The sequence below is a fragment of the Dendropsophus ebraccatus genome, chromosome 13 (genome assembly GCF_027789765.1).
Source record: "Dendropsophus ebraccatus isolate aDenEbr1 chromosome 13, aDenEbr1.pat, whole genome shotgun sequence".
NCBI classification, from domain to species: domain Eukaryota; kingdom Metazoa; phylum Chordata; class Amphibia; order Anura; family Hylidae; genus Dendropsophus; species Dendropsophus ebraccatus.
Genome location: NC_091466.1, coordinates 17,977,867 through 18,049,955, shown reverse-complemented (window position 1 = coordinate 18,049,955; position 72,089 = coordinate 17,977,867). Strand labels below are relative to the sequence as shown.

The following is a 72,089-nucleotide window of genomic DNA, read 5'->3' as shown; positions in this document are numbered from 1 at the left end:
TTGCTGCGGCAGGCGACCCCCAGGTCGCTACCCCTGGCTTGGTTGCTGGTGACGGCAGGCGAGGCGTGGCAGGAGCAGTAGGCGGGAGATCGTGCAGGCAGAGGACAGAAGGCGTGCTCGCAGGTGGCGGACAGGACTCAGGAACAATGGGAAGGCAGCGGGCAAGGATAGGGACAAGGACTAAGGACAGGAACCAGGGACAAGGACTAAGGTCAGGAACAACAGGGAGCTGGGCCAAACGCTATGGGAAGCATGTAGAGGCTCCAACATGAGGGACAGGGCATGCTGGGATTTATAGGGAGTGATTGGGTGCAACTACCAATTAGGGACGGACTGGCCCTTTAAATCTGAGACAGCCGGCGCGCGCGCGCCCTAGGAGGCGGGGACGCGCGTGCCGGCCGGCACAGACGGAGAGCGGAGCGGGACGAGGTGAGGCGCCCCCCCGGGGCCGAACAGACCGCAGCGCCGGGTCCCTGCACCGGGACCCCGGCAGCCGCGTCAGACAGAGGGCGGTCGCGGCGGCGGCCCGGAGCACGGGACGCCGCCGCGGCCATGACACTAACCGGCTGCATTTATCTTTCCTTCAACTTTGACCAAGTGTCCTGTGCCTTTGTATCTCGCATGTCCACAAAACATAAGCGATTCACCCCCGTGCTGTACAGTAGGCATGGTGTTCCTTTCATCATAGGCCTTGCTGACACCTCTCCAAATGTAACATTTATGGTTGTGGACAAAAAGTTAGATTTTGGTCTCATAACTCCAAATGACCTTGTTCCAGAAGTTTTGAGGCTCGTCTCTGTCCTGTCTGGTGTATTGTAGGTGAGATACTTTGTGGCATTTGCACAGTAATGGATTTTATCTGGCGACTCAACCATGCAGCCCATTTTTCTTCAAGTGCCTCCTTATTGTGATTTTTGAAGCAGCCACATCGCTAGTTTTCAGAGAGTTCTGTATTTCAGCTGATGTTGTGTTTTTTTTGAGTGGGTATGTGGGTAGCTGCCTGTATGTATGTGCCTCCATATAGTAATAATGACCCCTGCTGTGCCCCCATATAGTAATACTAATACCTGCTGTGCCCCATAAAATAATAATGTCCCCTGATGTGCCCTCCATATAGTAATAATGTCTCTGCTGTGCCCTCCATATAGTAATAATGTCTCCTGCTGTGCTCCCATATAGTAATAATGTCTCCTGCTGTGCCCCATATAGTAATAATGTTCCCTGCTGTGCCTCCATATAGTAATAATGTCCACTGCTGTGCCTCCATATAGTGATAATGCCTCCTGCTGTGCCCTCAATATATTAATAATGTCCCATGCTGTGTCCCCATATAGTAATAATGTTCCCTGCTGTGCCCCATATAGTAATAATGCCTCCTGCTGTTCCCTCCATATAGTAATAATGCCCCCTGCTGTACCCTTCATATAGTAATAATAGCCCCTGCTGTGACACCCATATAGTAATAATGTCCCCTGCTGTGCCCCCATATAGTAATAATGTCCCCTGCTGTGCCCCATATAGTAATAATGTCTCCTGCTGTGCCCCATATGTAATAATTTCTCCTGCTGTGCCCTCATATAGTAATACTGCCCCCTGCTGTGCTCCCATATAGTAATAATGTCCCTTCTGTGCCTCTATATAGTAATAATGCCTCCTGCTGTGTCCTCATATAGTAAAAATCCCTCATGTTGTGCCCCATATAGTAATAATGCCCCAGCTGTGCCCTTCATATAGCAATATTGTTCCCTGCTGTGCCCCATATAGTAATAGTGTCCCCTGCTATGTCCTCCATATAGTGATAATGTCCCCTGCTGTGCTTCCATATAGTAATAATGTCCCCTGCTATGCCCCCAATATAGCAATAATGTCCCCGCTGTGCCCTCCATATAGTAATAATGTCCCATGCTGTGCCCTCCATATAGTAATAATACTCCTGCGGTGCCCTCCATATAGTAGTAATGCCTCCTGCTGTGTCCTCATTTAGTAATACTGCCCCCTGCTGTGCCCCCATATAGTAATGATGTCTCCTGCTGTGCCTTCCATATAGTAATAATGTGTCCTGCTGTGCCCTCCGTATAGTAATGTGTCCTGCTGTGCCCTCCATATAGTAATAATGCGCCCTGCTGTGCCCTCCATATAGTAATAATGCCCCCTGCTGTGACACCCATATAGTAATAATGTCCTCTGCTGTGCTCTCCGTATAGTAATAATGTCTCCTGATGTGCTCCATATGTAATAATGTCTCCTGCTGTGCCCCATATAATAGTAATAATGTCCCCTGCTGTGCCCCCATATAGTAATAATGTCTCCTGCTATGCCCCATATTTAATACTGCCCCCTATGTAATAATGTCTCCTGCTGTGTCCTCATATAGTAATAATCCCTCCTGCTGTGCCCCATATAGTAAATACCCCTGCTGTGCCCTCCATATAGTAATAATGTCCCCTGCTGTGCTTCCATATAGTAATAATGTCTTCAGCTATGCCCCCCTATATAGTAATAATGTCCCCGCTGTGCCCTCCATGTAGTAACAATACTCCTGCTGTGCCCTCCATATAGTAGTAATGCCCCCTGCTGTGTCCCCATATAGTAATAATGTCCCCTGCTGTGCCCTCCAGATAGGAATAATGTCTCCTCCTGTGCCCTCTTTATAGTAATAGTTTACTCTGCTGTACCTCCATATAGTAATAATGTCCCCTGCTGTACCTCTATATAGTAATAATGCCCCCACTGTACCTCTATACAGTAAAAATGTCCCCTGCTGTGCCTCCATATAGGAATAATGTCTCCTGCTGTGCCCTCCATATAGTAATAATGTCCCCTGCAGGACCAAACGTAGTCTAGTTGTAAATTGTTTATAGATTGTAAGCCTTGCAGACAGGATCCTCTATCCCTATGCACCAGTCTGCCATTTACCTTATTCATGGAACTTCCCAGAGAAAGAGAGGTTTACAACGGGGATTTGCTACTGCTCTGGACAGTACCTGACATGGACAGAGATGGCAGCAGAGAGCAGTGTGTCAGACTGGAAAGAATTCGCCACTTCCTGCATGACATACAGCAGCTGATAAGTACTGGTAAATCGCTTTAGGTTTTTTACCAGAATGGATCGGTGCTGGTGGCACAGCCCTTGTTTTGAACCACTACCCGATTCTTGCACATGGAGCCGGTCTGTTCCCGAGCGCCAGCTCATCATGAAGCACTGGAGGCAAGTCGGTCGACAAACAGTGTAAGGACTTCCCCTCCCCTTTGTGATGCGGCTCCATTATAATCAATGAAGTCACGTCATGGGGGGAGGGGGCTTCATCACAATGGGGGTTGGCAGGCCTGCCTCCAGTGCTTCATGCCAGCGCTCGGGAATAGACCGGCTCCGTGCAGGGGAACCGGGCAGTGGTTCAAAACAAGGGCTTGGCCACCAGCACCCCCACACCGGCCTATGGCTATGGCTGTATCCCAGTTTTCCAGGCGGTCCTCCGGCTGTATCCACTCTCTCCACGGAGCGGGCAGACAGCGGGAGTGAGAAGCCAAGAGATCAGGTTCATACGAACCCGAACCTCGTCCGGTTCGCTCATCTCTAATCCTGACCCACCTGTATGATCACAGCCTGATTCCAATGCAGTTCTCAGGCTTAAAATTTGGAGCTATTCTTTATGTTCAAACAGTGGACCACATTTAAAATTAGCAGGGTCCATTGGTAAATATCCAGCCGTACATCTTGGCTTCAGACACCGCAGCACATATGTGAACAGAGCCTAACAATTTACTGTATTTTCCGACGTATAAGACGACTTTTTAACCCCAAAAAATCTTCTTAGAAGTTGGGGGTCGTCTTACACACCGGATATGGCCGCCCCATATGGTGGGCTCAAAAATGGCCCCATCCCCATCGCATGGGGCGACCACTATATAAAAACAAACATTTAACTCACCTAGGGCCCGTTCTCGGCCTCCACGCGTCTCCCGTACTATTCCCGGCGAAGGCAGTGTGACGTACACTACCTGCGACGGAGATCGCCGAACCTCTCCCGGGCAGTCAAGCGTCTCATCGGAGAGGCTCAGAGACGCTCGGCTGCTGGGAGATCTTTGGGAGAATAAGAGGCTTCAGGAACTTCTGGCGCCTTTCTCATTCTCCCGAAGCTCTCCCGGCAGCCGAGTGTCTCCAAGCCTCTCTAATGAGAGTCTCAGCTGCCCAGGAGGGGTTCGGCAATCTCCGTCTGCGGCGCAGGTAGTGAACGTCACACTGCCTTCGCCGGGAACGGTACGGGAGGCGCACAGAGGCCGGGAATGGGTCCTAGGTGAGTTAAATGTTTGTTTTTTTATTTAGCTGCAGTTAACCCCTGCCTGACTGCAGCTAGGCTGCAGTCAGGCAGGGGTTAACATTTTCTGGCGTATAAGTCGAACCCCTGACAATCTCCTTCAATGTCAGGGGTTGTCTTATACGCCGGAAAATACTGTAGTTTCCACAGTAATAACTGAAAAATAACCTAACATGATTTAGAACAGACAATCTGCAGATCTACCAGCAGGGGGCAGAGTAACCTAAGCTTTAATCGTTTACCTGCTCTAACCTCGGCTGGAGCCCTGCCAGTATCCGCTTACTACATGTAGCTGCATTGTTATGTGCAGCTTTCTGAACAGCACTTAGGGGGAGATTTATCAGACATGGTGTAAAGTGAGACTGGCTCCGTTGCCCCTAGCAACCAATCAGATTCCACCTTTCATTTTCCATGGTCTGTGAGGAATGAAAGGTGGAATCTGATTGGTTGCTAGCGGCAACTGAGCCAGTTTCACTTTACACCATGTTTGATAAATCTCCCACTTAGACTCTATACTACAGGGGTCCTCAACTGGCGGACCGCGGTCCGGGTTCGGCCAGCTGTCCGGACCCCTGGTCAGACCTCCTAACCGCTCGGGACGGACCGGATCCGGGGCAGTTAGGAGGTCCCGCTCCCCACCGCACTGCCTCCCGCCCCATAGGCGTACTGTCCTTAGATGTCAGTACGCCTGTGGGGCTGGGGACAGTGTCGGTCCGGCCCCCAGCTGATACGCGCTCTGTAGGGATGTCCCGGGGATTCCCCAGCAGAGCGCACACTACAGACCTCAGTGTGTGCCACCGGCCTGAACTTCCGGGAAGTACAGGCCAGCGGCATACACTGAGGTCACTGGTGCGCGCTCTGCTGGGTAATCCCCGGGACATCCCTACAGAGCGCGTATCAGCTGGGGGCCGGACCGACAGGAAATGAGAAGACAGCCGCAGCGGGGAACGAGGTGCTAGGTGAGTTGTGGGTTGTTTTGTTTTTTTTTGTCTGGGGGCCATCTATAAGGGGAGAGTGCACTGGGGGGCTATATACTAGGGGGAGTGCAGAGGGGGGCTATATACTATTGGGGGGAGAGTGCACCGGGGGGCTATATACTATTGGGGGAGAGTGCACAGGGGGGCTATATACTACTGGGAGGAGCTCACAGGGGCCTATATACTACAGGGGGAGAGCACAGGGGGCTATATACTACTTGGGGGCTAAATACTACTGGGGGAGCTCACAGGGGGGCTATATACTACTGGGGGGAGCTCAGAGGGGGCTATATACTACAGAGGGAGAGTGCACAGGGGGGCTATATACTACTGGGGGGAGCGCACAGGGGGGGCTATATACTACTGGGGGGAGCTCACAGGGGGCTATATACTACAGGGGGAGAACACAGGGAGGCTATATACTACTGGGGGGACCTCACAGGGGGGCTACATACTACTTGGGGAGAGCACAGGGGGGCTATATACTACTGGGGGGGACCTCACAGGGGGGGCTATATACTACTTGGGGATAGCACAGGGGGGCTATATACTACTGGGGGAAGCTCACAGGGGGGCTATATACTACTGGGGGGAGAGCACAGGGGGGCTATATACTACTGGGGGGAGAGCACAGGGGGGCTATATACTACTGGAGGGAGAGCACAGGGGGGCTATATACTACTGGGGGGAGCTCACAGGGGGCTATATACTACAGGGGGAGAACACAGGGGGGCTATATACTACTGGGGGGAGAGCACAGGGGGGGCTATATACTACTGGAGGGAGAGCACAGGGGGCTATATACTACTGGGGGGAGCTCACAGGGGGCTATATACTACAGGAGGAGAGCACAGGGGGCTATATACTACTGGGGGTAGCTCACAGGGGCCTATATACTACTGGGGGGAGCTCACAGTGGGCTATATACTACTGGGGGGAGCTCACAGGGGGCTATATACTACAGGGGAGAGCACAGGAGGGGCTATATACTACTGGGGGGAGCTCACACGTTTCCTATTGATGTTCAGCTCGGACCTTAACCTGACAATAGACCCCGGTAAGTGGACCTTCACTAAAAGTTGTTGAGTACCCCTGCTATACTACATAAGATGATACATGAGGCGAGTGTTGACTTTTTTTTACTTTTAAGAATTCAGAATTTTCAGTGACGGCCATACTGGAGAAATGTAACTGCAGGAAGCATTAAAAGTTGCCATGGAAATTGGCCCAGATTTTTCACTATTTAAAAAAAAATGTAAGGGGAAAGAAGGGGGGAAAAAAACAACCGTAAAAAGGAAGCAGTGTGAGTTTTAGGACCCAGAATTTTTTTATACAATTGTAAATTAGTTCCAATCTTAAAACATACTATACAATTTTCCCAAATAAAGAAGCACTCCATCATTCCGATGTTACATTCAAATCCACTGGTGCCTTTGTAACCTCTTCACCGGCTGTCCTACATCTAAGGAGGACAGAAGTCAGAGTCTTTGATGCTTCTCTATGGGAGCGCTCCACTAAAGACGCATTGGAGACATTGACTTCCAGTCTCTGGGGAAAGAAAAGGAGTCAGAAAAAACATGACATAGGCGCCAGCGGGATCTGAATGGCGCTGACACAGGGCGATGATCATATGTACTGCATTGATCTCTGAGATCAGTGCTCGATTACAATGGGCTGCTGAAGCCCATAGCAATCAAGTGCCAAACTGGAATCAACATCATTGCAGCGCTTAGTGCTGGCCTGGCAGCAGGAAGCAAGGATCGGCCCCCCATGTTATTTGGTTGAGATGGAAGTAAAGGGCCCAGTTTAAGGCTTCCATCAGACACACATTTTGCATTGGTTTAAAAAACACCACAAGAAAACTAATGTATTAAAAAAAAAAGATAGCTGTAAACAAATTCCTCTAAATTAAAAATGTCGGCTAACCCACTTTTTACATTTTAATGAGAAAAAAAAATCAAAGCTAACAAAAAAATAAACATAAATGCATAAACTGTTGAAATATTACATTATTTCTAATACACAGTGAATGCGATTTGAAAAAAAAATCAAATCAACTGGTGTCAGGAAGTGCCAGAGATTTATAATTTACTTCTGTTAAAAATTTTTCAGTCTTTCAGCACTTGTCAGCTGCTGTATGTCCTGCAAGAAGTGGTGGTTTCTTTCCAGTCTGACACAGTGCTCTCTGCTGCCACCTCTGTCCATGTTAGGAACTATCCAGATCTGTAGCAAATTCCTATAGAAAACCTCTCCTGCTCTGCACAGTTCTTGACATGGACAGAGGTGGCAGCAGAGAGCACTGGGTCAGACTGGAGAAAATACACCACTTCCTGCAGGACATACAGCAGCTGACTAGACCTAACATTTTTCATAGAGACTTGACATATTTAATAGAAGTAAATTACAAATCTTGGGAACTTTCTGGCACCAGCTGAGTTGAAAGATTGTTGGTGTTTTTTTGCTGGAGTACCCCTTACGCAGGCTTACACAGGATTAGGTAAAAACAGCTACTTTCCCCCCCCCAAAAAAAACAGCACCACTGACTGTCCCGAGGTTGTGTGTAGTATTATAATTTAGCTCTATTCAATAGAACTGAGTTGCAAAACCCACACCCAAACCGAGGAGAGGAGAGGTGCTGTTTCTGCGTCCATGTTTTTCTAAGCCTGAATAATACTTTAATAGCCAGGCTGTACAGTATGTATTTATATTATAATATATATTATAATTATATAGAACTGTGTAATATAACTTTATTAAAGAGACTGTATATAGTTTTTTTTAGCCTAGGAGAGGCAGTAAAAGTCCTTTTACACAGGGGGATTATCAGTCACACAGCCAATTACTGCTCCGGGTAAGGCTAAGTTCACACCATGGCCGTTTTTAGAGGGGGAGGGGATGGGCGACTGCACAGGGCACTGACAGCTTAGGGGCGCTGGTGGCACCCCCGGCTGCCCGCACACCAATGGCTGCCCGCACGACCGCCCCACCACCTGACCCGACCGTCTGGCTGCAGCTACCCCCCCGCCCCCCCAGACCACGCTAAGCCAAGCGCTCGTCACCTGTCAGGCCGGCCACCGCCCCCTTACACATCGAGAAGGTATGTGCGGGGGGCGGTGGCCTGCTCCTCGCAGGCTGGAGTAGATGAGGAGACAGGGACCTGCTGTATGTATTAAGGTGATTATAATGGTTTTTCTTTTGTGCGTGTGTGTTTGGCAATGGGGGGGAAAGCACGGGGGGGGTTATTACTATGGGGGGGATTGTTACTATGGGGGGCAGAGCACGGGGGGATTATAACTATAGTGAAAGCACAGGGGGGATTGTTACTATGGGGGGCAGAGCACGGGGGGATTATAACTATAGTGAAAGCACAGGGGGGATTGTTACTATGAGGGGCAGAGCACAGGGGGGTTATTACTATGGGGACAGCACAAGGTGGGATTATTACAATGGGAAAAGCACAGGGGGATTGTTACTATAGGGGGCAGAGCACAGGGGGGGGGTTGCTACTATGGGGGCAGAGCATGGGGGATTATTAGTATTGGGACAGCACAGCATATTACTATATGGAGGCAAAGCAGGGGGCATTATCACTATATGGGGGCACAGCAGGAGATATTATTACTATATGGAGGGCATAGCAGGAGGCATTATTACTGTATGGGGCACAGCATGAGGCATTATTACTATATGGGGGCACAGCATGAGGCATTATTACTATATGGGGGCACAGCAAGAGACATTATTACTATATGAGGGCACAGCAGGAGACATTATTACTGTATGGGGGCACAGCAGGGGACATTATTACTATATGGAGAGCACAGCAGGGGCATTATTACTGTATGGGGGCACAGCAAGGGACATCAGTGCTATGAAGAGACGAATTTTAGGGGGGGCAGAGCCGATGTGAGCAGCTGCAAGTTAGCTGAGCCTCCACGCCACATGGCTTCCTAAGCAGACCCGGGGGCATAATACGTCCCAGCTAAGGGGCAAAACACTGAAGGGGACCCCCAGACCTCCCACACCCTCCGGAGGACCCAGCAGGTGCCCGAGAACATTGGAGCGCTACTTCACTCAGGCGGGAGGTGAGCCGTTACCGGTGCGCAGAGCTCCTCACCAGACTCCTCGGCCCAGGGGGGCAGACGGCCCCGAACGGCAGTGCGCCCCTGGGTTGGCAGTCCTTAAGCAGTTATCATCACATGGCCATGCACCGTCAGGACAGGTCCTATTATACAGAGTCGGACTCTGATACATCTTGTACGGGTGCACTTACAAGTGGGAAAGATTTCTATTCTTTGGTGGCTGAAGTGTGGGAGGCCTGCATGATTAAAATAGCTCACAAGAGAAAGGACATTCAACATATCACAAACAGAGTAGAGTCCATTGAGGAAGAGCATGATGCCACTTGTACCTATATAGGTTCCCTACAATCCACCATATGTGCTCAGACTGGTGCGCTTGAAGAGATGCAGCGCCATGTTGAGGATTTGGACAATAGGGGAAGGCGGAATAACATAAGGGTGAGAGGTCTCCCAGAGGCAACACAGGAAGAGGATCTCTTTTCAACATGATTTTGGGGGAACTGCCGACTCATAAAATTAAACTGGATAGAGCCCACAGAGCCCTTAAGCCTAAACCTACTTCGAGAGCGCCAAGAGATGTTATCTGCTGCGTACATAATTACACAATCAAAGAGGCTATAATGGCTAAAGTCCGCTCCATGCGTGATTTTGACTTTGATGGTGCCTCAATTCAACTATTTCCTGATTTAGCATGGATTACGCTACAGAAATGGCACCTCCTGCGTCCCCCACTCGCTACCTTGAAGGACCATGAGGTGACCTATCGGTGGAATTTTCTATTTGCTTTGGTGGCTCGTAAAAATGGACGCTCTGCAGTGCTTCGGTCTCCAGCTGATCTCACCAAATTTTGTGAAATTCTTGAAATTCCAGTCCCTAAGATAGCTTACTGGACCACGATGGCTCCTGCTCCGCCTCTTCCGTCTGTCTGGAAACCAGTACACCATAAGAGGAGGTGTTCTCTGTATTCTTTGTCCCCCAGGGGTCCTGAGAGAGACTCTCCCACCTGAGCAGCAGCAGCTGTGGTGGTGGGGATTGTATTCTCTGGCAATAGTATAGAATTTATTGCTCTTGTCATTAAGTATGAGTTTTCTCACTCTTTATCCCTGATTTGTAAATCCCCGGGTTCTCATATTCCTATTTTCCTTCTTTTTTGATACCAATAGCCATGTGGGCGAGCTCTGGGTTTTAGAGTCTGTATTGGTTACCCTGTTACGTTGGTTTTTCCTTCTCCCCCTTTGGAGTTCCTTTTTTGCTGATAACTACTTATTTTTCCTATTTTGCATGGGTGAATCTGGTTATTTGAGCTCCCACTCAGACTCCAGCAGTCTGGAGTTTTGGCCTAGGGCCTTTGACCCTCTTGGGTCCAGTGTATTGGTGTCTCTGTTTCTGTGTTGCTTGTTGTCTCTTCTTTCCTTATGTGTTTCCATCCAGGTATCACCATCTTTTTTGTCCCAAGGATCATAGGGGTGGTCTGCTGACACAACCTTTTCTGAGATTTTAGATGGGGTAAGTGCTTACACGCTTAAGTTTTATCTCACTGTGTCTCCCAATGGTTAGGTGTGTAACCCTGAATGTAAAAGGCTTAAATTCTAACTTAAAACGTAGGCTGCTATCTAGGGAACTCCATAACCTCCAGGTGGATGTGGCTTTCCTACAGGAAACCCACTTCAATTCCACATCTAACTTTCAATTTATTTGCCACGCCAATCCCACGGTTTTCTCTGCCTCCAAAGGTAATGCAGGGGTAGCAATATTATTCGCCCGGAATTGCCCACTCCAAGTCAGTTCTTTCTACTCCAACCCATGGGGGAGATATGTTATAGTAGAGAGTACCTTGCAGGGTAAGTTGGTTGTCTTTTGTAACCTTTGCGCCCCTAATAAGGCACAGATACCTTTCATTTGTAAGGTTCTATCAAGTTTGGCCACATATCCTTCAGCTCCACGAGTGAATGGGGGAGATTTTAATGTGCCCTTTTCGGCCACTACTGTTGGCACTCTGTCTTAGCTAAACCCTTATCTGCCGATGAAGCTAAATTGTCGGTTGAATTCCGTAAGCTTATACACCTTCACAAATTGTATGACCTTTGACAGATAGATCACCCTACAGAGAGAACGTACACGTTTTACTCCCATCCCCATGAATCTCAATCTAGAATTGATTATTTTTTTGGTAACATCCCCACTGTTCATCTCCTCAAGCAATCCCAGATTGACCCTATCTCATGGTCTGACCATGGACCGGTAATAATGGAATTGGCAGAACAGACAGTGCCCATTTATAGCTGCCACTAGCGTTTGAACGGTAGCTTTCGTAAACATCAGATATCTAGAGATTCTATAAAGCAGTGTAAGGTTATGTACTTTCCTCAGAGGCGGTTTTGTGGGAGGCGCACAAAGCTCTGGTGCGTGATCACTGTATAGCGCTGGGCTCTCGCCTAAAGAAAGATAGACAACTTGCTATTGCAGACGCTAAAAAACGGGTACAGGATCTTGACTTAGCCCTCCATCCCTCCCTACTTACCCTGCACAGTCTTACAGCAGCTTGAGCGCAACTGAAAGAATCTTCATTTTTAAAGGTGGAGCGCCTTCTTTTATACTCAAGACAGCGCTTCTATGAGAAGGGCAATAAAGGGCATACGCTTTTAGCCCATATGCTTAATGACCGCTCGGCTGCTCAGTCCCCGCAGGCTATACAAGATCATCATGGAGTGCTGCAATATCACCCTAAAGAAATCTCTGCTGTATTTAGGAGGTTCTACTCTAAACTTTATTCCCTACCTATTACCTTGCCCTCTGACCCGGAAGCCTCTAGCCAGCGTATTAGCGCCTTCTTAAGTGATTGTAACCTGCCGTCTCTGTCTCCAGAGGAGGCGGCTGAGTTGAATTCTCCAATAATTCTCCAAGAACTGGCGGAAGTGCTCAAGGGTCTTCCCACGGGACGAGCTCCAGGTCCAGATGGATTTTCCTATCTATATTATAAAACATTTTTCACTGAACTCTCCCCTAGACTACTCTCCTTATTAAATTCTTTTATGCAGGGCACAGCGATTTCCTCATCTCTCTTACAATCATATATCACTCTCATTCCTAAACCGGACAAGGATCCGGTTTAGGATAACCTTAAGTTAATCACCAAAATTCTGGCGACTAGGTTGGGTTATTGGTTGCCGTCATTGGTGAGTAAAGATCAAGTGGGCTTTGTTGTGAACCGGTAAGGTGGCAACAACACAAGAAGGGCAATTGATATTATTGATGCTGTTAACCAGCAGTTGGAAAGGGCCCTAGTGTTGAGTTTAGACGCGGAAAAAGCGTTTGACCACCTTGGGTGCCCGTTCATGTTTGAAACTTTACAACACTATGGCATTGGAGGCTCTTTCTTGACTGCTATACGAAACTTATATGCACAGCCTAAGGTCGCACTTAGATTCCCCCATATGACCTCTGATGTCTTCCCTCTTTCTAATGGCACTCGACAGCTATGTCCCTTGTCGCCACAGCTATTTGTGTTATGCATTGAGCCTCTGACGGCTGCCGCTAGGAATTGCCCGGATATTCGGGGTGTCTCCATAAGAGGCAAGGAGTTCAAAATTATGTTGTTTGCCGATGATGTTCTCCTCACCCTGTTGGAGCCTCATACGTCCCTACCGATCCTCCATGACCTGCTTACCAAGTTTTGGGTCCTTTCTGGTTACAAAGTTAACAACTCTGAAGCTATTAAATTTGCCCGCTTCTACCATAGAGTTGCTGAAAACCAATTTCCATTTTTGATGGGTGCCCTCCTCCCTCACATATTTAGGTATACGCTTGACACCGACTTACTCCTTCTTGTACTCTGCTAATTTTCTTTCCCTCAAAATGACAATCCTGCTAAAACTCCTCTACCATTTTGAGACCTTGCCAATTAAAGTACCTCTCTCTGAATTAAAGTCAATTCAAAGCGCCATATTTAGGTTCATTTGGAACTCTAAGCGTCATCATATTCCACAGTCAGTGATGATGAGCAGTAAAACTCAGGGGGGTTTAGCGGTCTCAAATATAATTTATTACTATTGGGCTACTCATCTCAGACAGATTTTGGCATGGTCGAAATACCATGCTTATATGTGGATGGAGATTAAAAAAAATATGGTTTGCACCTTTCCATCCAGATTCCTTCCTGTGGTACCCCTCCCCTCCTTCGTACACCCATCTCTGGCCATTTGGTCCTTTCTCCCCTTCATTCGTTCCTCCTCTTCCCTGACATCTCCCCAGGTTTAGACTCACACATTGTTCGGACTTGGTCTGCTCTGAAATTATTTCAATTTGCTGACATAGTTGATCCACTGACTCGTACAATTTTGCCTTTTGAAAAATTGGTGGAGAGGACGTACTTACCGACTACTGCGCACTTTTCTTGTATGAAACTGCACCACTTTATGCTGACATGATCGGGTTCCCTCACTGTTTCTAAACCAACCAGCTTTGAACAATTAATGCGTATGGGCACTTCTACGACTGGTCTCATCTCCTCTCTCTATGCTATCCTGAACTCACCAGTAGGAGACACCCGTTAGGCATAAATACATGGACAAATGGGTGACAATTATATGTAATATATCAAAAAGATGTAAACAATTAAATATTGCACATGCTCTTGTGTGTACACTGTTCCTGTTGTAGCAGTACAGTTGTGTGGGCCAAATGTCACACTATATGATCAGTGTTACCCTCTGATGATCATCAGATAGTGTATAAGGGACATTGCACTGACCCTGCCTGACAGTGACAGTTTAAAAAAAGGAGAGACGAATTGTAGCTGCAAGAAACCATCATGGTGGTCTGGGCCAGAAGGAGAGGAAAAGGAAAGTGACATCTCAGAACAAAGAAGACGTCACCTCTGAGACACTGAATGGCTTTTTTTTTGCCCCAAGTTGAAAAGGGTTGAATAACAGTGCTCTATACCAGTGCTTCTCAATTCCAGTCCTCACCAACAGGTCATGTTTTGAGGATTTCCTTAGTATTGCACAGGTGATATAATTATACTATAGTGCATCAGGTATTATCACAGGTGTTCTTTGTATGGGAAATCCTCTAAACATGACCTGTTGGTGAGGCCTAAGGACTGGATTTGAGAAGCACTGCTCTATGTCATAATACACACACTGCTTCTCCCTAGTAACATCCGCCCCCCACCCCCGCTCCCCGACATCACTTAGGGAGGGGGGGGGGGGTCGCTTTTAGCAAGATTAGCCCTGTAGTTCAAATTACCTAGAAATGGCCCTGGTTCACTCACTGCTCCAACAATACTGCTAGGAAACTGCAATGTGTGTGAACACAGCCTAAGGGTCCTATCCATCAGCCGATAAATTAACTATTTTTTTTTTGGGATTGTGCGTCCCTTTACACTTTTAAATTATATATGAAAAAATAATCTGCAGTGCAAAAAAGACATGCAAAACAAGAGTCCATGGAGCCTCAGTTACGAGTCTCAAAACACGGGATAGCCAGATATCTCTAGCCTGTTGCCAACGGGGTGCCTCCATGATGGGGAGAGCACCACACCACCCTGATAAATAACCCCTTAAGTCCCACTCGGTTGCGAGTATTGGAACATAGACAGGGAAACAACAGGGTGGCCCCTTTTTTCAATGTCTAACTCAAGGTGCGAGTATTGCGATCATGACAAGGGCTTACAAAGGCAGGCCTCCACCCACAGACAGCCGTTTCGGGGTATTTGCCCCTCGTCATTGTGGGGTAGGATTCTGGCTAGTTGGGGCAATGACAAATTAACCAACAAAACACAGTAATCACTGAACTCAAGGAGAACAGTGAAAAAAAGACATGCTTTAAATAAATCTGCTTTATATAATCAAAACTACAAAAGCATATAAAGCAGACACATACAGTACAATGTAGTCAGGCTCCTGCCTTGTGAACACAGTCCTGTACAAAAAACACTGCCATATATTTAACCAAAATGAATGCATTAAACAATACAACTGAGGCCTTCAGCCAAGAAGCCATAAGACTAGAGGTACACGGTGACATGTGACACACAACTACAAGTAGCATCTAGAGATTGGTGTGACTTGCTTTGGCATGTGGCGTGTCTATAACAGGGGTGTCAACCTCGAATACACAGTGGGCCAAAATTAAAAATGTTAAAATCGCCAATCAACTTTGATGTATTAAAGCGTGCAATCAGCATTTTTTGGCACTTTTATAGCGGTGTTCTGACACTGTCAGAGCGGTTTACGTCACCCTGTCCTTTGCACTATGATAAATGATATGGGAAATCCCCACAGTAGTGTCTCACATGGTAACAGTGCCCTATAAAGTGGCCAGCCCCTACAGTAGTGTCCTATACAGTAGCCAGCCCCCAGAGTAGTGTCCTATACAGTAGCCAGCCCCCACAGTAGTGCCCCATATGGTAGCAAGCCCCCACAGTAGTGCCCCATATGGTAGCAAGCCCCCACAGTAGTGCCCCATATGGTAGCCAGCCCCCACAGTAGTGTCCTATACAGTAGCCAGCCCCCCCACAGTAGTGTCCTATACAGTAGCAAGCCCCCCACAGTAGTGTGCTATACAGTAGCCAGCCCCTCACAGTAGTGTCCTATACAGTAGCAAGCCCCCCACAGTAGTGTGCTATACAGTAGCCAGCCTCCACAGTAGTGTCCTATACAGTAGCCAGCCCCCCACAGTAGTGTCCTATACAGTAGCCAGCCCCCCACAGTAGTGTCCTATACAGTAGCCAGCCCCCCATAGTAGTGTCCTATACAGTAAGCCAGGCCCCACAGTTGTGTCCCATACAGTAAGCCAGCCCCTCACAGTAGTGTCCTATATAGCAGCCAGCCCTCCACAGTAATGTCCTATACAGTAGCCAGTCCCATAGAGTCGCAGGCCCCCACAGTAGTGTCCCCTCCAGTAGCCAGCCCCCACAGTAGTGTCGCCCACAGTAGCCAGCCCTCAACAAAAGCCAGCTCCCACAGTAGTGTCCTATACAGTAGTCAGCCCCCCACAGTAATTTTCTATACAGTAGCCAGCCCCTCACAGTAGTGTCGCCTACAGTAGCCAGCCCCCCACAATAGTGTCATCTACAGTTGCAAGCCCCCCACAGTAGTGTCCCCATCAGTAGCTAGCCCCCAGAAGACCGCCCATAGTATAATCTGTTGCAATGTCCTGTCAGCGGGCCAGCTCTAGGAAATCAATTGATTTTTTGGGCAGGCCAAAAATATTGGCACCATAGACCAGACTTGGCCCGCAGGCCAGAGTTTGACATGCCTGATCTATACGGAATCATAGCCATATCACAAAGAGATTGCACATAGGTCGCAGGAGACTTGCATTAAAGGGGTACTCCAGCGGGGGGCACTTTTTGCCGGGATCGGGGAGGAGGTGGCCAAGGGAAAAGACGTCCACTCACCTCCCCGGTTCCAGCTCAGGTCCGCTCAGCCACTCAGTGAAGGAGGCGGGATCTGAGCGGACTTGAAACGGATACCGCCTCCTTCACTGAGTGGCTGAGCGGACCTGAGACGTCACGTCTCGGGCCCGCGTCAGACACCCGGAAGCGGCCGGGAACCGGGCACCAGAGCGCCGCGATGCGGGACTCGCCGCTGGAACCAGGGAGGTGAGTGGACATCTTTTCCCTCGGCCACCTCCACCCCGGTCCCAGCAAAAAAAATGCCCCCCGCTGGATCCGGTCGGGTCACGGAGATCTCAGCTGCTGCAGCCCGGCGTGCGCGGGAGATGAGTCCAACGCTCATAGAGAATGACGGAGAGTCCAGCGCTCCGTCATTCTCTATGAGCGTTGGACTCATCTCTCAGCGCGCGGGATCAGGTGAGAATAGGGGGCTGTAGCGGGGGGTCGGGAGCCTGTCACTCCGGCACGGGGGGTGACAGGTTCCCTTTAACTTAACTTCATGTTCTTTGTGTGTATTTTACCCACTTTTTGAACCATTTGTTGGCTTATTTTTGTACTTTTACATGTAACAGGGATATTATACACCATTTATGGGATTGCCTGTCCTGGATCGCATTAGACAACATGCTTTCCCTGGAGTTTGGGACTTTTAAAGTGTTTTTAATTGGGACTTTTCCCTACTTGTATTTGTTATGTGTACCTGATACAATAAAGTACTGTTATTTATTATTTTTGGTGTGCCAATTTTGCCATTATAGGACATGTCTTTTCTATCCTTCATGTAAAGAGGGTACCTGTCCCAATCATTCTCTCTCCAGATCTACATGCATCTACATGCTTTGGATATGTCCTACGCCTGGTGAGTTCCTTGGATGAGCTGTATCCTAATTAAAGGGGAACTATCAGCAGGTTAGACAAATCTAACCTGCTGATAGCCCCCTAATGCGCACGGGGCGCTGAGGGGGGCAGGGAACGAATCCATTACCCCCCTTCCCCGTCCATAACATCGGCAAAATTGCGGATGTGTAAATTCCCCCTAAGGGTGTGTTTACATAGATTTATCTGACAGATTTTTGAAGCCAAAGCCAGTAATGGATTTGAAAAAAGGAGATACCAGTCTTTACGACCTGTTCTCTGTTTATAGTCTGTTCCTGGCTTTGGCCTCAAAGATCTGTGAGATAAATGTCTGTGTAAATGCAGCATTAGAGACATACCTTCCTCCTCAGCGCCGTTCCCGTGCAGTTAGTTGAGTCCACGGGCTGGAGCACTGCCCTGCGCACTATGAGGATGGGGCAGTGCTCCTAAAGGTGTTCTGGATCAAGGAATACACTGCTAAGAGCACAGGCACGGTGCCGAGGAGGAAGGTAAGACACACACCTTCCTCCTCAGTGTCCCATGATTTGTCTAACCTGCTCATAGTTCCACTTTAAAGGGGTACTCCGGCCTGGGGGCTTTTTTTTTCCGATCTGGCCGGGGAGGAGGTGGCTGAGGACAACGACATCCACTTACCTCCCTGGTTCCAGTGGCGGGTCCCGTATTGCGACGCTCCAGTCCCCGCTGCCCGGCCGCTTCCTGGTCTCTGACGCAGGCTTGAGACGTGACGTTCCAAGTCCGCTCAGCCAGTCAGTGATGCGTCAGAGACCAGGAAGCGGCCGGGCAGCAGGGATCGGAGCACCACGATACGGGACCCGTCGCTTGAACCAGGGAGGTGAGTGGACGTCGTTGCCCTCAGCCACCTCCTCCCAGGCCAGATCGAAAAAATGCCCCCAGGCCAGAGTACCCCTTTAATAAGGATTGTGCATGGGGCTCATTGTGGGATGGATCCATTACAATCCAATCTTTTAGAGTCAGATGCAACTGCACCAGCTCCAGGGAGAGAATCAATGTGACAGCTACCCTTTAAAGGGTTAAAGTTGTGACAGTAGGGCAGCTACCTCTAGGCAGGGGTGCACAACCTGGGGTGTTACAAAACTACAAGTCCCATCATGCCTGCATAGCCAAAGGGTGTCCAGGCATGCTGGGAGTTAGAGTTCTGCAACAGCTGGACAGCCTCAGGTTGGAGACAGCTGCTGCAGAACCTCCATTTCTAGCCTAGTCATCACAGGGTTAAGTAGGCCGAGCACAGGTCCCAGGAGGATGCCATTCTTTATTACACATCCATGCCTATAATAACATGAGAAGCAGCAGTGACAGCACACACGTCTGAGGCCTGCCTCTTCCCCTCTCAGCACTACCCAAAACACTGCACCCAGCAGCCTCCACGTGTCTCCAGCTGTCTTCCGGGAAGCCTTCCAAACGCAAACTACATTTCCCGTCTGCCACCGCGGAACGCGCGCAGACGCCATCCCCGCTGTTGACACCTCGCGCCCTCTGGGAGTTGTAGTCCTCAGCGGCGCCTCTTCCTGTTATCCGCGGCGTGTCGCGCACTACGTTTCCCGGCATCCCCCGCGCGCTGCGTGTCAGAGGCTACAGCCCTGGCTAATGATCCCTAGCAGTGTCTAGTCACGTGTGGCTTCCGCTGATCTGTTTTCCTGGGCACAGTGAGGGGCTCCCCCTTCCTCCCGTTCCCCTCAATCGGGTTGTTTTGTCCCCCTTGCGCCTTATTTCTTTATTTTCTGTTAGTTTCCCCCCTTCCCCTTCGGTTTCCATCACGGATCCAACATCGTCCCCGTCTGATCTCTTGTCTGTGCGGGTGAAGCTTCCTCCTTCTGGGTATATGAAAGCATGAGCGATAACGATGACATCGAGGTTGAAAGCGACGTGAGTGCACATCCTATTCCCGTCTGTAAGATGGTGCCCGGTGTCCCCCGCCGCCCCGGCTGCTGCTCTCCCGCACGGTTACTGGGTGTGTGCCCCTTTAAGGCCGCAGAGCTGGTGGGACGGTGGCCGGGCAGGGTCACGGGGGAGGAGCAACAGCAGCAGGTTCCCTCTATACCTGATGTTATGGGGCCCCTGGGGGGCTGTGAGGAGAGGATAGACAAGAGGCCACCATTACACCATAAATACTCTGCTCTAATAGCATTTTATACACCGGCTGAGAAAATCCTTTAAATATCTGGTCAGACCAGTCTGAGGGGTGATTGATCCTTGGATCAGCAGGAGTCATGGGCAGGAATGTGATGAGTGTACCAGGCCGCTCGGTATCACTAGTCATGGAGCGCCGCCTCTAAGGACCTGTTCACACCTGGTGTGTGTGTATATATATATATATATATATATATATATATATATATATATATATAGTATAATGTATACTGCAGGACCTGTTCACACCTGGTGTGTGTGTATATATATATAATATATATATATATAGAGTGCAGGACCTGTTCACACCTGGTGTGTGTGTGTGTATATATATATATATATATATATATATATATAGTGCAGGACCTGTTCACACCTGGTGTGTGTGTGTGTATATATATATATATATATATATATATATATATATAGTGCAGGACCTGTTCACACCTGGTGTGTGTGTGTGTATATATATATATATATATATATATATATATATATATATATATATATATATATATATATATATATATATGAGGGAAAATCCACAGCAACTCTGTGATATCTCATACACCGCAGGTTGTGTTTATATTTACTTTATATATTTATAAATATTTACATCTATAAAAACCTAAATATTATGGGATGCAGAGAATACATGGAGACGTGCGCCCTATATAACTGACATAAATATTATGGGATGCAGAGAATACATGGAGATACACAATATAATAAATGGATACTAAGAACACTGTATTGTAATACTGTACAGCAGTTTGTTTGTTTTTTGCTGGACATTATAGTGCAAATAGCAAAAAAATAAAAATAAATAAAAAATATTGTAAGGTAGGAGCCAACCTGGGGGTATGTTCACATGTCGCAGATCCGATACTTATTTGTTTTGCTAAATAAGGAAGCAACAATGTGCAGCGATAGTTCATACAGCCCGGCCGCACGATCGTCAAGCTCAGGCTGTGTAAGCGAGCGCCCATCGAGAAGATCCATGTACTGTGGCTGTAAGGCCGCACGTTACTGGATACGTCCCATGCCTGGCCAGTGCTCAAACCTTAGGCTAGGTTCGCACTGCGTTTTTCCTATCCGTTTTTAATTTGTTACTTTTAAGGACAGAAAAACATAGACAACACTATTTTTGTGTTCGTTAAAAACGCGTCTGTTTCGATCCGTCTTTTCTTTATAATGGAATAACAGATATAAATGGATGGCGCACAATTGCGTCACTTTTATTCCTTAAAACATATACATTAAACGGATAGGAAAAACGCAGTGTGAACCAACATTTATTCTAATAGACCAGTATGGGACGTATCCAGGGCTATGGAGGTATGCTGGTTTGCATCATCTTGACAGGTGGCCTTATATATGTGCATGTGAACACGCTCTTAGGGTCTATTCACACGTCAGTATATTTTTCCAATCCGCAAATTTCAGTCAGTATACAATCCGCAAATTCAGTCCGTATTGCATCCGTATTGCATCCGTATTGCATCCGTATTGCTTCAGTAAAATACAGACCCCATAGAGTTGTATTGGATGTGTCAGTTACTGTCCGTACTAGGGTCTGTCCTTTTTTTTTTGCGGAACGGATAGCAGCCCAGTACACAACACGGATGTGTGTATAGGTCCATTGAAATACATTGGTCCTATATTATTGCGGATCCGCAATTAAGGACATGAACAGGACGTATGAATAGAGCCTTAGGGTCTGATGCTGCATCACGGATACACTGCTGATTATTGAGTTTTTTGAGAAAATCTGAATCTGCTGTGTGTCAGCAAACCCCAAGTGCATGTTCACATACTGCAGATTGTTAGAGTCAGATTGGTATTACATGGGACGATTCTTCAGCGATTTGTTAACGATCAACAATGAAAATAGGTTAAAATTCTATAAAACGATCAACGATGTCTTGTTGGTTGTTTAATCGTTGCCTGCTATCACATGAAACGATTATCGTTTAAATCGGAAACATTTAACGATTTTTTGAGTCATAATTGTCCCGTGTAATACGGCCCTTAAAGGGGTTATCCAGCGCTACAAACACATGGCCACTTTCCCCCTACTGTTGTCTCCAGTTTGGGTGAGGTTTTGAAACTCCGTTCCATTGAAGTAAATGGAGCTTAATTGCAAACTGCACCTGAACTGGAGACAACAGTAGGGGAAAAGTGGCCATGTTTTTGTAGCGCTGGATGACCCCTTTAAAGGCCCTGTTATGCTGCGTTTACACTGAGCAAATTTGCACGATAACAATCGAATTAGAACGCTAATCGTACGTGTAAATGCAGCGAACGATCAAGCGACGAGCGAGAAATCGTTCATTTTGATCTTACAACATGTTCTAAAATCGTTCTAAAAAAACATTGTTCTTTCAATATCGTTAATCGTACGATCGGGCGAATTATCCCTCCGTGTAAACGCAGCATTACACAGAGATTATCTGCCAGGTCAGGCTGGTATTGTCCTGTGTAGTAGAGCAAATGAACAGGCACATCTCTCCGTGTAATAGGAGATACATAGACGACGGCCGCACGGACATTGCCAGCAATACAGCCCTGGACACATAGTTATCGAGCATTGTCTGCGGTGTGTGAACGTACCCTTATTGTAAGGGGGAAGGACTGGGACCCCCATGACTTGTGTGGGGATGATCTTTATTGGCGGCATCAGTGATGAAATACTTTGTTTTACCTATTCGGCATATACCTCTATGGCAGGTGTCCAGTTATCGGTGATTGTAGAGGGGTCTCTTACAGGGTAGACACCCGCCATACTAAGCACAACAGTCAATGTAACTTATGGAATATGTAGGACCAGTGCTGGTACGGAATTATTTTTATTTTTGTGAGGCCGGGTTCACACCACGTTTGTTAGGATTCGTTTTATAGTCTTGAGCAGGATATAATATGATCTGTTTCCAGTTGGCTTGCATTATATACTGCAATGGTTTTGCTGTATACAGTAGCATAGCGGAATATACTTATGTATATAGAAAAAGTAATGGTACACAGTGTGACTGCAGCCTTAGGGTCCTATCATTTTCTCGGATAAATGTTTGCAAGCGTTTTTGCAACCGAAAACAAATAAATTTTCGTTAGTCGTTTGTTGTCTGCATACACACGGAAAGATTATTGCTTAAATTCAAAGGATGTAACGATTTCTCACGCGATAATCTTTCCGTGTAATAGGGCTCTTATATGTAACGGCCCTTTTACACGGAACGATTATCGTTCCGTGTAATAGAGACAACGGTTAGCTGATGACAACGATCATCGGTGTAGGTTTGGACCTAAAGTCCTCAGGTGCCGACCGCGCATTTCTACGTGTAATAGCCTTACCTCTCCCTGCTCCCGGTCTTCTCTCCTGTGCTCCACAGCTCCTGGGCCCCTTGTGGGAGCAGCTTCTGAGCATCCTGTCAGCTGACAGGCCACTCAGCCAATCACAGGGAAGCCACGGAGAGAGAAGACTGGGAGCGGGGAGAGGTAAGGTATCAGATGTTTGGCCAAGGGCTGGATGGACATCGCTAATGATGTCTGTGCAGCCCTTGCTGCCCGATTATTGGCTGTCTAATATGTCCCGTAAATGTTCGTTCGTGTTCGTGTAGTGTAGTAAAATGATCGGGCCGTGGAATAGGCCCCTCAGAGTTACAGAATTGCTTCGTTTGTAAGGTGGGGGTGCCATGTCCAGATGCTATTATACAGTCAGTACCCCCATCCCGATCCAAAACTACAATTACCAGCATGCACTGACAGCTGAGTTTTGGCCAGCCAGATTGGGTATCACCACCTGTGGAGAGGGGATAAGTGATTTCTCATGGAATACCCTCTTCAAAGTCCTCTGCAATTAATATAAACTACTGAGGTGTTGAAAGTTTTCATTGGTTGGGGTCTCCCAGCTGAGACCCCAACTAATCCAATCAGGAGAACAAGTGGGGAGACACTTTGTGGCACCATCCAGTAGCCCCATAGGCTTACAATGGACCATGCTGTGAGCTGGGGAGGGAAATGCGATACTGCAAGCTTTACCTGGTCGGTGACCAGTCGAAAGGGCCACGTTCTTTGTTGTTGTTTTTTTTGTTTTTTTTCTAATGGCAGTGCCAACATAAGCAGTCTATGCGGTAGAGCCAGGCTTCCTAGGGAGTTTCCATATTTCTTTTGTAGTGCATGGTAAATATCTTGATTTTTGTTTCCGGTTGACCAATATGACTTTAGAGTTTATTTATTCTGGATTGAAAGGTTCCCCATATTGCCAATACAGTCCCCATCCTTGTACAGTACAATGAGTGGCTGGCCCAGTGAACGTAGTGGGCAGCAGCTGCAATGTATACAAGATCGCTGCTTAGGGTGGGTTCACACTGCGTTTTTGCAATCCGTTTTTTGCATTTGTGTGCATCCGTTTTGATCCGTTTATCCATTGACTTCCATTATAAAAAAAAAAAAAAAAACGGACCCTTTTTTTTTTTTTTTGGACGGACACAAAAACATTGCTGACACTATTTTTTTGTCCGTTAAAAAACGGATCTGTTAAATGTATGCTGAAAACGCAGTGTGAACCCAGCCTTACCTCCAGGCCGCTCAGTGTACAGGATGGAGGACATACTCAATCCCAAACAAATCACAAATAGTTTGAATAGAGAATATTTGGTGCGGCAGCACCCTCGGAGGAATCTTGTTCGCCGTTCTCGAGATCATTGGTGGTCCCAGCAGTCAGTCCTCCACCTGTCAGCTAGTAACTTTGCATCTTGGATTTACCTCTTCAGCCCCACAACAGGTGATCACCTGGGGATAATGAAACAAGCCCAGGAGCGGAACCAGCTGCGATCAGCAGCCGACAGTCGTTGTTGGTGACTGATCATACAGATGCCAATCATTTACCGGTAATGCCGCAATTAATTTTGATTGAGGTGTTGTGCCTGTAATGGACAGATTTATCTGACAGATTTTTGAAGCCAAAGCCAGGAATCAGTATGAAAAGAGGAGAAATCTCAGTCTTTCCTTTATGTCCTCTGTTTATAGTCTGTTCCTGGCTTTGGCTTTAAAAGCGTGTCAGATAATCTGTCTGTTTAAACACACCATTAGACCGCCATATGCCACCCCTGCAATGCTACTGCAGGGGGGGGAGATCAGTTGTCATGGCAGCCAGAGGCCTTCTGAACACCTCTGTGCCCGCCATGGTAGATCTAGTACAGTCAAAAGATCACAGATTTAACTGATCGGCAAAGTCTAAGCATTCTTTGGACGGACGTCGGAATCCGCCTGTGCATAGAAAGTCAATGGCACGGGTGGAGACGCGTGCGGTCGCCAGAGTCCGCGAACGGGTGCGAGCTGCGGAATCTGCTACAGATTTTTCACCAGGATTCTGTAGTGTGCACGTACCCTAACACGGGGTCTTTACTGCGGGTTTGCGGTAGGCAGAACCTTTTCCTTGCATTAGGCCCGGCTATAGATAGCGGCATGTGCCGAGCCATATGCAGCCCTGTTCTCCCAATATGTCTCCATCTCCACTATTCTATAGAGGCATATGGAGAAATTTCTGACGTATTTTAAATAAATCTGGCAGAAACTAAAAAATAGCGGACTAATTGTTTCTAGTCGAATATAAAAAAAAATGCAGTCGTAAACCTTGTGTGATGAAATTGGATATTACAGGATATGGACGAGAGTTTGGCAATTAAAGGGGAAGTACGAGTCTTGTAATATGAACAGATTAGTAGACTAATACTAAAAAAAAAAAAAAAAAAAAAAAAAAAAAAAAAAAAAAATAGAATATGCTTGGGAAAATTACCTAATGTAGTCCCTAGTAGACTATGTCCAGTCCATAAACGTCAATGGACCCATGTGTACGCCATGGTATATGTCAGAACATGTTTTTGCTGCTATCCCAACCTGTACTGTTGAAACAAGGTGTGAATGTGGCCTAAGCTGTTACCAGTGTCATCCATATAGTACATATATATACTACTGGATATAGTACATAGACCTATGTATACAAGATCAGTTATTATAAATCGGAATACCCCTTTAAGACCACAGGGCAAGGTTGAGTATCCAGAAAACCGTCCCCTAATGACACGTTTCTATGTGGAAACCATGTTGTGATGCTCAGCACCCATTATATGCGGCCTGCAGAGTGAAAATCCACATGGAAAGGATTATCCATGGTTGCTATGGAAGTCCCTTCATCTATAGTAGCTAGGGCGCAGAAGAAGACGTTGCCTATAGCAACCAATGGGATGACTGCTTACATTTATTTGGGATCATTACAGTAACAATAGCTGTGATCCTATTGGTTGCTATGGGCATCACCTCCACGTTTCTATGCAGTAGTTGTCATGTATGAGGCCTTGTCTATATTTCTCTACTATGTTGTCGATACATTGGCTGTCTATAGTACGGTGCTTAGAGATCAGCAGTCTAAACCTATGAACCCTCCGGCTGTTGAACTCCAAGCATGCCCTGACAGCCATTGGCGGATATAGATGGCATTCACCCTTGACCTTTGAACTTTTTCATATGTTAATGATGAATTCCTGTGTATTTCATTGGGGTTTTTCAACACTGATCGTCAGACAAAGCCAACTTAAATGGGCACTGTCACTTTAAAAGACGTTTTGATCGGCCAGGGTGTGGACGTTCAGATCCTGACTGATCGCTAGAGCGAGCTTGGAGAACAGCGCACTAAAGGAGTTGTCTCCCAGCTTTATGCCCTTGTGACTGGGACAGACTCCCAATGACTATGGGACTGGCTCTGCGCTTCTCTTCGCCATCGATGGAGGCCGCAACCGATCAAAATTTTTGATTCTACTTCATGTCAAAAGTTTTTTTTAAAGTGACAGGCACATCTTAAAGTGTCACTGTTATAAAAACAAAATGACAGGGACATGTTGGACAAGGTTGGTTTTGCAGTAGTGAAATATATTTTATGGCCTCAAGTCCTGGTCTGAACACAGGTGTAATAACCAAAACTGAAAGCATCATAGGGATGCAGGATACTTTCAGTTCCCATAATAAGCATTGAGGAAACCTGCCATAATGTCTGTATCCATGTTTTTCTGGCAGCCCTAGGGTGGCATTCAGCTTCTGCAGCTTGGGAGAATCAAAGGCCGAGCGATCGGGCGCAAATAACGTTGTCAAACCTGTAAATTTTTACAGGTTTGCTCAACACTATTTACAATAAGCCGAAGCCGTGAATGGAACGGACACAAGATACTGTGATGGAAAGATTTACACAATTTCTGTGTTATGGACTGAACCCAGCCCTAGGCCCACTTTGGGTGTAATACAGATGAGCTACAAGTTTCAGCCTGACCCTGGGTATGACGACCCCTGACCGGCAGCGGCCATTTTGTCATCATACCACCAGTCAGAGCAGGGCTTTCAGCAGTAGTATGGGGGGGGGGGGGGGCAGCGTTGTCCATATTACTCCCGTTACACCGGTCTTGGATGGCTAATAATATTCATTTACATATAATGTTGCAGCCTCTCACCCCCACGTTGCTTGCATCATAAATTACAATAATCTTACTTTTTTACAAACGAACGTTGGCCTATATATGTATTTTTTTTCCTTGTTTTGTTTTAGGACGAATCTTTGAGATTTTACTCCTCGGTATGTGAATTTCCCTTCTTTTCTTCTAATATGTTCTGGTCTTTCCATGAAGCTCTTGTTACTACAGTGATGCACCAGAGGGTGGTCCGGGTCACACATTACAGCAGTCGGTTTGCTGGGTGCCCATTTTGCCTCTACACTTTTAAAGTCAAAGCTTAGACTGGATTCCCTTTCGGTGGGTGAGAAACACAGCGATCCCTGCCGCTGTGTGAAGACCTGTCCTGTGTGACTTCTATGCAGGCCTGACCCCTATCTGTCATGATTGGAGTTAGGATGTTATTCCACTGGCCGATGGGGGCCCGATGATAACTGTAAACGAGCGCCGATCTGCTAGATCGGCGCGTTTACTGGGCCTGTTTCACGGCTCGATTATTGTTTAACAAGAGCTGCATGAACATCGTTACCGATGTCCTTGCAGCCCTTGCTTAAACTTTATACATTACCTATCCAGGCTGCAGGGCTCCTTTTGCGGTCTTCTTCTCCGCGGGTCCCGCATGCTCCAGCTTCAGAGCAGCCTGTGTCAGCTGACAGGCTGCTCAGCCAGTCACTGGCCGTGGCTCAGATAGGCCGCTCTGAAGCTGGAGTGTGCGGGACCCGAGGAGAAGACCGCAAAAGGAGCCCTGCAGCCTGGATAGGTAATGTAAATTGTCAGTCGCCGGCCGCGCACCGCTATTACACGTAGCGATGCGCAGTAGGCGCCCGACAATGATAGGTTCAAACCTATATCAACGATCAGCCGATGATTGTTGTATTTATTCCACGGAGCGATAATCGGCAATGATCGCTCTCTGGAATAGGCCTCTTACAGTGAGTAGTATTGACCATCGCTTCTTTCACTATGGGACTTACAAACATTGCCGAGTTCAGTGGTGGTAAAGGACAGTTGTTCCTCCAATGGAATGCTATGGGGGGGTCCCAGTAATCAGCCCCCCACCGATCAGCTAGTTATCCCCTACATTGTGAATATTGGCTAACTTTAATGGTTACCTGTCAGGAAGCTGATCTCCCCCCAGGGAGTCCTGGAAAACAGGAATACTGCCTATGGCTGTATCTGTGTCTTCCAGGCAGCCTTAGGGCCCTATTACGCGGGACGATTATCGTGCGAAAAATCGTTATCGTTCGACTTAAAACGATAATCGTTCTGTGTAATTGCAGGCAACGATCAAAAGTTTCAAGTTTCGCATTTGTTCACTAATCGTTCGTTGCACATGGTCCATTGTTTTTCTGGGATCAGAAGGAGTAAACGATCGTAGTTACAATCGTAACTAACGACCATTGTTCTGTGTAATATGGTGAACGATTTCAGGTTAACGATAAACAATCTCGTAAGCGATCGTTAGTGGTTAATCGTTGAAAATCACTCTGTGTAATAGAACCCTTAGAACTGCATTCAACATCTTCAGCTACGGGTAACAAAATGTAGAGACTTCCGGGCTCAGACAACCTAAATGTGTACCATTAAGTTTACGTTTTTTTTTTTTTTTGGCTTTCTTTACTGCTTTGCTGGCTCCGATGCGGTGATCCCGCTTTTCTTGTGCACCATCCCGGCTCTATGCACCGGAGGTGCACAGAGTGCAAGAAACGGGTGGTGCTTTAAAAAAAGGGCCATGCCACCGGGATCACCCTGCCATCAAGGTAGTAAAAAAATAATCCTAATGGTACATTCTCTTTAAGTAACCAGTCATACACAGGGCGGGGCCAGGAACCCGTACGCCATACAGCGGCACATGTTTAATGCACCCCCATGCTGTAATATGGTGCCTTTATGGGGCACTGTATTCTTCCTGTATATAAGGCTTCTAGGGGAGAACACTACAATATGGTATATGATGCTGCGATTTGTTTTTCTCATGGGTCCATAGTAGAGACATAAAACAAAGAGGAATAAGCCAGCCCTCAACTGTGAGTGTCCTGTACAGCGGCCAGGTCCAACGGGAATGGTGTTCTGCGCCAGATCTTCTTTATGCGCCTATAGGCTGAAATACATTCTAATCCCATCTCCTATATCACTCGCCCAGCCGTTTGTTTGGATACGGGTTAGTAAACTTTGTGATGCACAAGCATTGCACAACTCAGATGAGTGCTGACTCACACACTTGTTTATGTGAAGTGTAACTACCTAGCTATGAGGAGTGCTGCCTTCCCACAATCCATCTGTAGTAGAGACTGTTCCAATGTTTGCATCAGAGGGGGAGGCTATGCATGTCAATGTAAAGAAGCACTCCAAGAATTTTTTTTTATTTTTTTTTTACACAACATATTTTTTTGAATTAATCACGGCCGTTGTTGCAATTTGCAACAACGGCCGTGGTTAATTCAAAAGATATTTTGCATTGAAAATGAATGGAAGCCCGGCCAGAGTATGTACACGGGTCACAGAACGGCCGGTGTCTTACAGCGTGTGAACCCGGCCTTAAAATGCACGGTTGTTAAATAATATTGTAGAGCCTCTTGTGTATGCCTTGTGCATACCCAATTCACTTGGAAGTGGTGCCCATGGGATGTCTACCATTTTGATTCCTATTTCCCCTCGCTTATGGGTCTCCTAATATTGCCCACATTTCCATGATGCCCCTGGCTTTACAGAGAGGGGTCTTATTACTGCCCTTGCTATGAGTCCTTAGAGCAGCAAGTAAAAGATCAGTGATACAGAACTTCTGTCCAGTAACCTACACCATAGAGTCTCAGTGGATTCCTATGAGATGCAGCTTCAGCATGTGTCCTTGTGATATGTTTCTATCCGTTTCTTGCAAGAAAGAGACAGTGGAGATCAGGTTCTGTCTGTCTGCACCGATCTGCATAAAGCAGAGGCAGGCAGTATGAGTCGAGAGTCATATATCTCTCTTTATTTAGTAGTGTACTATGTATGTAGTATGTATGTAGTGTACTATGCAAGGAGGGTTTGGCTGGTAGCGGAGGGGTCTAGGGGGTCTACTACCAGGAGATATATGATAGAATTATATGAGCAAAACAAAAGTCCACAGTGGTTCTTTAAAGGGAAACTAACAACAGGCATTTATATTCCCATAAAGCAGGAGCCACTAAGGAAGATCTTTTTTCACAGACTAGGGGCTCATGCACACTGAGCAGAAGACGAGGAATTTCTGCTTGAAATTCCTCTTCTATTCTGCTCCGAGCAGAATGGGAGCTGAATTCGAGTGGAATTTAAGCAGAATTCAAGCTAAATGTTAAGCAGAATTCAAGCCCCATTGACTTCTAAAGGATTCCTCTAGCAGATTCTGCCAAAAGAAGTGACATGTAAATTCTTTGGGCAGAAAGCAGATCTGCGGCAGAAAATTCTGCTTGGAAATTCTGCAGTGTGGGCGGGTTCACACTACGGAATTCTCGCGGACAATGTGCGCGGAATTCCGTCAGCTGTCCGCCCGCACATCTGGGCGCCTTTCCGCCGGCCCCATAGACATCATTCTATGGGCCGGCGTATTCCGCTCTACGCTGAAAGAAGTGTCATGTCACTTCTTTTAGCGGATCGCGGAATACGCCGGCCTATAGAATGGTGTCTATGGGGCCGGCGGAAAAGCGCGTGCCCGTGCGGGCGGAAAGCTGACGGAATTCCGCGGACATTGTCTGCGAGAATTCCATAGTGTGAACCCGCCCTGTGAGAAGAATTTAAGAGCGGATTCCTCTTCGATTTCTCGCCTTTTGCTCAGTGTGCATGAGCCCTAATGGTGGGTTCACACTGAGGAAATCTAGCGGAATTTTGACCGGCAAAATGCACGCGGAATCTGCTTGAAATTCCAGCCCGAATGATCTTTTCTGACACCGGTCGTTCCGTGACCTGGCTGATGTCATACAAAGTGTAAACATAGCCTAAGGGTATATGCACACTGACCACACTGATTCTCGTGGATTCCGCATCAGAATACGTACAGAATCCGCTCGAAATTCTGCTCGTAAAAAATTAGCAACCTTGGCTCCCATTGTTTTCTATTGTATTTCCGCTCAGTAATGCACACGGCGGAAATTTCTGTCCGGATTCCACGTTCTGCCCAAAGAATTGACAGTCAATTCTTTGGGTGGATTCCGCTAGAGGAATCCTGTAGAAGTCAATGGGGGTTGAATACTGCTTGATTTCCACATGCATTCTGCTCCTATTCTGCCAGAGCAGAATAGGCAAGGAATCGCGAGCAGAAAACTTTCTTCTTCAATTCCGCGAGAATTGCTCAGTGTGCACATACCCTTACACAGTGCTCTCTGCTGCCACCCTTTGTCCATGTTAGGAACTGTCCAGAGCAGGAGCAGATCCCCATAGAAAAACTCTCCTGCTCTCCGGACTGGAAATAATTCCACTTCCTGCAGGACATACAGCAACTGATGAGTACTGGAAGACTGGAGATTTTTTTAATAGAAGTAAATAACAAATCTTTTTCACTTTCTGTCAGCAGTTGATTTGAAAGAATTTTATTTTGCTGAACTTAGCACCATATTGTCATTAAATCCTGCATTAATAGTATGGGGGTCAGGACTCCTATATTCAGGAGGAGGCAGCAGGTGTTGTGGCTAGGCTGTAGTCCCGACCCCAGTGCACTGAACGGCCTAATTTACATATTATGGAACAGAGGATTAAGCAATAACAGTGCTGAGGATGAAAGTAAAAACACATGAATCCGCCCTAATGTGTATAAATAGGAGGGCTTCACATTCCTCAAATACTCTCTTAGAATTTGATACCATTCCCCAGTCCTTGATTCATTTTTTTTCCGCCCTTTACAGCTGTGTTGTCCCTCCAGTAGCCATAGCCCACAATATCATAGACGTGTGATCTGGTATTACATTAGTCTTATACTTATTAGGCTATGTTCACACTACGTAAGTGCCACAGAAATCGCGGCCGTTGTTACAACGGCCGTGATTCCTGCGGCACTTACGTAGTGCCACAGCCTGAGTATCGGCCTGCAGTATCGGCCAGGATGATATTTTCTGAGACTGGCCGTTCCGTGACCCAGCCGGTCTCTTACGTAGTGTGAACACAGCCTTACTCTGTATTCGCTGTTACATTTAGTTTCTTATATTTGTTTTTTTTTTTTTTTTTTGTGCACAATCTTTCAGTTGTTCTTATGTTATTCCGGATTGTCCTTCATACGGTAAAAGAAGGCAGCCGACTTGCCAAACATACATTTAAGGCTTTTTGGCGTCCAATTGAGTGGTTTACATTTATTTATTTTATGGAATAGTGCAGCTTCGGTGCATACACAGTAATGGCCGGGAGCCTCAGCTCCATCCATAGTGTAATGGTGGCCTCAGGTTACTTATATGGGAGCTGAGCTGCAGTAACCTGGCACCACCACTACACATTGAGTGGAGCTAACTGCTTCCAGCTGTTCTGGTATATGTTGTGGCTCTGCGCCCTGCTGATCGGACATGATGGTCTTATTCTATGTATAGGTCATTAATGGGAAATGGCTGGGAAACCCCTAAACCAGAAAGTGATCCATCTATAAACAGCTGTCTTGTGCCCCGTTCATATTATTGCCCCTTATCTGTAGAGAGGAAGGGGAGCACTAGCTGAGCCATTCGATATGGATGTGAGGGGATAATGCATCTCCTTAAGGAACCCCCCAAAAACAGCTGGTGTGGGTGATAATTCCCCATCATGACTTAAAGGAGAAGTGCTGTAAAATTGAAAAAAGGAGGCGCAGGAAAATAAACTATTCTTACCCATCCCATTGATAGCCGCCGGCCACCTGCAGCTCTTCCAGCTGCAATGCCACGTACCCGGGTGATCAATTGCCCACACAGCCAGTCAAGAGGCGGGAAATATCCCAATTCAGTGACTGGTCTGCTGGTAATCGCTTGGCCAGGCTGTGGCGTTGCAGCTTGAAGAGCTCGGTACGTGACGTGCCTGAATTTGAGACGAAAATTACATTTGGCGGCCGTCATCAGGTCCCGGGAGCGGCGCTACGGAGGCACAGGGGTCAGTTTACTATGTGTATTATTTTCCCACAGCCCCCTCCCTTTTTTCAATTTCAAGGGACTTCTCCTTTAAGGGTCGAGCAGTGACCTCCCACAGGTGGCGCTAGGACTGTCTTTAGAGCTACTTTGCACTTTTCTACCTGGCTTTATGTGATATCCCAGTGTGGAGATATATCGAGATTGGCGACCCTCTCTTGCCTATTGTTATAAGAACAGCGTAACACCACAAGCTATGCTGTTTGTGTAACTACATACGTGTATGTAATTTTTGACCAAAAGGTTAAAAAATTTTGAGCACTAGACTTATTTGGGGAGATTTATCAAACATGGTGTAAAGTGAAACTGACTCAGTCGCCCCTAGCAACCAATCAGATTCCACCTTTCATTCCTCACAGACTCTTTGGAAAATGAAAGGTGGAATCTGATTGGTTGCTAGGGGCAACTGAGCCAGTTTCACTTTACACCATGTTTGATAAATCCCCCCCCCCCATTGTTTTTTAGAAAATATTTCTATTTCCCAAGGTGCACCTTGTTTTTCTCTCCTCCCGATTCCTCACTGTGATGTAAATATTGTGCTTGCTCTAGAGTTGCCATGGTAGCCTTGTCTAGACTGACCTTTCTGTGCTTAACCTATGACCTTCAGTCATAAAAAAACACATTCATAAAAGTAGAGGCCATGCTCCGGAGAGTTATTATATATACAGCACTTGGAGGGGGGGGAGGGATAACCAGAATAAGCTGCATAATAGGAAACCTTTTTTTTTTTTTTTTTTTTTAGAAATACTTAAAATGAATTACATTAAAATTTTAAAGTTATTCAGTTTCAATTTCAAGGTATTCAGGTATTCAATTTCCCAATTGAAAAAGTTGTGCCAAAAAACTCTCTCAGTGATCAGTGGAGGCCTAAACACCCACACCTCGGCCGATCAAAACTTTTGACATGTCTCCCCAACGCAAAAGTTGCCAACCATCTGATGTGTATGGGGCTTCCCAACATTATCTGTCAGGGAAGGATTGAAAGTCAGAAGTTGATTTCAGTATGGCCGATCCCATGTTCATGTTGGATGCCTATATCTAATGGTTTATGGTGGGCCTTCCGACTTGGATGGTGCCAGGGAAGAAAACTTTAGTTTTTGGGCATCAGTCGCCGCCGGAGTAACATGCCCATCTCTCTTCTCCCCAACGTTTGCCATTGAGGGAATGGTTGGGCATATTGGGTTTTAACAGGCCTGATCCAGTTGGTTTTGGGAAGATAAGCTTCTGCTAGAGGAGTCTGGCTGCAGCTTTTCAGCCCTCTCCATTGGCGGATCAGCTGTCTGAAATATAAGACCATCTTAAGACTGTTTAGTAAAGGGTAGTTGTACATGGCTGCAAGTTAGTCAGCCTGGCTCTGCTTGGTTTACAAGGTTGATGTTGACACAGGACTATAGGAAATTCCCTTTAAACCACAAAATACCAGCGAGCAGGGGTGACTAGCCACCTTCTTCCTCCTCACAGCACTGAATGAGTGTAGAAGGTGGTGGTGATGAATGACCTCATCAGTCTGAACAGATGACTCTCACAGACTCTGAAGTGATGGGTAGGGCAGTCACAGGGCCACGTTGCTCTAGTGAGTGCCTGACCATTTTCTGCTGAGTGTTTGGTACAGGGTCACATGTACATGGCTGACACATTGACCTCCTGTATTTTAAACCTACATTCGTGTCCATTTAGATAATTGAATCCGATCTTAGAGAAGAACATGGACACATTTTTGTACCCTTGTTACAGCCCCAACTCCTGTCCTGACCTCGGGTCTAGGGAACCCAACTAGTATCTGTGACTTTATCAATCTAGGTCATTGGACCTGTGATTGGGTAGGCAGCTTTGCTTGTGTGGTATGGGCCCAAAAAGTTGACGTTATGGTGGGCTGAAGTTTTTCCACCAGGACAGAACCGTTGTTCAGGCCAAGATACATGCTAGTAATAACTCTCTAGGGGAGTACAGTACACGGCTTTTAAGGGTTAAATTGTAATCACACTATAATCCCTTTAAGCGTGCTCTAGTATAGGGACCAAACAACCCTGGTCTAGTACAGTTGGTGGTCCCAGACGCCTTTAGTTGACCATACACCTTCCATAACTGTTTGCCTAACGTCCATTCATTCGGCCAACGGTGATCATTTGCCTGTTGTCCAAGAACAAACGGGTCAAGCTGTGAAAACCCTATGTCCACCGACATCATCTGGTCATCGGTGGGACTTGAGGCTGCCCCATACACGTTATACTGACAGCTGAGCCTGTGGGTGGAAAGTGGATGGGGACTTCTACTCCCATACGAAAGCAATGCCCCTCAATGGATTTTTTTTACCACCTTGCTTTGGTTTCATACATCAATTTTATTATTATTTTTTTTTTAATGTAGACATAGAAGACCTTAAGTTTGGCTGTGGAACCTGCCTCATACATGGCACCTACTAAGGCTTCTTTCCTCCATGGAGGCCTGTGAGACCCTTTTCTTGCTACCCCCTCCACAATCGTCTTCATCTTGATGACTGTTATTTGCCGCGGTGTCCCCTGAAGATGGCGCGGCTCTGTGTGTATATTCTGTTGGAGCATTTTCTGCCGCGCCTCCAAGATATCTCCGTCCTATATTTCAGTTCCCGCCTGTCCTCAAAGCCTGAGGCTTTTTCTGCTTCAACATCTGTTGCAGAGCATTAGTGCCGTTACCACGTGCAAGGTCCTTCATCATTAACCCTGTCTGGGTATAAGAGGGACAAGTCGCATCTGCACAGAGCCGATAGAGGCCAAGTACCCTATAGGGTTAATGTATATGAAATATATGGAGAATTGTGATTTATTCATAGAATAATGATATATGGAGAGGAGGCGCCGGTGGATTTGTTATGCGTAGCTGCCTATCTCCTCCTTGTGTTTTTCTGTCCGTCTGTTCTTTCTAAAATTGCTGAAAAGGCATCAAAACTAGGACACAGAGTCTTGTGGGTTTCTGTTGTATTTTTGTACAGACATATTAAATAATGGGATCTTTACATTGAAACATGAGGATGTGCCAGTGATACTCTGCTGTGCCGTAAAGACTATCCGGGGAACTGAGCGGTGATATAAAACCACCATCCGCAGGTATATAGGAAAGAACCTCTTTCCTTCTCTTTCAAGAAAAAATTGATAGTCTAACCGGAGGAACCTGGTTTATTTCAGCTACAAATTGCTAGAGGCATATATAGCCAGACGATGGAAGGCGCATGCCTTGGTGGAGCCCAAACTCTCAAATCTTCAGGGTCCCCAGAAGAAGCCGATCAAGGCGAAACTTGTGCTGGGCACTTAGTCTTGTCAACTCATATTTGAGTATGAATAAACCCAAATATTAGCACCTGCCATTGCCTGGCTTTATTGTACTATGTCCATTTTGCTTTACAGAAAGTGCCAAGAGTCTCAGCTGGGAAGTAGTGTCTCCTAACCTGTTGCTCGGCAGCTGTGGCAAACTACAACCTCAGGTATGCCCTGACAGCTGCAGAGCCACAGGATGGACGACATCAACTGGGGTCAGAACATTATACAGATTTGTAAGTTACCTCTGTTTTAATATTTCAAGTCTTCCAGTACTTCTCAGCTGCTGGATGTCCTGCAGAAAGTGGTGAATTCTTTCCAGTCTGACACTGCTGCCACCTCTGTCCATGTCAGGAACTGTATAGAGTAGTAGCAATATTACCTATAGAAAACCTTTCCTGCTCTGGACACTTCCTGACATGGACAGAGGTGGCAGCAGAGAGCACTGTGTCAGACTAAAAAGAATACACCACTTCCTGCAGCACATACAGCAGCTGATAAGTACTGGAAGAATTGAAATTTTTAAATAGAAGTAAATGACAAATCTATATAAGTTTCTGACACCAGTTGATTAGAATTTTTTTTTGCTGTATCCATGCTTTTTAGGCATCCTTAGGGCTGCATCCAACTTCTTCAGCCACCAGTAATCAAATGCAGCTCGCTCAGGTTCGCTTATCTCTAGCGCTGTTTCTGGAAACACAGCAACCCATTTACCTAAACTAAATTCCCATTTATAATCTTGTTTATGTGATTTTTCCTCCTATGTTATGTTGTCATGCTTGGTATTTAAAGGGGTACTCCGGCCCGGGGGTATTTTTAAGCTATGGCCGGGGAGGGGGTGGTTATAGATGGCGGCGGTCACTTACCTACCCGGTTCTAGCGCCGGGTCCCGGATCGCGCCGCCCCGTACACCCCGTAACGAGGTTCCGCCTTGGCAGCTGAATGGCTGCGCTGCTTTGAGATGTCACGTCTACTGGAAGATCGGTGGCCGTAAATGACACCTGTGTATTGACGGGAAAGCAAAGAAACCTCTAAATGACGCTTCTTCTTTTCTGTTTCTTTTACAGGCAGACAAAAGAGCACATCACAATGCACTGGAGCGTAAGCGCAGGGACCATATCAAGGACAGCTTTCACAGCTTAAGAGACTCCGTACCTTCCCTCCAAGGCGAAAAGGTGACTTCATCATCACACCTGGCCGGGTTCTGAGCACCGGGTGTACTGTGCCTTTAATTCCAATAAATTTTAATGAACTTCTTAATAGGCTGTATGCATAAGGTCACATGGCTTTGTCACTGTGAAAAAAAACAAGCTCCCATTGACTTCAATGAAAGATGTGACATGTCATTTCATGGCTGCACAGTTATATGTGGAGTCAGTGGGAGCTTCAGGGTTGACCATGGATGAAATATGGATCGGGTGTAAACGCTTATTCTTTATACCTTTGTTTTAAGGCTTCACGGGCTCAAATACTGGACAAAGCAACAGAATATATACAGTATATGAGAAGGAAAAATCACACACACCAGCAAGACATCGACGACCTAAAGAGACAAAACGCTCTATTAGAACAACAAGGTATGGACGTATATATATGAGCAGGCTTATGTTTGGTATACACCAGACTTACCACTTCTTTTCTCTTAGCTCTTCATAAATGGTCTCTTGACTTAACCTCTTGTTCAGCTTTTCTGTGTCAGGGTCAGCCTTCCCTTATAGAGGATACTTGGCAGGTAAGGTTTGTATGCTGTATATAGGGAGAAAATGCGGCCAATAGATGAGCCAGTGCCACTATAGCCTGAGATAAGGAGAGGGGGCCGACATGAACCAGTGCCACTATATAGGCTGAGATAAGGAGAGGGGGCCGACATGAACCAGTGCCACTATAGTCTGAGATGAGGAGAGGGGGCCGACATGAACCAGTGCCACTATAGCCTGAGACAAGGAGAGGGGGCCGACATGAACCAGTGCCACTATAGGCTGAGATGAGCAGAGGGGGCCGACATGAACCAGTGCCACTATAGCCTGAGATAAGTAGAGGGGGCCGACATGAACCAGTGCTACTATAGGCTGAGATAAGGAGAGGGGGCTGACATGAACCAGTGCTACTATAGGCTGAGATAAGGAGAGGGGGCCGACATGAACCAGTGCCACTATATAGGCTGAGATAAGGAGAGGGGGCCGACATGAACCAGTGCTACTATAGGGTGAGATAAGGAGAGGGGGCCGACATGAACCAGTGCTACTATAGGGTGAGATAAGGAGAGGGGGCCGACATGAACCAGTGCTACTATAGGGTGAGATAAGGAGAGGGGGCCGACATGAACCAGTGCCACTATATAGGCTGAGATAAGGAGAGGGGGCCGACATGAACCAGTGCCACTATATAGGCTGAGATAAGGAGAGGGGGCCGACATGAACCAGTGCCACTATAGGCTGAGATAAGGAGAGGGGGCCGACATGAACCAGTGCCACTATAGGCTGAGATAAGCAGAGGGGGCCTACATGAACCAGTGCCACTATAGGCTGAGATAAGCAGAGGGGGCCGACATGAACCAGTGCCACTATAGCCTGAGATAAGGAGAGGGGGCCGACATGAACCAGTGCCACTATAGTCTGAGATGAGGAGAGGGGGCCGACATGAACCAGTGCCACTATAGCCTGAGACAAGGAGAGGGGGCCGACATGAACCAGTGCCACTATAGCCTGAGATAAGGAGAGGGGGCCGACATGAACCAGTGCCACTATAGCCTGAGACAAGGAGAGGGGGCCGACATGAACCAGTGCCACTATAGCCTGAGATAAGGAGAGGGGGCCGACATGAACCAGTGCCACTATAGCCTGAGATAAGGAGAGGGGGCCGACATGAACCAGTGCCACTATATAGCCTGAGATAAGGAGAGGGGGCCGACATGAACCAGTGCTACTATAGGCTGAGATAAGCAGAGGGGGCCGACATGAACCAGTGCCACTATATAGGCTGAGATAAGGAGAGGGGGCCGACATGAACCAGTGCCACTATAGTCTGAGATGAGGAGAGGGGGCCGACATGAACCAGTGCCACTATAGCCTGAGACAAGGAGAGGGGGCCGACATGAACCAGTGCTACTATAGGCTGAGATAAGGAGAGGGGGCCGACATGAACCAGTGCCACTATATAGGCTGAGATGAGCAGAGGGGGCCGACATGAACCAGTGCCACTATAGGCTGAGATAAGGAGAGGGGGCTGACATGAACCAGTGCTACTATAGGCTGAGATAAGGAGAGGGGGCCGACATGAACCAGTGCCACTATATAGGCTGAGATAAGGAGAGGGGGCCGACATGAACCAGTGCTACTATAGGGTGAGATAAGGAGAGGGGGCCGACATGAACCAGTGCTACTATAGGGTGAGATAAGGAGAGGGGGCCGACATGAACCAGTGCTACTATAGGGTGAGATAAGGAGAGGGGGCCGACATGAACCAGTGCCACTATAGGCTGAGATAAGCAGAGGGGGCCGACATGAACCAGTGCCACTATAGGCTGAGATAAGCAGAGGGGGCCGACATGAACCAGTGCTACTATAGGCTGAGATAAGGAGAGGGGGCCGACATGTATACATATGCCTCTGTCTTATCAGGAGTCCCTCCTCAGCAATGGCACCCTGGACTCTATAATCTTATAGATAGTACTCTGTAATAATAATAGTTGGCATATTGCTTCTCCATCCAAGTGGTAAGTTTATGTCCTGGCCGCTAGGATGGAAAAGAAGAGTCATAGCCGTGTATTACAATACAAGTGTATGGCTCTTTCGGCAGTTCCGTATACCACTCGCTTTATATTTTATCTAATCCTGAATAACCCCTTTAAAGTCAATGAATTTTGTGTAAACTGTGTAAAATAGCCTATTCAGTGGGGCATTCAGTTTCGAGGTAGGTCTGTGGATATGCCGTTAATGTCCATATGGGAATATCACTTTAGGGGACATTCATGTGGAGTTCATGTTGTAGAAAATTTGCAGTGGATTTTTCTATCAGTTGACTTTAATGAGTCCACAGCAAATCTGCAATAGTGGAGGATTTACTTATTTGCTGTGGATTCCTTTATGTCATTGGGTAGCAAAAAAGGATTATGTGAATGTATCCTTAAGGTACATTCTATGTATGCTCCAGTGTTTGCCACATCACCTTTATTGTTCACCTGGCACAGTGCCATACGTTTGATAGTGGCTTTGCTTGGTACTGCAGCTTTGTCCCCTTCACTTGGCACCTTGTAAATTGAAAACTAGTCTCTGCCCAAAAATCTGACTGAATCTGTATTTGCAGTTACTGTTCAGTCTGTTTTATAAACTGCAGAGTCTTCCCAACCAGGAGATAAAGCTGGCCTCACACCGGCCTCTCCTATCATCCTCCTATACACTTGGGGCCCAGAGTGCACGTGTTATAAATTGGTGAGGGGTGAGTAAACCACTGCCAGCCATATTTTACCTGAGAACAGAGGGATCTGGTGTGTTGAAATCCAACATGTCAATCAGTCTGTCCCACGCCAGGTGAGACTTGGTAGGCCGCCATACACAATAGATTGTCGGTAGGCCGCCATACACAATAGATTGTCGGTTGGCCGCCATACACAATAGATTGTCGGTTGGCCGCCATACACAATAGATTGTCGGTTGGCCGCCATACACAATAGATTGTCGGTTGGCCGCCATACACAATAGATTGTCAGTTGGCCTTACTGAATTCTGTGGGATTGGCTCAAGTCTCCCCAGCGATTCTAGGAAGTGTAATGTAATTTCCAGCCTGGGATATCACGGCTTTGAAAAATTAGGTAGTAGAAAGGTATTTATTGCTGAGATGTATGTTTTTTGTTTAGTTTTTTTTTCCCAAAAATTTCAAGGACCGCTATAATACAACATTTTCCATCTGTCCTGTTTTCACAGTCCGTGCGCTGGAGAAAGCAAGATCTAACACCCGGCTTCAGTCGAATTACTCTTCATCCGACAGCAGCCTTTACACCAATCCCAATGGCAGCACCATATCCGCCTTCGATGGAGGATCGGACTCTAGCTCCGAGTCTGAACCCGAAGAACCCCAAAGCAGAAAGAAGCTACGGATGGACGCGAGTTAAGCAAGCACAAGCAATAAAACCAGCAGCCTGTACCAAGCTTATCAACTTCAGCCCCTCCGTAGCCCACCAATAGCCCCCCCCCCTTCAGCTCATTTAAGGACTTCTACCTAATCCTTCTTTGTTTGTCCCTCCCCCGTTTTCCTCTGCCCCATTATCACCGACTTATCGGACTGCGTTTTTTTTTTTTTTTTTTTTTCTTTCCACCCATATATCCCCCTCCCCTATATGTTATTTAAGCCTCATTGACACGTCCACGCTTACATTACAACAATACAAATCTGCACTGTGCGCGTTTTTGACGCGCGATTACCCAGAACCCCCGTCTGCAGTTTGACAATTGTACGACAGGTATCACAAGGTGAACGAAGCAGGTTAGGGAAACCTGAAAAAACACCCGAATATGTTGATTTCCTTTTTTTAAGAGTCATATACGCTTCCATTAGGATAACTTTTGCAAAAAGAGGAGGAGTATCCGTGCCACGTAAAAAAAATATCCACGTACTTGGTGCTGCAGTTGCCCTCCTGGGTGAAAATTAGCATTAATTCTCCAATACCATAGCAAAATCTTTTATTTTTTTATGTGTATTTTTTCTTTTTTTTTTTTTAATTTGTTTTCACATACAGCATGTTCTGAAATGTGGCTCTGTAATCCGTATATGTGGTGTCTTCACGTCGTCTGGAGACAGGGTTGCCATTCTTAGTTCCCTAGTTCCCCCCATCCCCACTATGATCTGTAATGTGGATCCATCCCTCAGATTGCTGCATCCACCGTAATAGGTTCCCATTGCTGAGCACCATCCAATGTGATGCTCAGGAAGCCGCAGATATTATTCAGTCCTCCAAGATCGCCCTCAGACTATAAATGTATTATACTACTACTTGTATAGAAGAAACCTGTGATTTGACCAACTATCAAATTGAAAATCATTTGTGTGTGTGTGTTTCTGTATGTATTTGCCAAATTAAATTTTGTTCTATGTGACAGGTAGTAGTCTTGTGTAATGTTCGATGCAGAGTACTAGAACTGATGGGAGCATCCTCGGTGAGAAGTAATAGTCATATACCCCTCCCCCAACCTGTTATCATGTAGCATAGCTCCACTTTGAGATACAGCTTTGATGGGGATTGCTTAAAAGGACAGTCTCCTAATATAAAATCATTTCAGCCATGGGATGTGTATAACCTCCGAGCTGTAGATAAAGGTGGACAGCTGATAGGGAGATGATGCCTGCCTTTTAGCAGACTGCTTTTTACAGAGTTATAAAATCATGTTTTTCTTCTAAGCTAAAGTGTCATAGAGGCCGGGTTGAGCTGCTGCATGCAAGCCTCCTCCCTCCTTGAGGAGGAATGTATGCTGCAGCCTAAAGTTCCCTCTATGAGCTTAGAAGGAAAACCTAATTTTATAACTTTGCAAACAGTTATTGGCCAAGGCACAGTTATAATTTGTTGTATCTCCTTATTAGCCATTTACCCATGTTGGCAGCTCTGAGCATCATATACACCTGATAGATTCCCTTTAAGGAGCCAGAGCAGGATGGCAATATGGACTAGGTAATACTGTGAAACCTCTTTAATAGACCATTTCATTGATCACTTTTCAATGCAATTTTGGGGTGGTCTCAAAGGCTTCTCTGCATCCTAATGTATAAAGGGGGTGCAATTGATTCTAGTCATTGTGCCCTCGTTCCTAAAGGCCTCCATTCACACTAGGACCAGCCAACTATGTAGGGGAATGTGGATGACTAGTATTTGGCTGACAGCTATTGGTGTATGGACACCTTTCTCTGTAGACCACATAGAGGATTACTTGTGTTAGCAGTTGCCCTGTCAAAGCCTGTTCCAAAGTTGAGCTTTATGTAGTTATTATTTTCCAGTTTTAATTATTTCCCCTTTTTTTCATGTTTTTATCCATTCTTTGATTCGCCTTTTTAATATATCTTTCTTAGTGTGTTTCACAGTGATGTATTTGGAAATTACCATTTGGTAGAAGATTGTCCCTTCTTTACTCAAAGGTTGTATCCTGTGGTAGGCAAAGACTCTCTGAATCACTGGTCTGCCCGTGTGAGTGTATGTGGTCCTGGAACACCTGCACATCTTCTGATCCTTCTATCAGGTAGAGAGAGATTGTATAAAGTGGCATCTATGGATAGAACCACACTCCGTGTTGCATAGGAAATAGAAATAGATATATTTTTTTTTGGTCATTAGACAGGGGCTATCATACAGTCTTTTCCTATGAACAGCGTGCATGCTTATGTGTTGCATCATGGTGACCCTAAACTGGATGTACTATAGCTGTTGGCCAAATGCTTCCATTTCTTCCCTTGCACGTGCACATTGAGGGGTAGATGGGCTGATGGGCCTAATAACAAGAGCAAATCTCTGTGATCGCTCGTTCACTGATCCTTCACAAGGCTCATACTGCACGTTCGATCACCGGATTATTCCCCTGTGCAGCCAATAACAATGATTTTTATGGCCACAGGAATAAGTGTTCCTGTATCAGCTGATCCCAGGCCCTTTTACATGATTATCGGGAACACTCATTCAGCTGATAGTCAGCCTTTATAGCATGCATGTGATCACGATAGAGAGTAAGATCCTGCCGGACCGTGAGAATAAAACGATGAGCCGATGTAAATCCGGCATGCCCAGTCGTCTCTTAAGTAGAGTAGCAAAGAGTTGGGGAACCATGATGCACAATAGGTGGTTGGCCTGTCCCATGAATTCTGTGGGCTCTGTCAACACTAAGGGCCCTATTAAACGGAGCAAGAATCGGACGATTATCGATTTGTCTAATGCTGCGTTTACACGAAACAATTATCGAATTTTTGCGATAACGATTGCATTTGAGCGATAATCGTTCCGTGTAAACCCAGCAAACGATCCAGAGACGAGCGAGAAATCGTTCATTTTGGTCTTTCAGCATGTTCTCGAATCGTCGTTGGTCGTTCGCTAAAAACTCGCAGATCGCTTTGTGTAAACAGTCTTTCAAAGATTCACCCTATGTGTGAGATGGGCTTAAGCGATCTTAAAAACGCTATAACAATTTTTTTCAGTCTAAACGCTGATTGTTATAAAAAAACAAATTGTTGCTTCAAAGTCGTTAAACGATCGAATGGGCGAATTATCGCTCCGTGTAAACGCAACATAAAAGACCGATCATCCGATGAAACGATCATCAGCTGATCGTTGGTTTAGGTTTTGACCACACATCACTGTGTGTAATAGCGATGAGCAGCCGATGGCTGACACTTGCCCAAACACCTGATACCTTACCTCTTCTTGCTCCCGGTCTTCTCTCCTGTGCTCGGCAGCTTCCCGGTGGCTGCATCAGTCCCAGCCTATGATTGGCTGAGCTGCCTGCCTGCTGCCGGGAGCGGGAAGCTGCGAAGCATAGGAGAGAAGACCGGGAGCAGGCAGAGGTAAGGTATCGGGCGTCTCTGCAAGGGCTGCATGGACATCGCAAATTATGTCCATGCAGCCCTTACTGCCCGATTATCGGGTCGTCCAGTGAACGAGCGCCGATTTAGCAGATCGAAGCCAGTTTACTAAAATGATCGGGCCATAGTAAGCCCGCTTAATAGGAACCCTAAGGTATTTGGTCACTTTTATATTACAAAAGCTAGATTTGCCATTTGGGTGTTACAGTGGTGGCCCATTTGCCGCCATCCAGAGACCGAACGCTAAGAAGCAGCTGATAGAACTTGATAGACAATGGTGTTTATTTTCTTGGGGGGGGGGGGGGGGTGCGGATACTTTTTATACCATCATTTTACATTTCTATAGCAATACAGCAGTCCTATAAATTCTGGGAACAAAATGGAATAAGATGATAAATTTCCTGATGTTAGATGCGCTGTAAATGTTGCACACAATTGGCAAATGTCTACAGGCTTACAAAGCATCTTTCCTATTCAAGTCGGCTATTATATGACATAGTATGCGATTGGTGGCAGCTATTTTCCATTGTAAGTCTGGGATATACCAGGATGTGTAACCTACAGGTGTGCATGCAGGTGATCTTGTCAACCTAGGGCAGCATTAGGCTATATATGTGTCTAGTTGTCAGTCAGTCGCTGCTGTTTTGTTTATTATTTTTTTAAATTAATTTAGTTTTTTATTATTTTTTTTTTAATTGTATGAGCGACTAACACCACGACAGCCGGGGAGGTTCGGGATGGCCGTGCCTGTCGCATAGTTTACCTTGTATGGTTCAATGTGGGTGAATAGTTAAATGATCATTCTTATGACTTTACGCACGACATTGTTTTATTTTTTACCCCTCCTCTTTGAGATACTAGATATATTGTACATAAGCCCAATTGGCCATCTCAAATTTAATGTTCACCTTTACAATAAAATTATAAATAAAATCTTATTTTATCCTTAAAAGGCTGCCCGCTTGTTTTTCTTTCTCTGCTTACTGTGTACTAGGCCGCATTATAGCTCTCTGTAACCACTGCATGTTGTATGGGGTAAAGCCCACCACACAGATTCACACATGACATTAGAAGTCTTCGGCTAGGGTTACATGCTTATGCCACAATTTTATGCTGCTTATAAGCTTATCTGGTTTTAACCCAGACACCTGCACTGGCCAAATGTGGTGTGTGCAAAACCACCCTGATAAAAACTTTTGACATGTCCAAGGTTTTGATCAGTCGGGGTTCAGTTGTTCAGACCCCCAGTGATAGCTAGGACAAGAAAGGTAAGAAGCTAAGGACTGTTTTGTCGTCAAAAGATGGACTTCCATAGTAAGTTTAGGAGCCTCCTGAGAGGAAATAAAGTAGGAGGGCTTAGTTGCATGCTTCTAGCGATGGGTGGGAATTAGAGAGGAGCGAACCGGGTTCGAGTCTATCTGAACCCGATCGTTCGGTATTTGATTAGTGGTGGCTGCTGAACTTGGATAAAGCTCTAAGGTTGTCTGGAAAACATGGATACAGCCAATGACTATATCCATGATTTCCACATAGCCTTAGGGCTTTATCCAACTTCAGCAGCCACCGCTAACCAAATGCCGAACGTTCGGGTTCAGATCGACTCGAGCATGCTCCAGGTTCGCTCATCTCTAGTGGGCATCTGAAAACTCAGTATTTAGTCAAAATTTTTGACATTTTTTTCTCTACAGGTATTCTTCCTAAATGGATATTTTCTGATCGGTTTCTCTTAAGTTTTTTTTTAAAGTGTTACTCCGGTCCTCACTTTTACCAATACCAGGAGCTGAGTCCAAAGCACAGATAACATAGTCCAAAGCATTATAACTAGAGATGAGCGAACTGGGTTCGGGTTCGAGTCCATCTGAACCCGAACGTTTGGCATTTGATTAGCTGAGGCTGCTGAAGTTGGATAAAGCTCTAAGGTTGTCTGGAAAACATGGATACAGCCAATGACTATATCCATGATTTCCACATAGCCTTAGGGCTTTATCCAACTTCAGCAGCCACCGCTAATCAAATGCCGAAAGTTCGGGTTCGGATGGACTCCAGCATGCTCCAGGTTCACTCATCTCTAGTTATAACCTTTTCTCTGTGTCTGTTCCACTTTAGATAATACTGACTAAATGAGGCTTTAACCCCTTAAGGTCAAAGCCTATTTTCGTTTTTGCGCTTTTGCTTATTCCATTTTAAGTTTAAAAGTCCATAGCGCTTGCATTTTTTCACCTAGAGATGTATATGAGCGCTTATTTTTTGCGAAACCAATTGTACTTTGCAATGACAGGCATTATTTTTCCATAACATATGCTGCGAAACCGGAAAAAAATCATTTGCGCTGTCAAATTGAAAAAAAAAACGAATTTGTTTTTATTTTGGGGAGTTTTGCATTTACGCCGTCCGTCCTATGGTAAAACTGACTTGTCATGCATGTTCCTCAAGTCGTTACGATTACTATGATATATAACATGTATAACTTATATTGTATCGGATGGCCTGTAAAAAATTCAAACCATTGTTAACAAATATACGTTCCTTAAAATTGCTCCATTCCCAGGCTTATAGCGCTTTTATCCTTTGGTCTATGGGGCTGTGTGAGGTGTCAGTTTTTGCGCCATGATGTGTTCTTTCTATAGGTACCTTGATTGCGCATATACGACTTTTTGATCGTTTTTTATTACATTTTTTCTGGATTTGATGCGACCAAAAATGCGCAATTTTGCACTTTGGAATTTTTTTGCGCTGACGCCGTTTACCGTGCGAGATCAGGAATGTGATTAATTAATAGTTCGGGCGATTACGCGCGCGGCGATACTAAATATGTTTATTTATTTATTAATTTATATTTATAAAATGGGAAAAGGGGGGTGATTTGGACTTTTATTAGGGAAGGGGATTTTTTATTAATAAAAACACTTTTTTACTTTTTTTTTTTTTACTGTAACTAGAAGCCCCCCTGGGGGACTTGTATATAGACAGCACTGATCTCTCACAGAGATCAATGCTGTGTATATACACAGCAAAGATCGATTAGATCGGTCATAGATTACTATGGCCTGCTGCAGGCCATAGCAATCTATTGCCGAGACGGGATCAGCGTCATTCCGACGCTGAGGCCCGGCACGGGCAGAAGAAAGGATCTCCCCCCCCCCCCCCCCCCCCCCCGCGATCGCATCGCTGGGGGGAGATCCGTCCCACTAGACCCCAGGGACGTGCGGCGCAGTGCCTCTAAGTGCAGCTGTCAGGTTTGACAGCTGCACTTAGAGGCTTAATTAGCCGGCGTGGCAACGGGACCCGCGCCGGCTAATAGAGGCACTGCCCGGCTGCATGTGTCAGCCGGGATCAGCGCCGTTCAGAGCGGGGTCTGTATCAGATACGTCATGGGTCGCTAAGGGGTTAAAGACTGGTTGGGAACATAACCTTGAAGGCACACATGGCAAGGATTTATACATGTAATGATTATGGAAGTTTCTAACTCCCCCTACCTTGCATCTTAAGGCTATGTTCACACAACGCATATTTTCGTAAATGTACAGCCGTTGTTGAAATCGGCAACAACGGCCGTACTTTTCAATGAAATATACGTTGCCTTGTCTTGTATGGAATCCCAGCCGGAGCGTATACACATAGTATACGCTCCGGCTGGGATCTTTAGCGGCGCCATAGAAAACTGACATGTCAGTTTTCTGTGGCCGCAGAAAACCCTGTCAGTGCACACTGTCAGTGCTCTCGCTCCATAGTGTGCCATGGGGAGTTTTGCTGCGGGCACGCACTGATGCGCCCACATCAGAACTCTGAGGCGCCAAAGATCATCTTTTCAGAGACCAGCAATTCCGTGACCATAGTATGAACATGGCCTAAAAGAGAAATACCAGGAAAAGTGATAGGGAAAAAAGAGATCATGGGGGGGTCCGACCTCCGTACCACCCGCCAATCTCTGTACAGAAGTCAGACCCCCTGCAATCTCCTCATTTTCCCCTACAGAATAGGATAGGTTCATTCTTCCTGGAATACTCCTCTAGGTAGAAAAAGATGTGTCTCATGAGATGAGACATGATCCTCTACCGTCACAGGAAGCTCGGCATGGATCTTGCCTCTGAAGTTCAAGACCCCCCCCCCCCCCCCCCCCCCCCCCCCCCGAATGAAGTATTCACCTCTGACCAGCCATTCCCAACAGCCTACATCCCCATCTTCCAGGTTATCCATGTCCATCTGTTAGGAGTGCTGTGGGATTGGAGTAGAGATGAGCGAACCGGGTTCGGGTTTGAGTCCATCTGAACCCGAACGATCGGCATTTGATTAGCGGGGGCTGCTGAAGTTGGATAAAGCTCTAAGGTTGTCTGGAAAACGTGGATGCAGCCAATGACTATATCCATGTTTTCCACATAGCCTTAGGGCTTTATCCAACTTCAGCAGCCAGCGCTAATCAAATGCCGAAAGTTCGGGTTCGGATGGACTCGAGCACGCTCCAGGTTCACTCATCTCTAGATGGGAGTGATCAGGGTGGGAGGACTGTGATGAAGAGCTGGATGAAAGCAAAGCATTCTGGATAGTACTGAGCAATTGCTCAAGCAGGAAGTGCAATGAATATCCAACACAGAAATAGACACACAAAACACTAGGGTGGACAGACGCCAGGCAATGATATGCAAATAGTTTACTGCATAACAACAAAACGTTCACAACATTTATTGATGAAAACAAGGTGGCGGTATGTGATTCAAACAACCTGACCGCCTTGCATTGTATTATTATATATACAATAATTTTTTTTTAAAAAAAGCTTAATCTGATAGAATATGTAGCTGGTAATCGAGGAAGCAAATAGTTTGGTTTCATAGAGACTTATACCAAACCAATAGCGGCCTGCTATCATGTAAGTAATGGTACCAATAAAATAGTGAATTGGTAACCAAAGTATCTGGATGTTGTAAGCAAAAATGGGGTACTCTTAGATTGCGCCTGCCCCCCCCCCCCCCCCCAAAAAAAAGCCATGTGATTATGGACTTATGAAAAATGAAAGTGTATTCCAAGAATTTGTAATAAGGATTATACTATTTTATCCATTATGGTGCAGGAGGAGTCTCCTTTCAGTGCAAGGATAGCGTGTAGACTGGTGTCCAATGGGTTATAGGAAATAGTGGACTGGTACCAAGCAATAGCGGACTAGTACCAAGCAATAGCGGACTAGTAGCAAAAGAATGATGGAATTGCACTAGGTAAACTAGTATCCTATAAATACTGAAACTAAAAACAAGGAGATACTGGGCCTAGCAATGAGCTAGTAGTAGGCAGTTATCAAGTAGGTGCTAACATAATACTAAGCAAATAGTAGTTATCCAGTAAGTAGTATAGTGCCAGGAACGTAGTTGATGGCTATCAAGCAAGTAAAATAGTGTCAAGAAAATTGAAAGGCTTGGCGCTAAGGCTCCAACATCTTTTTTCTTCCTGGGCCTCCCTCTCACACCACCTTGGTAAGCTTAATGTCTCCTGTGACCCGAAGTCCGGTCACTACTTTGAGTTGTGGAACACGGTGTGTGAAGTCGCAGAGTCGCTGTCCATCTAAGAGAACCTTCATCTGTTGGTGTTCGCAGAGGATCTCCATCTGGAATTAGAGCATTAATAGGATGCATTTATCTGTGGATCTGCTCCATGTAGAAAAGAACGTATTTTTTTTAGCATTGGCAAGTCCCAAGAAAACAAACTCCCAAATTCCCACCTTATAGCGAGTGTTATACCCCACCTCAGTTCTTGTTTCACAGTTTATACTGCATAGTACTGCTCTTTAAAGTCCTCCATGCTGCTTCTGAGGGTGTGCTATAGAGAGATAAGGAGCAAGATGGCCTCTTTTTGTGTGTCTGCAGTATACAAGAGACCCCCTAATCTCCATCTACTAGCTGGGCACGACTTAAAGTTAGGGCACCCTATTATATGGTGCGAAAAATCGCTATAGCGTTCAAATTTAAACGATAATTGTTCTGTGTAATTGCAGGTAACGATCAAAGAAATGTTCATATGTCGTTGATCATTGATTTAGATCTGAACCTAAAATTATCGTTAATCGTTCGCTGTAATTCCACATTCGTTTGCTCAAGTTCCGCATTTTTTCACTACTCGGTCAGTGTAATAGCACATTGATCATTGTTTTGCTGGGATCAGAAGGAATAAACGATCTTAGTAACGATCGCAGTAACGATTGTAGTAAAGATCATAAATAACGACCATCGTTCTGTGTAATATGGTGAACAATTTCAGGCTAACGATAAACAATCTTGTTTGGGATTGTTTATCGTTAATCGTTAAAAATCACTTGTGTAATAGGACCCATAGAGATAAAACCCCCAGAGGAGAAAACTGGTGAAAAATGTCACAAGTTATATAATGGCCTTTTATTGTGGAGGACATTAAAGAGCAGTAATGTGCAGTATAAACTGTGAATCAAGAAATGGATGGGGTATAAAACTCGCTATAAGGTGGTGAACTCTGTGTGTCTCTGTGTCTCAGGCCACTTCTCCTTGCGTATCACATTTATGTCCCCTATGAACCTACCTGCTCCAATATGTCTTTACGCTGCACTTTGATAACAATAACTATTAAAGCTATCTGAACCATTACCTTAAAGTTGTCTCCAGGTGTGAAGGGAAAATATGGGATTTTTTTCTCCTCTGTGCCCCAAATCCCTGCAAACTTGGCATTTCTGGTTATAGATCTTTCCTGGAAGTTGACTGTCAGTAGAAAAGCGACGTCCTCCTCGGCATCTTTAGGACTGCACAGCAAGCTGACGGTAAAGCTGCATATAGAACAGAGTTACACAGCGCCCACCAATGATACTGCAGGCATTTATAAGCTGGAATTTAGGGTTAGAACAAGTAACTGGATATTGTGATTAGAGATGATCCAACATCAGAAAATCAAACTTAAACTTTGTCGAACCTTCCGCATTTGATTCCCAATGCCTTCTCGTTCCGTGGGGAAGGAGGAGACATCCCGGGGACCGCCAGGAATTCCGGGATACAGCCTATTACCTAGGCTGTATCCCTGTTTTCCAGGCGGCACTTGAGCTGTCACCACCTTCCCCGCGGAACGGGAAGGCATCGGGAATCAAATGCGGAAGGTTCGAGAAGGTTCAAGTTGGATCAAACCTAAGATTTCCCGATGTTCAATCATCTCTACCCCTGACCTAGGCTGTCGGGCACAGATGCCCTGGCTTCATACATTCTCCACATACTGACTTTCCTTGTGGCCCAGGGCTCCGTTTTCTACACTCCCAGTAATAACAAAAGATAGCAATAGCCAGAAAACACGCTATAGCATGTAAAAGATACCATATACCAATGTACTGCATGTATTTTACCTCTTGGGTCTGATCTCTACAATCCCCATTATGGTGATCCTCATCGCCGGCTTCATTCCTCCTTTGATGTCACCAACATATTTTTCTCCCTTGAAATATAATATAGCTTTGTCAGGAGGAAATAGTTGTAAGGCTTCCTTTACACTTGGGGGCAGGTTTGATGTCCAACCTACACCGAAATACTGCCTTATAGGACCTGCCCATTTATGCCTTCTAGATGCTTTTTGGACAATTTTATGCCTTGTTGCATAAAGGTTGTAGTTTATTGGAGGAGACATGGAGTCAATGGAAGGGAGAGGCTTAAAATGGGATGCAGGGCACTAAAAATGCACCAGAATTTTGGAGCAAAATTGTGGGTTCAAGTAAGCCAAAAAAAGTTGGTCTAATCTTACACTAGACTGATACCCCTGATGAAGAAAAGGGTTCCTTTTGGAAACACGTTGGTATCTACTGTCTGACTTTGATAACTTTATATCCACAGAGCTGTGGCCGTCTCGTGATTGCACAACATGAAGCACATGTTATAAGTAGACGCTGTACTACACCTCCACGTCCTTTTACATGACCTGATCTTTGGCCACCGATCAGCAAGATCAGCGCTTGTTTGCAGTGGCTTTACATGGCACAATGGATGATCGCTGCATCACATGAAAGTGAACACAGACAGATGTGCGGCCAATGACTTTGGCTCTGGACAAACGGTGCAATCAGCTAACGGGCGAGCTTTTTCCCACTCATTGGCTGATTGCTGGCACTTTTACACGGCCCGATCATCAGGAGAAGAGGAAATTTCTAGGTGCATCCGTAATCTGTCCAGGTTAGTCAAATTTTTACAAAGAATTGCGCAGATTTAGCAAATCCTTCCTATAGTTTTTGAGTTTTTTTGTTTTTCTTTTTGTAATTCGGGCAATTAAAAAAAAATAAACCCCATAAAACATACTTAAATAGATTATTGCATAACATACATTTTTTATATTAGACCTGTCTTTCTGCTGACAGAAAGTCATTTTTGTGGTTTCAATGATTGTTCTAGAACAGGGGTAGGGAAGCTTGGCTCTCCAGCTGTTACAAAACTACAATTCCCATCATGGCTGGGCAGCCAAAGCTTTAGCTTTGGCTGCCCAGGCATGATGGGAATTGTAGTTTTGCAACAGCTGGAGGGCCTAAGTTTGACACCCCTGTTCTAGAACTATTAGAACTATTTAGATATGAGCGCAACTCAAGCATGGTCAGGTCTGTCCGCACACGGATGTATTGACATCTGATGATGGATGACTACGTTTGACACAGCCCTTAGGCCACACACTGTATCCATGTTTTCCAGGATTTCCTAGAGCTGCATCCAACTTATTTAGACACCGGTAATCAAATGCCGAAACTTCTGGGTCCGGAGAGATATGAGCATGCTTGAGTTGCGCTCATATCTAGAGCTATTCAATGGTGCCAACCCACGTCCTGCATTTCCAATGCATTTCCTGCTCTGAATACAAGCGGATAAGCAACAATTATACTAACGTGTTTAAAATGCATGTAGAAAAATATGTGTGCGGCATGGAGAGTTTTTCCACTGAAAACAATGGGACACTCATTCTGACCTGTACTTTGATGCTGACTACACAGAAAAACACAATGTGAACCCATTGATTAAAGGAGTAGTCCGGTGAAAAACTTTTTTTCACTAAATAACACACATTACAAAATTATAAAACATTGTAATGTGTGTTATTTATTTGAATGGCCCCCTTCCCCATGTTTCCAACCACACCCCCCACCCCCGACCCGGAAGTGTAATGCTGCATGCTTACATAATCACTGTTGACCCCTTCTGCCCCGGCTGCCATCTTGGGATGATTATGCCACTCTTCAGGAGGCCGGCCTGACTGCTCCAGCCCTCCCTCTTGTCGACTTCCCTCCAGCGCATCATCAGCTGCTCAGCCACGATTGGCTGCGCATAACAGAAGATGTCTGGGGCTACAGCCAATCATGCGCACCAGCAGACTTTTCATTGGCTGTAGCCCCAGATGTCTGTTATGCTCAGCCAATCGCGACTGAGCAGCCGAAGAGGCGCCGGGGGGCCGGCATGAGGGAGGGCTGGAGCAGTCGGGCCGGCCTCCTAAAGTGTGATGTAATCATCCCAAGGTGGCGTCCGGGACTGAAGGGGTCGACAGTGATTCTGCTGGAGTGCACATAACCAAAGGGCTATGTTCACACACAATACTTAGCCGTATTTTTGGAATTTTTACAGCTCAAAATTTACATCAAAGTTTCATTGAACTCAATGGAAAAATGGCTGGTAATTCCCATTCAATATCATTTTATGACCATAGTTTTGAATAAAAGTAGTGCAGGGTCCTACCTTTCGTCTGTTTAAAAATAAAAACACTGGGGGAGATTTATCCAGCATGGTGTAAAGTGAAACTGGCTCAGTTGCCCCTAGCAACCAATCAGATTCCTCCTTTCATTTTCCAAAGAGTCTGTGAGCAATGAAAGGTGGAATCTGATTGGTTGCTAGGGGCAACTGAGCCAGCTTTACTTTACACCATGATTGATAAATCTCCCCCACTTTCCTCAAAATTTTTGGGCCTTTGTAACCCCCCCCCCTAAAAAATAAAATAAATAATAATAATAATGATAATAATAATGATAATAATAAAAAATATATATAATATAAAAAATAATATATTTGCACTACAAATAGTCGCATTTTGGGTGCCATAAAATGTTTTTATTTTTTTATTTTACATTTGTTTGAGTGCTGCTGTGTTTTTCATATATATATATATATATATATATATATATATATATATATATATACTGTAGTAAAAAGGATGAAGATGTGTGATATTTTTTTTATAAACTAGATAGACGGCGGCCATAGATGGAAGACACTATACGACATCTGAAAATATCTTATAAGATGCAAATACAAAGATTGCATTGCACTGATGGTTTGAACGCCATTCTCTCATGCCCCAGTGCTGCTCACAGATAAGGATTATTACCGTTCAAATCTCCCGCCCGCCCCACACAACTGCTGATAACAACTTTTCGCGTGTCTCTGGGACATGTCAAACTTTTGTTTGTTTTTGTTTTTTTATGACAAGTACATCTCAAAGTCAAAAGTGGCCCCATCCTGCTGAAGGTTACTGTATGTGTGAATAGGAACATAATAAACCTGCACAGATGTTATACCATTACTGCTAAGGCTGGGTTCACACTACGTTTTTGCAATCCATTTTTTCATCCGCTTTTTGCAAAAAAAAAAAAAACAGATGAAAAAAACGGATGAAAAAAACGGATACATTTGTGTGTGCATCCGTTCTGATCCGTTTTTCCATTGACTTTCATTATAATAAAAAAACGTTTTTTTTCACGTACACAAAAACATAGTTGACCTCACTTTTGTGCCAGCTAAAAAAAAACAGATCCGTTCATTTTTAATGGAAGTCAATGGAAAAACGGATCAAAACAGATGCACACAAATGTATCCGTTTTTTCCATCCATTTTTGGCAAAAAAACGGATTGCAAAAACATAGTGTGAACCCAGCCTAAGTATTAGTAACAGCCGTATCCTGTCTAGCCCTCAATTAAACTAATCTGTCTTTTATTCATGTATATTTGAAATACTCACCAAAAAACCTCACAGTGTAAAGTATAGCGCACATTTCCATTGAAAACAATGGGACGCAAAATGCCTTTGCTTTTCAATGTGTATTTTGGTGCATAATAAATACACATATATATATATATATATATATATATATATATATATTTATTATATATATATATATATATATATATATATATATATATATATATATATATATATAAAAATGGATGCATTTTGATTTATTTATTTTTTTATAATGGAAGTCAATGGAAAAATGGACCAAAACGGATGCACACAAATGCATCAGTTTATCCATCCGTATTTTCATCATCATTTTTTTTTTTTTGCAAAAACTGATGAAAAAACGGATTGGAAAAACGCAGTGTGAACCCACCCTTATATTATTATTCTTACATTTACATTTATTTACTGTGGATTTACCAACCACACCTACTGGAAGCTTGTTCCAAGAGTCACGGAACGTCCGGATGATGTTTAGCATTGCTGAATTCGCATACAGGTGCATGCGGGCGCAACCGTGCGCGTCCGCATCCAAATTCCCCGCTGCACACAATGGAGCGTGCGGCCAGAGCCGCTCACTCCACTGTGTGAACTGACAGGGTTTTCTGCGGCCGCTATTCATTGAATAGCGGACGCAGAAAACTGACATGTCTATGTTTATACACCCCGTCCGGGATTCCCTCAGCCTTCAGCACAATGTAAGTTCCGCACTAATCACGGCCGTTGCAACAACGGCTGTGATTAGTACGGAACTTACGTTGTGTGAACATAACCTAAGGCTATGTTTACACAAGTGAAATAACAGGCTATTTTCAGTCTTCACTGATTCATATTGGAGTCTATGGAAACAACGGCCGTTAGATCACGTAATGCAAAGAATAACGGCTGTTGTTCTTAGCGTCCGTCAAATTATTGCTCAGGACTTTTAATGGTGACCATTATTTAGCAAACAACGGACGTTATTTTAAGTTGTTTACACACAGATTTTTTTTTGGCCCGTCCTTTCACCGTCTTTTCAACAAAAGTGAATGGACCTTTAAAAAATAGCCGCACCCAAAAGGCTGTTGAACATCATTCAGCCTAAACGTAAACAATGTACCATTGCAAAGTATGTTAAATAACGGCCGTTGAAAATCATTGTGTGAACATAACCAGAAAGTAAGAGTGAGTAGCTGTGCAATGTATTAGGTCTTTATGTATTCATAAAGACCTCACTTTCTGACAGTGAGCAAAAAATAATAAAAACTGTGCAATGTCACGTATAGAAGAAAGTTGCAGAATGTACAAATAAGTCATATACATACACATATACATATACATACACATATACATATACATACACATACACATATACATATACATACACATATACATATACATACACATACACATACACATATACATACACATATACATACACATACACATATACATACACATACACATATACATATACATACACATATACATACACATACACATATACATACACATATACATATACATACACATATACATACACATATACATACACATATACATTCACATACACATATACATACACATATACATACACATACACATATACATACACATACACATATACATATACATACACATACACATATACATACACATATACATACAAATACACATACATACACATACACATATACATACACATACACATATACATACACATACACATACACATATACATATACATACACATATACATACAAATACACATACACATATATATACACATATACATACACATACACATACACATATACATACACATATACATACAAATACACATACACATACACATACAAATACACATATACATACAAATACACATACACATAGACATACAGTAAGGCCAATAATCCAATGCAGTACTCACACTGGTGCAGGTCTGTATCTCGGTCATGCTGCGTGGCTGATGCGGAGGACACTGGTGGAAACTTCCTGACAGTCTTTCAAATATAAGCAGTGAGGATGGGAGCCGGGAGACTTATCTGTGTCCTACAGCTCACTCTCCTGGTGGTGGATCAGCTGAGTCACAACCACAAACAGCAGCCCCAGATGTAGTCACCATAGACACACTAGACTATCCTTAGGACTTGTCTTATGCTGTGTTTACACGGAGAGATAATTCGTCCAATCGATCGTTTAACGATTTTGAAGCAACGATTTTGTTTTTATAGCTATAAGTGTTTAGACGAATAAAATCGTACGTAAGAAAAATCGTTATTGCGATCGCTTTTAAAATCGCTTAAGCTCATCTTTTACAAAGACTGAAAGACTGTTTACACGAAGCGATCTGCGAATTTTTAGCGATTGACGATTTGAGAACATGTTGAATGTGTATAGCTCTCCAGTGATATTTGGCTCTTTCCTTCTGTTCTCCTGTTAATATGGACCAAAAATGACTGATGAGTTTATGTAGTTGATAGGCGGCTGCGTCACGTGTGCCTATGACCCTCCCCACATCCTCATGCAGGGTCAGACTGGCCCACCAGAGGACCGGAGAATCCTCCGGTGGGCCCCCAGCTTCAGAACCTGCACAAACACTGACGGACATGTTGTTTCCTGCTGGTTCTTCATTGGTGGGCTCCCAGGATCATTTCCTCTGGTGGGCCCCAGATACCCCAGTCTGACACTCTTCTCATGGTTCCTTCTTGACCCAAGAGATGAGGCGATCCTTTTGCTTTTGGAGTAAGAATAAGGTGCGCTTCACGGTTTCCCCTGACTTTCTTCTTCAGTATGGTGGCTTTTCTCCTGAAGCCTTCCAGTCCTGAGCAATTGCGGCCTGTCCTGAAATATCATCCCTTGGAGATTCCCCTAATTTTATGGCAACTGTGGGTGATGATTGCTTAGTGTAATAGGGCCTTAGAATAATGCTGGGTTCTCAGGATACAAGAGATGTCTCTGAGGTCTGTTGTATACTCCAGGCTAAGAACAGATGTACCATAGGGGCAGCCCAAGGTGGAAGCTATAGGGTACAATAGTCCTTATCCTAATTTATTCTGTGGTAAGAACCTGCACAGATCTTCCCCATTGGGGGGGGGGGGGGGGGGGAGCGCAGTTCTCTAACACTTGTAACAACAATTATGGTACAGACTCTGGAGCTGCTAAATCAATAAGGGAGAATATCATAATATAGAGGCATTTGGAGAAGCTGGAGGCTTGGGCAGAGAAATAGCAAATGAACTTTAATGTGGATAAATGTGAGGTTATGCATCAGGGCTTTAGAAATAATAAGTACAGTTATGTGCTAAATAATAAAACACTGGGTAAAACTGCTTCCAAAAAGGACCTGGGGGTATTGGTGGACAGTAAACTCAACTTTAGTGATCAGTGCCAGGCAGCAGCTGCAGAGGCTAATAAAATAATGGGATGCATCAAAAGAGGTATAGATGCTAAAGATGAGAACATAGTTTTGCCTCTTTATAAATCACTGGTCAGACCCCATATGGAATATACTGTGTACAGCACCGGGCACTGGTATATAGGAAGGACACAGCTGGACTGGAGCGGGTGCAAAGGAGGGCGACCAAGGTCATTAAGGGAATGGGTTACAGTACCAGGACAGGTTATCACGCTTGGGGTTACTTAGACGTCTTAGGGGCGATCTGATCACAATGTACAAATATATGAATGGACAGTACAGAGATCTTTGTAGTGATCACCTTCTCCTCTTCCTCCATGTAGCAGTCTGTCATTTGTCTTCATGTAATGTGTTTTTGATCTTGTATTGTTCCGGTTTGTTACCCCTGTTGCCTGTATAGCGTTCTGGAATTAAGGGCGCTTAATAAATAAATAAATAATAATAATAATTATAGGTCTATAACCATGACAAGGGGGCATCCTCTACATCTTGAGAAAAGAAGATTTCATTATCAGCATCGACACGGGTTCTTTACTGTACGAGCGGTAAGACTATGGAACTCTCGGCCACATGATGTTGTCATGGCCAATTCATTAAAATAAGTTCAAGGGAGGCCTGGATGCTTTTCTTGAAAAATATAATATAACAAGTTATGGGCATTAGATTACATGTGATAGGACACTGATGCAGAGATTATTCTGATGGCCATTGGAATCAAGAGTAGAGATGAGCGAATGTCTCAAAAGTTCCTTCCGACCGGACTTCCGGATTTTTTTTTTAAAGTTCGGTCCCACCGGATTTCGGATTTCTTCGGATTTCATAGTTTAAAGCATCTATATGATACGGGGGTAGTGTATTTGGTTGAATTTAGGGCTCTACATGTCAGTAACATCATTATCTTTTCGATATCTCAAGATCAATTTTCTTTTTTTAGACTTCAATATTCACCATTACAGGGTCTATGCAGGAAACTCACCATTACAGGGTCTATGCAGGAAACTCACCATTACAGGGTCTATGCAGGAAACTCACCATTACAGGGTCTATGCAGGAAACTCACCATTACAGGGTCTATGCAGGAAACTCACCATTACAGGGTCTATGCAGGAAACTCACCATCACAGGGTCTATGCAGGAAACTCACCATTACAGGGTCTATGCAGGAAACTCACCATTACAGGGTCTATGCAGGAAACTCACCATTACAGGGTCTATGCAGGAAACTCACCATTACAGGGTCTATGCAGGAAACTCACCATCACAGGGTCTATGCAGGAAACTCACCATTACAGGGTCTATGCAGGAAACTCACCATTACCGGGTCTATGCAGGAAACTCACCATTACCGGGTCTATGCAGGAAACTCACCATTACCGGGTCTATGCAGGAAACTCACCATTACCGGGTCTATGCAGGAAACTCACCATTACAGGGTCTATGCAGGAAACTCACCATTACAGGGTCTATGCAGGAAACTCACCATTACAGGGTCTATGCAGGAAATTCACCATTACCGGGTCTATGCAGGAAACTCACCATTACCAGGTCTATGCAGGAAACTCACCATTACAGGGTCTATGCAGGAAACTCACCATTACAGGGTCTATGCAGGAAACTCACCATTACAGGGTCTATGCAGGAAACTCACCATTACAGGGTCTATGCAGGAAATTCACCATTACAGGGTCTATGCAGGAAACTCACCATTACAGGGTCTATGCAGGAAAAAGGTCACAAATGCAGTGAAGGAGCGGCAGTAGTCATTGGAGGCCAGTGGAGGTCCAGCAATAGTCTTGAGGTCAGTACAGGAGCATCAGTAGTCAACATGGAGGCCAGGCAGGAGCAGCAGTAGCCAACATGGAGGCCAGGCAGGAGCAACAGTAGTCAACATGGAGGCCAGTACAGGAGCAACAGTAGTCAACATGGAGGCCAGGCAGGAGCAACAGTAGTCAACATGGAGGCCAGGCAGGAGCAACAGTAGACAACATGGAGGTCAGGCAGGAGCAACAGTAGCCAACATGGAGGCCAGGGCAGGAGCGGCAGTAGTCAACATGGAGGCCAGTGAAGGCCCAGCAGTAGCCAACATGGAGGCCAGGGCAGGAGCGGCAGTAGTCAACATGGAGGCCAGTACAGGAGCAACAGTAGTCAACATAGAGGCCAGTACAGGAGCAATAGTAGCCAACATGGAGGCCAGGGCAGGAGCGGCAGGAGTCAACATGGAGGCAAGGGCAGAAGTAGCAGTTGTAATGGGGTGACATGAGCAGCGGAAGCAGAATAATGAGGTCCATGGACAGGGGAGAGGTAGCAGGGCAGCAGGAAGGGTGGAATGACCAGTAAGGTCTAGTTCACATATAGGCCATAATAGAAGCAGAAAAGGTCCTACATCTTGGTGACAACACGACCAAATCCTACTCTGTGGTATCAGGAGCAGGTGTCACAAAGTCCTTATCTATCCATGTGGCGTTCATTTTGATAAAAGTCAGAAGCTCCACACTATCACAGGACCATCTGGTTCTCCTCGGACCGACAATATGACCTGCTGCGCTGAAAACTCGCTCGGATGACACACTGCTGGCCGGACAGGAGAGTATGTCCAAAGCAAATTCAGCGAGTTGTGGCCAGATATTTAATTTTCCCACCCAGTAGTCCAGGGGTTCGGGGACGTTAGGTGGCAACGTAGAGTCCAAAAACACCTGGACTTGCTGTTTGAGATGTGCCGCCATGTCCTGCTGCTGTGCGGGTGCTCCTGTTACCCCGGCCTGTGGCTGCATGAAAGCGTGCATCATGGACATCAGGCTCAGACTGGTGCTGCTGCTCATGCCACCCAAGCTGCTAGAGGAGGATGTGGAGGAGGCAGCGCTGCTGGTGTGGCTCTGGTGGGAAAGGCGTGAATGAGAGCGCCGTGTTCCAAAGGCTGCCACTAACCGTGCACCTAGCTCCTCTCTATAATTCATTTTTAGCTCCCGTTGGAAAGGGTGAATGAATTCACACAGCAGTTTTTTTTTTTGTTTTATTCTACAGACATGCACAAGAGATATATATTTGTGTCTCAGGAAACAACGTATGTCATATACACTCTCGCAAGGTTTCAGTTGAGCCAAAGAGGATGAGATTCAGCTTTGATGCTGATGGAGATTGCATCATGGCCGACCTCAGCCGCTGAATGTCCTGATAACATCAAATAGAGCTGTGTCACCTGTACCATATGCCATCTGTTCTATCTGCCACCTATCCCATCCATACCACCTGTACCATCTGTAACACCAATACCACCAATGCCTTCTATACCATCTGTACCACCAATCCCATCCATACCACCAATACCATCTATACCATTTGTACCATCTTTACCACCAATCCCATCCATACCACCAATACCATCTATACCACCAATACCATCTATACCACCAATACCATCTGTACCACCAATACCATCTATACCACCATGGGACCATCTAGAGGTAAGACCTTCCCCCCCCCCCCCCGATGATCTCCTCCTCCTATCAGACTGTTCTACAAATCTGTAAATTACAATATATAGTTACTTATCTCTCTCTCATTTCCTTGCAGTTTCCCAATATCCTCTATATATCTGTATATATGTGTAATATGTCGTGGACAATATATGAGGGAACGGTTCTCTCCCTGCTTCTTTTCCCGATCGGCGCGGTCTGAACTCTCAGACCCGGACTAATCAAAACTTTTGACATGTCAAAAGTTTTTCGTAATGACAGGTAGGCAGGGGAGCTAAGAATCTAACCTGCTGACATGTTCCTATAGGATGAAGGTAGATTGCCGAACCCCTCGTGTGGGCTCTGCGCCAAATCTGTTTGAATGGGAGGGCTTGTGCACCTCCGCTCTCCGCTGAAAGTATTGACATGTCAGTAGTGTGAACGGGCCCTTAGGGTCCTAATATATAGGGCAATTGTCTGCCCCAGTGGCGTAGCTACCATAGAGGCAGGGAAGGCAGTTGCTATGGGGCCCATGGAGGGAGGGAGCCCAGGGAAGATAAGAGCCTCCTGTGTCCTTTTGCTTAACCCCTTATTTACTGCAGTGCATAAGTGACCCAGTATTCTCTAACATGCTGCAAAACAAAAAAAGGGTTAATACAGAAGACAATTAGCTCTCTGCCTGACTACTCTGATAACCTCTGACCTTTGTTCTCTGATTTCCTGCAGAGGTCAGGGGTTATCAGTGCAAGAGTAGCATAGCTAATTGTCTTTTGTATTAACCCTTTGTTGTGTTGCAGCATGTAAGAGAACACTGGGTCACTTACACACTGCAGTAAATAAGGAGTTAAGCAAAAGGTAGTCTGCTCCTGCACCTATGTTTATAACCATAGGATTCTGCCTCTGGCCACAAGAGAATATTTTTTTTGGCCACATCACCGAGTATAATATATATATATATATATATATATATATATATATATATATATATATATTAGGGATGGTCCAAACCCGCCGAGGTTCGGGTTCGAATGAACCCGAACGCTTGGCATCGGATTCCCACTGTCTGCCTGCTCCGTGCAGCGGGTGGATACAGCGGGAGGACCGCCTGGAAAAATGGGATACAGCCTATGGCTATGGCTGTATCCCATTTTTCCAGGCGGTCCTCCCGCTGGATCCACCCACTGCTCGGAGCAGACAGCGGGAATCATTACCGAGGGTTCGGGTTCGTACGAACCTGAACTGAACTCGGTTCGGACCATCCCTAATATATATATATATTAGTGTGTAGGGGAGGGGGGGGGCATACAGTTTTTTGCTATGTTGTCTTTCATCAAGTTAAAAAACTAATCATCCACCGGCCGTGTATCGCTATAGGATCGCGATAGGAGGTGTGTGGGTGCTTGCTGATTAAGTATATAGAAAATATTAGAGCTGTATACTTACCTCTCCATGCTGCGGCTGTCCTCACTGGCTGTGGCTATCACTGACATTTCTACACCCGTCTCTGAAGTCACAGGCCGCTCAGCCAATCACTGGCCACGGTGCTGTCCCATCTTGGCCAGTGATTAGATGAGCCGTCTGTCACTTCAGAGACAGATGTAGAAGCTTCAGTGGCCGCTCTGGTCAGCGGGAAATGGGCAGGAGGACACCGGGGAGCGTGGAGAGGTAAGGAAGACTTTATTACTTTCTATATAACATTAAAGGGGTACTCCAGTGAATTTTGATTTCTTTCAAATCAATTTGTTTCAGAAGGTTATATAGATTTAAATTACTGTTATTTTTAAAGAAAACTCAGTTCTATCAGTACTGATAAGTTGCTGTATGTCCTGCAGGAAGTGGTGTATTTTTTTTTCCATTGCTCTCTGCTGCCACCTGGGACTGTCCAGAGCAACAGGAAATCTCCATAGAGAACCTCTCCTGCTCTGGACAGTTCATGACAGAGGTGGCAGCAGAGAGCAGTGTGTCAGACTGGAAAGAATACACCACTTCCTGCAGGACGTACAGCAGCTGATAAGTACTGGAAGATTTGAGATTTTTAAATAGAAGTAAATTACAAATCTATATAACTTTCTGACACTAGTTGATTTAAAAGAACAACATTTACTCCGGAGTACCCCTTTAATGATGTCTGTGCAGCCCTTACTGCACGATAATCAAGCTGTATAATAGGCTCTGTAAATTAGTGCCGATCTAGATCGTCTGTTGTTTACTGACGTCTAATACATCCCTTACATATAGTTGTTTGACATAGCGGGTCATGTGACTCAGATCCCTGATGTCTTGGTGGTTATGTTGTGGTTTTTGCAGTGACTTCTGGGAAATATCCCATAACTGTTCAATAAGCTGGAAGTGTGTGCAGGACTATTGGCTGGAGTCTGGTTGCCCCCTGCAGCTCTAGCAGAGCACCGCCTGAGGGAAGAACTTCACCTGGAAAAGCGTATATAGCAGCTCACCAAACTTATATGGGCACCGAGGTAAAACAAGACAAGGACACTCCCCAAAGTGCACAATGTATAATACACAAGATATAAAGAACTGAGCCTGTCCTAGTAGCCCAGGCGGTATAACCAACACAGATACAAGATATCATTCACAGAATAACACAACATAATATACGTCACAGGGCCCTTGTGGTCACTACATAAAATCACGTTTCACACTGTAAAATGTCTATTGAATAAAGGAAAAACAGGAATATGAATGTCTCTTGGTTAGAGAGTCCTGATGTGCGAACTGTAGCAATAAGATTGGCTGCAATGCAGATTGGAGATTCCAACTCTCCTCATGCCAGCAGGAGAATGGGGGTTGTAGTGGAGTGCCGCTGTGCACAAATGCTTTGCTGCCCAAAAACCCACAAGCTTCAGACTCTCTTAATATGCTGTGCAGATGCTTAAAGGAGAACTCCGGCCAAAACATATTTTTTAACATGTTATTACATAAGGAAAGTTAGACAAATTCTTAATATACACTAATTATGGGAAATGCACATATAGTGTTATTTCCCTTAATTTAGTAGATCAGGCGCACTCCATTTCTCTAAAACACCATGACGTCACGAATTGGGTGCAATTCACATGAATTGTCCAGCAGGGGGCACAGTATATGTAGTGTCTATGTAGTGTAGGGTTTAGTGAGATGATTTTTTACAGTACAAAATCCTTAATTGATTTTTATGGATTAATTTGGGAAGCAAGGACACTTACATCTTCCTCTTCCTCCCTGTGCTGCCGGTGAGGAACGCTCACACCGAGAGAGAGGGAGATGGACAGCACCAAGCAGGGAGGGAGAGAAGGAAATGGACAGCACCGAGCAGGGAGGGAGAGAGGGAGATGGACAGCACCAAGCAGGGAGAGAGAGAGGGAGGGAGATGGACAGCACAAAGCAGGGAGGGAGAGAAGGAAATGGACAGCACCGAGCAGGGAGGGAGAGAGGGAGATAGACAGCACCAAGCAGGGAGGGAGAGAAGGAGATGGACAGCACTGAGCAGGGAGGGAGAGAGGGAGATGGACAGCACTGAGCAGGGAGGGAGAGAGGGAGATGGACAGCACCAAGCAGGGAGGGAGAGAAGGATATGGACAGCACCGAGCAGGGAGGGAGAGAGGGAGATGGACAGTACTGAGCAGGGAGGGGGAGAGGGAGATGGACAGCACCAAGCAGGGAGGGAGAGAGGGAGATGGACAGCACCGAGCAGGGAGGGAGAGAGGGAGATGGACAGCACTGAGCAGGGAGGGAGAGAGGGAGATGGACAGCACTGAGCAGGGAGGGAGAGAGGGAGATGGAAAGCACCGAGCAGGGAGAGAGAGAGGGAGATGGACAGCACCGAGCAGGGAGGGAGAGAGGGAGATGGACAGCACCGAGCAGGGAGGGAGAGAGGGAGATGGACAGCACTGAGCAGGGAGGGAGAGAAGAAGATGGACAGCACCGAGCAGGGAGGGAGAGAGGGAGATGGACAGCACTGAGCAGGGAGGGAGAGAGGGAGATGGACAGCACCGAGCAGGGAGGTAGAGAGGGAGATGGACAGCACCGAGCAGGGAGGGAGATGGACAGCACCGAGCAGGGAGGGAGATGGACAGCACCGAGCAGGGAGGGAGAGAGGGAGATGGACAGCACCAAGCAGGGAGGGAGAGAGGGAGATGGACAGCACCGAGCAGGGAGGGAGATGGACAGCACCGAGCAGGGAGGGAGATGGACAGCACCGAGCAGGGAGGGAGAGAGGGAGATGGACAGCACCGAGCAGGGAGAGAGATGGACAGCACCGAGCAGGGAGGGAGAGAGGGAGATGGACCACACCGAGCAGGGAGGTAGAGAGGGAGATGGACAGCACTGAGCAGGGAGGGAGAGAAGGAGATGGACAGCACTGAGCAGGGAGGGAGATGGACAGCACTGAGCAGGGAGGGAGAAAAGGAGATGGACAGCACCGAGCAGGGAGGGAGAGAGGGAGATGGACAGCACCGAGCAGGGAGGGAGAGAGGGAGATGGACAGCACCAAGCAGGGAGGGAGAGAGGGAGATGGACAGCAACGAGCAAGGAGGGAGAGAGGGAGATGGACAGCACCGAGCAGGGAGGGAGAGAGGGAGATGGACAGCACCGAGCAGGGAGGGAGAGAGGGAGATGGACAGCACCAAGCAGGGAGGGAGAGAGGGAGATGGACAGCTCCGAGCAGGGAGGGAGAGAGGGAGATGGACAGCACCAAGCAGGGAGGGAGAGAGGGAGATGGACAGCACCGAGCAGGGAGGGAGAGAGGGAGATGGACAGCACCAAGCAGGGAGGGAGAGAGAGACATGGACAGCACTGAGCAGGGAGGGAGAGAGGAAGATGGACAGCACCGAGCAGGGAGGGAGAGAGGGAGATGGACAGCACTGAGCAGGGAGGTAGAGAGGGAGATGGACAGCACCGAGCAGGGAGGGAGATAGGGAGATGGACAGCACCGAGCAGGGAGGGAGAGAGGGGGATGGACAGCACTGAGCAGGGAGGGAGAGAAGGAGATGGACAGCACCGAGCAGGGAGGGAGATAGGGAGATGGACAGCACCGAGCAGGGAGGGAGAGAGGGAGATGGACAGCACTGAGCAGGGAGGGAGAGAAGGAGATGGACAGCACTGAGCAGGGAGGGAGAGAGGGAGATGGACAGCACCAAGCAGGGAGGTGGAGAGGGAGATGAACAGCACCGAGCAGGGAGGTGGAGAGGGAGATGGACAGCACCGAGCAGGGAGGGAGAGAGGGAGATGGACAGCACTGAGCAGGGAAGGAAAGAGGGAGATGGACAGCACCAAGCAGGGAGGTAGAGAGGGAGATGGACAGCACTGAGCAGGGAGGGAGAGAGGGAGATGGACCGCACCAAGCAGGGAGGGAGAGAGGGAGATGGACAGCACCGAGCAGGGAGGGAGAGAGGAAGATGGACAGCACCGAGCAGGGAGGTAGAGAGGGAGATGGACAGCACCGAGCAGGGAGGGAGAGAAGGAGATGGACAGCACCGAGCAGGGAGGGAGATAGGGAGATGGACAGCACCGAGCAGCGAGGGAGAGAGGGAGATGGACAGCACCGAGCAGGGAGGGAGAGAGGGAGATGGACAGCACTGAGCAGGGAGGGAGAGAAGGAGATGGACAGCACTGAGCAGGGAGGGAGAGAGGGAGATGGACAGCACCGAGCAGGGAGGGAGAGAGGGAGATGGACAGCACTGAGCAGGGAAGGAAAGAGGGAGATGGACAGCACCAAGCAGGGAGGGAGAGAGGGAGATGGACAGCACCAAGCAGGGAGGGAGAGAGGGAGATGGACAGCACCGAGCAGGGAGGGAGATGGACAGCACCGAGCAGGGAGGGAGATGGACAGCACCGAGCAGGGAGGGAGAGAGGGAGATGGACAGCACCGAGCAGGGAGGGAGATGGACAGCACCGAGCAGGGAGGGAGAGAGGCACCTCTATCCCTCCCTACCCGGTGGCGTGCTGGCTGAGCACGGGTCAGGAGCACTCATAGTAAGAGCAGATGATGGGGGGAGTAGTACATCGTGTATCTGGCCCACGGCACAGTGCAGGGAGGGATGGGGGAGGTAGTTAGATACATGGGAACCTCTCTCCCTCCCTGCTTGGTGCTGTCCATCTCCCTCTCTCCCAGTGTGAGCGCTCTTCATCGGCAGCACAGGGAGGGAGAGAGGGAGATGCAAGTGTCCTTGTTCCCCATATTCATTCATAAAAATCAATAAAGTATTTTGTACTGTAAAAAATCATCTCGCTAAACAATACACTACAGACTTCCATAGACACTACACTAAATAGACTTACATAGACAATACACTACATAGACTTCTACACATACTGCGCCCCCTGCTGGACAGTGTTTTTTTAGAGAAATTGAGTCCGCCTGATCTACTAAATTAAGGGAAATAACACTATATGTGCAATTCCTATAATTAATGTACATTAGCGATTTGTCTAACTTTGCCTATGTAATAACATAATAAAAAATATGAGTTCTCCTTTATGGCCCTTTTACACAAAGTGATTGTCGGCCGTATTCGGTCAATATCGGCCACTACGGACGCTAATCGTCTTGTGTAATAGAAGACAATGATCAGACATGTACGATGTCGGCTGATCATTGTCTTTTAACATGCTGAAACGTCAACAATCACAATGGTATCTCCTATGGGCTGCCAGATCTAGTGATCACCGACCCCTGCAGCTCCCAGGGAACGAGGAGCAAGCGAGCGCTGACCTGACAGGTCGGCACTCGTTTGCTCCTCTGATTTGCCCCGTGTAATAGGGGCTTTAGGGGGGATGTATTAAAGATATGTTATATGTTCCTTTCAGTCACAGCTTGAGAACATCCAGGGTGTGCGGCAATGTGTTACAGGTTGGGTCATAGCCCGCTAGGAAGTTCACACTATAGAGAACGTGTGGGTAAATCAATGTGCTTACAGCCTGTATCAGGGATGATGGTGGTAGTAGTGCTCAAGTCTTAGTGCTACCAACATCAGAATATGCAAAGAAGGGTCCATGGAGCCTCAGTTACGAGTCTCAAAATACGGGAATAGCCAGATATCCCTGCAGGGAAGGAAACCTGTTACCAAGGGGTGCCTCCTAGTGGGGAGATCACCAAACCACCCTGATACCTAGCCCCTCAGGTCCTCACTCTGTTGCGAGTATTGGGACATAAATAGGGAAACTATAGGGTGGCCCCTACAAGTCAAAGTCTAACGTGGTTGCGAGTGTAAGAACATAAGACAAGGAATTGGCAAAGCCAGGTATCCATCCACAGACAGCTGTTTCTGGGTATCGGGGTGTTTCAGGTAGATCAGTGACATGGAGTACTCCTTTAAGGCGACTCTGTACCCACTTTGTGCGCCCCACAACTATTATACCTTCCTGTAGCTGATAAGTCCTTGCTGGTGGTATGTTTCTCCACGCTGGTCTCGCTTTCCAGTGCCCGAAAATCATACTGTAGCTGGAGCCGTGGCCTAGAGCGATCATGCCCTAGGCTAGCGCCACCTGTGTGGGGTGTTTCCATGTCCCCCGCCTCCAGTTCCGCCCTCTGTCCTCCGCACAGTATTCCCCCGGCGCCGCTGCAATGACGTAGCCGCCTCTCTGGTGTGTCTTCTGACCGCCCCCTGTTTATGACGCTCACGGCCATTCCCTGCCTCTCCTGCCTGCCCCATCCTCCTCTGCATACCAGGATGCCGCCTGCTGCCATAATCAGCTGCTCCTCTAAGTCGCAGATGCGCCATTGAGCAACAGCGCTTCTGCAACGAAGAGGAGCAGCTGATTATGGCAGCGGGCGGCATCTTGGTATGCGGGGGGAAGTGGGGGGTGACAGGCAGGAGAGGCAGGGAATGGCAGCTACGTCATTGCAGCGGCACTGGAAAGGGGAGGCACCCCCTTGTCAGGAGGTGGCGCATGCGCAACTACTACAAATACTGCGGAGGGCGGAGGCGGGGGAGACGGAAACACCACCACACAGGCGGCGCTGGCCTAGGGCACGATCGCTCTAGGCCACGCCTAGAGCTCCAGCTACAACAAAGTATGATTTTCGGGCACGGGAAAGCAAGACCAGCGTGGAGAAACATACCACCAGCAAGGACTTATCATCAGCTACAGGAAGGTGTAAGTACTTGTGGGGGGGCACAAAGTGGGCACAGAGTCGCTTTAAAGGAGACCTGTCACCCCCCCGTGCCGGGGTGAAGGCCGCCCGACCCCCTTAGAGACCCTTATACTCACCCCTTCTCTCCAAGTCCCGCTCCTGGAGCCGGTCCCGGGACAGAGATATCCCCATTGGAAGCCCGGCATGTGTGCTGCAGAGATGAGTCCGGTGCCCATAGAGAATGAATGGAGCCGTCATTCTCTATGGGCGGTCCGTGAGTGGGTGCGAGCTGGGAATTCGGCGATGGAGGTTCCGTCTGAATTCCTCAGTGTGCACATACCCTAACTTTCTAACACCAGTTGATTTTAAAGAAAAACATTTTTGGTAACAATCCCTTTAATCACACAGCACCTTTAAGTCATATTCACCTTCATGAGACATTGCAGCCGGTGTTCATAGTAACCTGTGGAGCCGGCAGCGGCCTAGTCCCCTATACTCCTCACCAGAGTAAGCTACATCCTGCTACCAGTGCGGGGGCGGCAGCCTGTGTGTCCTCACTCCCGCTCCCCTCTATGTGAGGACACAGCCCTGATAATGGCGGGGATCCCGGGACAGTGTGGGCGGAAGGAGATGTGATGACGTCATTACCCATGTGACCGGTCACGTAGGGGGAGGAGCCAGACTCTGCTTGTGCTGTCGGAGGAGGTATGTACAGGGCCGCTTTAACCAGAGGGCACATGGTGCACGTGCACCGGGCCCACTGGTTAAAGGGGCCCCCCCGAGCAGGCAGGCCGTTGCTATGTGCGACCAATGCGGTCGCACAGGGCTCCGGCCACCAGCCTGTCATGGGGGAGCGCCATGGATGGGTAATCTACTTACCCCTCCATGGCGCCCCCTGCAGGGCCCCCCCGTCCGCCGCTGCCCCCGCCCGCTGCTGCTGCGGCGCTTCAGCGCTGCAGCAGC

At 46.3% G+C, this 72,089-nt stretch overlaps 2 protein-coding genes across 4 annotated transcripts; one reads left to right on the top strand and one right to left on the bottom strand.

Moving 5' to 3' along the window:
- The first annotated feature begins 19,241 nt into the window (after positions 1 to 19,241).
- Positions 19,242 to 43,009, top strand: MAX (MYC associated factor X). The gene is made up of 4 exons (XM_069949737.1): positions 19,242 to 19,534; positions 37,744 to 37,851; positions 38,130 to 38,253; positions 41,599 to 43,009. Exons 1-4 carry the CDS (start codon positions 19,499 to 19,501, stop codon positions 41,784 to 41,786), a joined length of 456 nt encoding a protein of 151 aa, XP_069805838.1. The 5' UTR covers positions 19,242 to 19,498; the 3' UTR covers positions 41,787 to 43,009.
- A 6,879-nt stretch (positions 43,010 to 49,888) lies between these two features.
- On the bottom strand, positions 49,889 to 58,187 carry LOC138771010 (galectin-related protein-like). Of its 3 annotated transcripts, none has more exons than XM_069950412.1 (4): positions 58,116 to 58,187; positions 52,575 to 52,663; positions 51,836 to 52,010; positions 49,889 to 50,825 (listed from the first exon to the last, which is right to left on the bottom strand). In XM_069950412.1, the coding sequence occupies exons 1-4, from the start codon at positions 58,140 to 58,142 to the stop codon at positions 50,682 to 50,684; spliced, it is 435 nt and encodes a 144-aa protein (XP_069806513.1). In that variant the 5' UTR covers positions 58,143 to 58,187; the 3' UTR covers positions 49,889 to 50,681. The 3 variants fall into 3 exon arrangements, with proteins under 3 accessions (XP_069806513.1, XP_069806511.1, XP_069806512.1); XM_069950410.1 differs by lacking the exon at positions 58,116 to 58,187 and adding an exon at positions 54,931 to 55,003; XM_069950411.1 differs by lacking the exon at positions 58,116 to 58,187 and adding an exon at positions 54,380 to 54,445.
- Positions 58,188 to 72,089: the final 13,902 nt, after the last annotated feature.

Excerpts from the sequence above, each read along its gene's own strand:
- MAX (XM_069949737.1), top strand. The coding sequence starts at position 19,499 with ATGAGCGATAACGATGACATCGAGGTTGAAAGCGAC. Across the intron at positions 19,535-37,743 it reads ACATCGAGGTTGAAAGCGAC|GCAGACAAAAGAGCACATCA; the intron begins GTGAGTGCACAT and ends TTTCTTTTACAG. Across the intron at positions 38,254-41,598 it reads CGCTCTATTAGAACAACAAG|TCCGTGCGCTGGAGAAAGCA; the intron begins GTATGGACGTAT and ends CTGTTTTCACAG.
- LOC138771010 (XM_069950410.1), bottom strand. The coding sequence starts at position 54,978 with ATGCTGGATAAATCTCCCCCAGTGTTTTTATTTTTAAACAGACGAAAG. Across the intron at positions 52,664-54,930 it reads TATTTTTAAACAGACGAAAG|GGAGAAAAATATGTTGGTGA; the intron begins GTAGGACCCTGC and ends TTATATTTCAAG. Across the intron at positions 50,826-51,835 it reads CACCTGGAGACAACTTTAAG|ATGGAGATCCTCTGCGAACA; the intron begins GTAATGGTTCAG and ends CTCTAATTCCAG.